At 37.3% G+C, this 62,279-nt stretch overlaps 1 protein-coding gene across 1 annotated transcript; it reads right to left on the bottom strand.

The window, feature by feature from the left end:
• Window positions 1–33,794: 33,794 nt before the first annotated feature.
• On the bottom strand, window positions 33,795–47,779 carry EPYC (epiphycan). The gene is made up of 6 exons (XM_085079561.1): window positions 47,612–47,779; window positions 39,663–39,816; window positions 36,894–37,052; window positions 36,098–36,300; window positions 35,522–35,617; window positions 33,795–33,965 (listed from the first exon to the last, which is right to left on the bottom strand). Exons 1-6 carry the CDS (start codon window positions 47,777–47,779, stop codon window positions 33,795–33,797), a joined length of 951 nt encoding a protein of 316 aa, XP_084935687.1.
• Between the last annotated feature and the right edge of the window lie 14,500 nt (window positions 47,780–62,279).

Below are 62,279 nucleotides of genomic sequence, written 5' to 3' on the forward strand. Positions count from 1 at the left end.
AGCAGTGGTGAGCATTGATTCTTTCATAAAGTATTTTCATTGTACCAAGATGTGGGGTCTCTGTCTCTCCTAAGCTCTTCTATCCTTGCCAAAGGTTTGACAGTGTTTATGTGAAGGTGTAACAGGGAATGACATGAATTATTCTGCATCCAGCTCTTGGTCCTGAGCACAGGAAAGGCATGGACCTGTTGGAGCAGGGCCAGAGGAAAGCCACAAAAATGGTCAGAAGGATGGAGCACCCCTCCTGTGAAGGAAGGCTGAGAGAGTTGGGGTTGCACAGCCTGGAGAAGACAAGGCTCTGGGGGAGACTTGCAGTTTTTCAATGCCAAAGAGGACATGTAAGAAAGATGGAGACAGAAATTTTAGCAATAGGACAAGGGGTAACAGCTTTAAACTAAAAGAGGGTAAATTCAAATTAGATTTAAAGAAGACATTTTTTACAATGAGGGTCACGAAACACTGGAGCAAGTTAACCAGAGAGGTGGTAGATGTCTCATCCCTAGAAACACTGAGCCACCTGATCTAGTTGAAGATGTCCCAGCCCATTGCAGGGGCATTGGGATAATGACATTTATAAACCCCTTTCAATGCAAACTATAGCATGATTCTATAATTTTGTGATCCAGTATCCAATAAATGCAATGACTCTTAAACATGGCAACAAATTATTATTTAAATCTCATTGGTACACTTGTGTGAGTTTAAATTAAACTAGAATGTTAATTTCCAAAATAATTGACATGAACCATTGTTTGTTGCCAGGGTAAAGATATATACTCTCTAAAGCCTATATTAAAGACCTCTAGGAACACTGGACCTATTGAAGTTTAGTACTTCAACTTCAAAATAAAACTTAAGCACTTATACAGTCATTAGCACCCAGTCTCTTATTTTTATACATGGTTTAAGCTAGGTTGACATTTTTTCAATGCATCAGCTTCAGAAAATAGTGAGTTTTACAGCTGATGCATTGATATCTTCTCTGTCAAGCAGATGTCAATCCTATAAGCCTATCCTAATCCTCTAGTCAGACAAAAATTTAATTTTTCTTTTTTAAAGAAGCCTTAGACATTGTAGCTTATGGGTAAAAGTCTCAGAGTTATGTTATCTTCAATATAGGTTTCTGAAGCATTTCAGGACAGGTGTCAAAATATGTTACAATTCCCCAAAAGTAAGAGTATACAGGAAGAATATTTACTAAATGAGAGCCCAGTAGAATACTGTGAAACATCCTAAAACACACTCTCAGCTGATGCAAACTTTTCTAACTCATGTATTATAAAATTTTTTATATATTTTTTTCCTTGATCAGGAAAAAATACCTCATATAATAGTAAGTCACAGAATGGTGCATTAGTGAGTTGTTGGTATTGTCCTCGGATGTGTCTTCAGCAACTAGTGCATATCTGAGATGTTACCATAAACACATCACAAAATGGCTCAAAATTCTTAGGAAGTCTGTTTTCCTTTTTTTTTTTCTTAACATAACTGATTAGCTTATGGAAAAGAATTAAAGGCCATTCCCAATAGAAGAATAAGTGGAAGACAGAATTGCTGTGGGGATTCGGATCAACCTAGCATGAAAAGAAGATTCCTAATTAACTGTTAAACAGTAGATTGGTAAATGTGAAGGCTTGAAATGTGGGGATTGGTCTGAAAAAATCCCAGTCCATTTCAGAAATGCAACAAGAAGCACTGAGGGTTAAAATTGTGGTCAGGAGCTAACCAAATGAGATCTTGCCAAACACCTATATATTCTGTTGTCAGTCAGTGGAGCTATTTATCAGCTATGAAAGAATTATTTCAGAAATTATTTAGAGCACATGAAAGAAGAGTTAATCTGGTAGCAGCAAACATTACTGAAAATAGCACATACGGAGTTGTTCTAGGTCTATGCTCAGCAGCCACATTCTTAGGAAACAGGCAATTCACATGAAGTTATTTTCTTTATTACTTGGCTTTGGCCCTGAAGTGCCGCTTACTAGCAAGTAGTATTTAAAGCAATTTGATCTAAAGCTGTATTTTTCTCCTGCAGATGTTTTTAGAACATTTCAGTGAAGCTGAGGAAATCAACAATGGTTATGGTTTTTAGCTTGAGAAAAGGGAGAGCAAAAAAAAACCCAGTTTGTTTAACCAGAAAGGGAATCTATTTATACTAATACATGTGTCTTGAATAAAACTTCATCCCAGTGGTCATGTTTCCAGAAAGCAAACCAAATTTTTGTCAGTAAAACTTCTTACTCTACCCCTCCTTCCCTCTGCTGTGAAGTACATTTGCCTTTTAGCACAGCACTGTGCTAACCCCATCTAAACCCCTCAGCTCTTGCAGAGTGCAATGCCTCCTCCATCTTCTGTCAGCAAGGGGAAGAAATGAGGGATGAAGGTACCCTCTACTTCCACTCAGTTTGCTAAAGTTTAAATGACCACACAAATGAAGACATCAGAAAAACAGTCCCAATGCATTATCTTCTTTTAGAGAAAATGAAGACAGTCTCCTGAAAATAATTTGTTTAAAGGACTCTTATCATTGAAGCTCTGTGTTTGCATCTATATGAGTTTCTTTGTTATGGATTTTCTTAAGAGAGATGTTGAAAGTTTAAAATTCTTGTTAAAATCAAAAAGTTTGATTTTTCAAAGGACCTAGAGGTACCAGAAAATAAGGTCCTGATTTTTTTTCCCCCAATGAAAGGAAATTACAATTAACTTCTAATTTGCAATTGAGTGAAATCACTACATTTTTTTGCAACTAACAAGTGTGGAGGGAAAATTGCAAGTGCAATTTTTTCAATATCTGAGAAAATCAGGCTGTGTGTGATTGTGCCAAGGTGATACTGTAATGCATATATGCGCAGGTTAAAAAAATGCTTCATCCACATTACTGAAAATTCAAAATAAAATATAAGTTTATGCATGCTGGGGCATCTCATGCAGTTTGCACTCGACACATACAGAAGAGATCATCACTTAAGAAGCAAAAAGCTGTTTCAGATACCAAGAGGAGAATGGAGGAAAGTGCTTGACAATGGATGAAGGCACAAAGTTGTAAAAAATAACTACAAAAATAGACTGTGTTAACTGGAAGCAGAGATTTAGATAAGGATAGCATCATGAATTCACTTACAAGCTGAGAATGAGGTATTTGAACTGCATATGGAATGAAGGAAAAAAGAGATGAAAAAGAGCATAGAAGAGTGGAATGGAATTGTAATGGCAAATATAAAAAGAAAGAGTAGATTCTGAGATAACTGAGGAAGGAAAAGTAAAAATATATGCAGAAAGGCTAAATGTGATGAAAATAAGGCAGAGAAGGAGGATTTTTTTTTTGGTATTATAAAGGATGACTGACACTATCTGATAAGCAGATATTTCACGAGGAACAATTATTTTAGAAGACAAAGCCAAATTAAAAAAAAATACAAAAAAAAACTTGTAGAGGTTTCTTATTGTCTTGTTGTTGTGGTTTAAGCACAGATTGAAATCAAGCACCAAGCACTCACTCAATAGCCCCCTCAGATTCCCCTCACTCCTGTGGAATGAGGAGAAGGATCCAAGTAAAACTTGTACGTTGAGATAAAAACATTTTAATAACTGAAAATTTAGCAAAATACAATGATAATGGTAACAACCCAATAATTATAATGAAAAGGAAACAAGTGATGCTCAATGCAATGGCTGACCGATGCCCCCTGTTCCGTTCCCAAACCAGATCAGCCACACTTCCAGTTAATTACTCACAGTTTATACACTGGGCATGATGTTCTGTGGTGTGGAATATCCCTTTGCTCTCTCCCAATTCCTTTTGTGTACCTCCTCATTGGCAGATCATGAAAAAAAATAAAAGTGACTTCAGATAAACACAACTTAGCAAAAAACCAAAACATCAGTGTGTTATCAACACCATTCTCATTCTAAATCCAAAACACATCTGAAGAAGAGAAGAAATTAACTCTACCCTAGGTGTAACCAGGACACTTGTTTTTGAAAAGAAAAAAATTAAAATAACTTTGATAAAGAAGATTGACATTATTTTAGAAAGCCCAGAAATAACTACTCGATGAGTGGTTATGACTATATCTTCTGCCATGACAAGGACACATGCCACAGTGAGTTCTGTGAAACAAATCCAAAACAAACAACTAACCAAAAATACCACAGACTGTTTAGAATATCCTGTGGAACTCACTGGAAATATGTTTCAGTCAAATTATGAAACCCATTTTTTGTGGACTAGAACATTTGAGACGCTGGGCAAAGTCCATTGAGTATCTTGTCCCTTCTATGACAAAATATTTTCTTCTGGAAAAATCACTGATTTTTGGTGATTTCCAGTAGGAAAGCTATTGCTTCTAACTATTGCTAGAAAAAGGAAGCAATGGAGCTGGGAATTTTCTTCATTAACCTAGGAGAGAAGAGTGACAGAAACTCTTAAAACATTGCTTTTCTTATTATGGAGAACAAAGAGAGCAAGCAATGGAGCAGTTTAAGAAGGAAGGAAATGCTTCCTGTCCTATGACCATTGACCAAATCCTAAACTTGCAGGAATAAATTCAGGATGTTTCATTGAAGTTATCCCTCCCCTCACACTTCTAGTGAGAAATTCTTTTGCTAAATGTCCCATTTGGACATATTGTCCCCAAATGGTTCAACTAGTCCCCACAGGTAGATGAAAACTAATCCCATTTGTACAAACACAGGTTATGTCAAGTCTGAAGCCCTGACCTCAGACAGCAAGGCAGGAAGCATTGTGTGACAGACATGATACCAGCATTCCCAAATTTTCCAAAACATAGCTCTTTGCTATGCATTGTGCAACCTTGTGCTCAGATAACCTTTCCACCCAGGTCCACCTTTCTATCTAGACCATGAGAAACAGTGTCTTTGGTGTATGGATGTGAAGCCCTCTGCACCCTTTGCTAGTGGATGAGGCAACCAGAGCAGCCTCCTCCTTCACTGGTGAAGGCTGGGAACAAGCTGAGCATCCAGGGATGCTCAGAGTGGAATGGGGGTGTCATAAAGTGGAAAGTCTTTATGAACTGTAGAAAACTCAGTGGTAATGTTACTAATATATCTTGGTATCATCCATCTAACTCTTCTCCCAAAGGATCTGAGGTGTCTTCATACCTTCCTGAACCCTGCAATGCTTTCCTGCTTCACCCACTCACTCCTTAGTGACATACAATCCATGTTCCACTGCTGCTCAAATTATGTCTTCCCTGACACTCTAGCCTTGTAGGTTTCAGTTATATAGCATTGCTTGTTTTCTGCTTTGCTAAGAGATGACAGGAGTCACGGGGAAGGGAAGGAGGCAGGGCAGAAAGTGGCTTTCTAAGTAGCTGCCGTGGCTCAGGGCAGTGAAACGGTAAGGGCAGGAGAGACAGGGACCAAGGATCAAGGCCTGCATGAAGGATACCACCGCTCTGAAAATCTTCATCCATTTCCTGCACTGAGCCAAGAGCTGTTGTTCTGCACCCTCTCCACTCACCCCTTCTCCTTCATGCTTAGGTTTTTGGTAAAAATGCTTTCTAAGAGGGTGAATATGCCTTTTCTGTTTTCTGATGGATTTTCAACCTCCCCAGACCTACAGTCCCCACTCCATTCAAAGCACACCAACCCTACTCCTTGTTACTCCTTGTGTCCTTATTCTCTGTGCATCCCTTCCAACTTACTACCAGTCAGTGCTTTTACCTGACGCTTCCATATCTGACATGTTCAACAGGATATCAAATCTATTTTTCTTCTCGTGTTGTCCAAAAAAGATTTGCACTAACTCATGTGACTGATCTCTCAGAATTATTGATTTTATAGCAAACCTGTATACTAAAAACACACACACTGAATTATATTTTGAAGGGAAGTCTTTGTTCTCTTTCTAAACCACTGATGGAATATGCTTGTTAATACTAGTTAGATGTCTCTTTAACTCTACACACTTGAAACACTCATGATGGATCATCAGTTAGTATTTTTATTTCTAAATTCTTTTTGCTTGTGGAGTTGATGCTGGTCATACATTTGCAATTATTGTTTTTATTATTACTATTAAAGCAAGCTTCTGCTACAGGAATGAAATTCAGTAATCAAAAAGTCTCTACAAGAATATCTAATGAATTCTGCTAATGACTGAGAGTATGTGAGCTATAGATGTGTCAAAGGAAGACAACAATTCTTGACTCTCCTGATTCATTCTGTGCAGATATTACATTTAAGGAGTAGGGGGATGTTAGAAATAAGCATTTATTTATTCATTCTACAGTCTCCTGCGGCAAAAAAGCTAGAGTAGTGACAGTGCTCACCCACACTGAACAGCTTAGAAATGCCAATTTATGATTAAAAAGAAAGCTGATTGTTCTGTTAACATGGAAACCTTTCAGAGCACAACAAAGGAAAAAATAATCTACCTTCAGGGTCTTACTGGCTACACAGTATGACATGTACCAGAGTACATTACTGCAAGCTTATTCATTCCAATGTGAAGGTCAGGATATCAGCTATTTTTCATACAAGCCTAGAACTCACACTGGCCCTTTTCAAAAAAGTTGACTGGGAGACAGTATATGAGATTTCTTTACAAATAACACTAGCATTTCTTGGCAAAGAGATGAATTTTATCTTGAATGTAGATGTTACTGCTAGATGAGATGAATGACACTCCCACCCCTCCAGTCTCTTCCTGGAATGAAAGCTGCCACAGGAGCGTGTCACTAACAAAATTATATCAGTGCAAGGTCAACTATAACACTGATTCTCCTCAGCCTCTAAAGAGCCAGCAAAGGACAGTCACAATGCTTTAGCATTCAGTAGTTTTGTATATTTTGGGATATCAAAGTTCCAGTTCCACTGTGATTCTGTAAAATTTTTAATCTTTGGGGGAAGGCGGTGGTGAGCAGTGGATGGTGGAGAAGGGTGCATTTGAAAGAAAGCAAAGAAAGCCTTACCACCACATTTATCCACTTTTTTTTTTTTTTTTTTTTTTTTTGAGATGACCCAATGTTTGGCATAGAAAAAGATCTGAAAATCTCACAACTCAGCACTTGCAGGAATGTTCACTTTGCTAGCCTGTCCTGCCTTCAACCTCAGTTGAAGCTCTAGAAACTGCTGGTGATGGTGTGGTACACGAGCTGTGAGTGCCTACATGGCCTCCACTTTAGCTCTGAGCCATGGACAGATGGTGTTACCCAATCTGCTGTTTCCAACAGTTGTGGGAAATCTGTTATTATTGATTTTTTTAGACCATTGTACTACCTATAAGCTATGTTAATAGTTGATAATGACAACTGACTTAAATCTTCTCCTTTACACATCCTTTCCACTTCTTCTCTGACTTCCTTCACCAGCCATGAATGCAGAGTGGTATCCTTTTGTGTGTATTGCCAAAGGATAATCTGGTGGGGAAATGTGAATATGTTCCCAAAGGAACAGCTTCCTGGTTGTATTTAAAAAATGAAAACCCTTTTATTCCCTGGACTTTTCAAAATTAGGCATTTGATGCCTCTCTGTAGGAAAGTACCATCTTTAAATATGTCATTATTAGTGTGATTCTGTGGTGATTTAGGAATGGTACTCCCCAGTGTAGTGTTCCCACTGAAACCCCAAACCACACGCTGTTCACTCTCTGCCCTGCTTTTCCCCTCTTCATCCCATGGGGACGGTGGTCTCCTGTTAGCTATGTAGCTTTATTCTTCAGTGAAATTCTGTTATGTGGTTTGCTGCTTTGTGTATTCATTAGTCCACCATTTGCTCTGTAGCTTTACATATTCATTAAAGGTCTGTGAAACACGCTACCAAAATGTCAAGCACCTTGCAGCTCTGATTCACGTCTGCTCAGTATTCAGGTATTAGCTCCAGTAAACCTCCTGAGAACTTTTAATTGCAGCTGGTACAAACTTTATGCTCTCCCTGCCTGTCTGCAAACATCTTTTGATGCTGTTCTGTGATGCATTTGAAAGCTGAATCTTGTCTATAGAAAATCAACACTCTTCTTTCCATTTCCCTGACTGGAAAAAAGTGCTGTCAGTGCCTCAGAGCATCAGTTAGAAACTATTTCACTTGTGTGATTATAGAAAGACAATCTGAGCTCTTTCTCCAATAGGGGGGAAAAATATCAAAAGACTACTTTATGTCAGTCCTTCTTTCTGAATTAACCAGAGCTGTGAATTAGTGGAGTTCTATTTTCTGTCTCTCAGTAAGCCCACATGCAGACAGTTCAGTATGACAGCATGGCCACAAATGGTCCATCCCTTAGATCACCATTCCAAACAATGCCCCACAAATGGTTTGCAGTAATAACCCTAAATCATGTCTGACCTCAGTGCACAAGCAACAGAACATTCCTGACTAGGTGTGACTATGTGACATACCAGCATTGGTGTACGAGTTCAGAATTCCATGTGTCTTGCCCCTTAGCATTGCTTTCCTTTATCCTTTCAACCTCAGTGTATGCAATCAGCTACGTCCAAAAAGACAGTAAGGTCCTGTATGCCAAATATTAGCTTTTCTGACAAGCACAGTGATTTTTGGAACAACACAATGTCTTAAGGAATGAACAAGACATCTGTGGGAATGTCTATTAACTGGAAATTAGGAAAGCGCAGAGACTCACAAGACACATATGGAACTTGTGATAGAGTATAAACATCCCTGAGTTATGCAGCCACCCAGAAAGTATAAATGAAGGGTTTAATTATCCTCTGCTGTGAGCAAGCAGATTATTAGAAATAGCTGTTCAAAAACTGTATCCCAGGTAAAAAAAGCAACCACTGATTCCTGAGAAGAGACTTCTGCTGTACACATTAAGGAAAGCTTTGGAAACAGAGACTGTCAGTCATGGAAAGCAGAAAAAAACCAAGGAAAGCAAAGCTCCTTCAGGTTTAACTCATGGTTTTTGCAATAAAATCAGCAGCAAAAAGTGCAGTAGAGGACATTACAGACTTTTAGAAAAGATGTGGTGTCCTTGTAGAGGAGAATCTCAGAGCTATATATCTGCTTGTCATGTATACTGGTACTATAAATTCCTGAGTTATAATAAATTAGCAGAGATTATGGCAGGCATGATGCTTGCTCTGTCAGAAGTGGCTTGTGTGGATATTAGCTGAGTCTGCTGGACCAGCCTCTTGTGTCAAAACATGCTCTCCTGCTATGGAGTTACTGTCTTTTAGCCCAGCAGTGCTCCTTTTCCCCTCCACCTCCATGATTTCTAGGATAGTTTAAAATACTGTTAACCTGAAGAATTGTTATGATAGTTGAAAGGAAGTTAGGACCGTGGGAAAGGAAGATGCACAAAGGACTCCCCTAATGGAGGAATGGTAATGAAAGTGCACACAGCTCTCCAAGCTGGAACAGAAATAGAGCACCTTGACTCCTTAAATGAGGAGGAGAAGAAAACAGACCAAAAAAGTGTTTATGAAGCTATTGTCCAGTTCTGCATTGAGCAGCTATGAAGAGTGACCTCTAATAAATAAATTTCTGCAAAATAACATATAGAACTGCTCCTGTACTGAAAAATAGTCTTTGAAAACTTAAGTAATTACCCTCTTCATAACAATACTGAGTCAGCCTCTTGTAGTTTCTCAAATGCAGTGGGAATGCAGAAAATGAAGATCTAATTACATAGCTTTTCTTCCTATGAATCTACCTTTCTTTCTGTTAGTGTGCAAGCAGAAATTTAAATTTAAGTCTAAGGGTGATCAGACCTAGTAGTCAAGGCTGCTATTTTGAAAAGGTCATCTTCTTACACATAAAGCATTTAGAGTGAAATCCAAGCCTTGGCAAGTCTCCTATTGATCTCATTTATTTCAGATGCACATACTAATCAGGAAAAACACTTTCCAATGAGAAAGAAATTGATCTGGAAATGTAACTTTATGAATAAAAGTCTTACATATTCTTGCCATAAGATTTTTCTTTTGTATTTCAGGTTTTAGACTGAAAACTATTTTTTTTTTTTACTACTCCGAAAAGTTGCATTTAGTTCAGCTATGCCCCTTTGTGGTACTTTCTTCAAAGCTAGCTTCTATATTGCAAAGAATCTTCCAGCAGACATTTTAAATTCTAACCTGATTAACTCAGTTCTTTTGATTTATTTTTTGATTGCCTTCAGGTACCTGACCCATTCCAATTAATTACTACAGATGATAAAAATAATCACCTTATTAGCTAGAAGCCACAGCTACATGGTACCCTAATTTAGTATGCTACAAGAAAGTAAGGCAGAAGTGAAAAGCTTTAGAGAAGTTTTAAAGATACACAAATTATTGGAAATATGAGATTAGCTCCCAGACCTACAAAATGTCTTCTATAGCTGAATTTTATAGTGTCTGAGGACCAGGATCTCCCAGAGAGTAGACCAGAATTTGGACAGGAGATGTGCTACTGTATTTTATAGTTATTAGCAGAAAAGCCTGGAACAAAAAAAAAAAACAAAAAAAACCCCCAAACCCTACAGCTAAAAGCAGAAAGTCAGACAAGTTAGACTTCTGAACAACCATGTGTCACCTGAGTGTACTGAAAGGGGCCTGAATTATTTCTTCTATTACTAGAATAAATTAAAAGGCTAAGAACTCATTTGTATGTGATATTTATACGAACACATTTTTAAATTCAAAAGTAAATTTGTCAGACACTAAAGTTTAATTCTTCACATATTTCCATTTAATTTGGTGAATGGTTTGGAAAAGGAGATAGGTATATCCTCTCCATCAGACAGGACAAAAAATGTGAGATCTATGTCAGGCATAATGTTGCCCTCTCAGATGGTGAACAACAGTCTATTTCAGGATCAGCTAAAAAAAGAATTGGACTACAGAAAAATTTGGAAATGTCATAGCCTTTTTGTTGTTGTTGTTATCTTTGGAATGAGTCAGTCTCGAAGGTTTTTCATTTACAATAGAAATTGTGAGCAAAAGGGTGAAAAACATTTTAAAAAGTGTCATACACTTTGGAAACTAAGAGAAATCATTTTAGTTTGACTATACAACATTTGAAAAACCAATTTCACCAACTAGAAATATCAACTATTCTCAAAGCCTCTTGCGCAGCAGGAAAAAAGTGTGGGTTAGAAAGTCAGGGTAATGCCCCTGCATTGGAAGTCTGAATTGGAATCTGAGTCTGTCAAAGAGCTCTCTCAGTGCTGCTGGAGAATATCTCCCTGTTCAATGGAAGTACATGCCTGTTTAAAAACACAGCGGGTCATAAAGGAGATGTTCTTCAAAGTTCTTAAGCTATTCAGTTTCTCCCTCTATATCTAAGCTGAAAGTGTCCCCTCTTGTTTGGTTTATGAGAAGTCTGTTTATGTATTAAACAAACTATCAGTTCTGCTTTAACTTCATTTCCTTTCTCTAATCATGATACATATCAAGATGACAACAAGCATTCCTCATAATAGCAAGGACCAAATCCATTATCCTCTGAGGAAAACTGCTTGACATTTGTGACATTTTAACCCCATTCTTAAATATAGTCAGGGAATGTGGTGAGACATGATTGCTCTCAGTCAAGCAACAGAGGATATCACGAAAACATTGTCTGTAATGGATGGTGCAGGGATGCTCCATATCTCACATGATGTGTTGTAAATTGCTAATAGCCACATTTTGGCTGGTGAAAACTTATGAACTCTTCCCATTTTCTTTCTTTTTAATCATTAATGCCACAGAACACAGTCACCTAAGAGTGGTCCTCTTTTGGACGGACTAAGGACATTGCTGTTTTCCACTTTTCACAGATCTTCTGGAGGAACCTGTAATGAAACAAATCAGAATTTCAATGTGCATCTGTAGGTTTGGGGCTGCAGTTGCTACAGTCTTACTTCACCCCAACAGTGCAATATTTAAAATTATTTAATTTTTAGCAGTTTTCTGAAAAGTCTAATCTTCTAACTACAATAGGAGTCTCTGGCAGATGTGTTAGATCAGTGAATTCTGACTTGTGTGCAAAAGGGACAGTGAAACAGGCAGCTCTGTGACTGAGGGCTGGACGACATTACACTGGTAATATAATTTTGAAAATGGTACATGGAAATTTTCAATGCTTGACCAAGAACGCATGCTATGACTGCTGGACCACCTTAGATAAATACCTCTCTTTCTTGACAGGCTTAAAAGCTCAATCAATTGCTGTGAACTCTGAGAAGAAATACCAGAGATTCATGTAAATGCTTTTACAATTTACAATCAAAGGTTTAATAACATTATATTTAATTACAGTGAAGTACTTTTGATGCCTGTCTTTTCTTCATCTGTCTCCTGACAGTCTTAAAACCATTTCATTGGCATTCCTGGAAAATGAGTTTGTTTTTAGAAAACTCTTCATATCAAAGCTGAATTTGATTCTAAAAAAAAAAAAAAGACATTAAAATAGTCAATTGTACTGCTAGGTTTTATAGCATGCGTAATATTTATCACATTAAACATTGTCAAATAGTAATTATTTTGTTTTGGTAATAAAAGCAGCTTGCTGCCTTTTCCTGCATTAACATTAATTCTTCAAGCTCAGGACTACCAAACCAGCAAATCCGTATATGATATACCTCTTCTACAGCATTTTTTTAATGGCAGCTTTATAGGATTGCAATTTAATAAACTCCTGCAAATCTTATTGCAGAGAAAGAGCTATTGAGATGGATGCTTTTACAGCCATTTCATTGTTCATTTTCCTTTCTTAGCATACACATGCTTTATTTGGTATTTTGCAAGAATTTGAAATCATCTTGTCAAAGAAAAATGGCTATTTTTCTATAAATACATATGTATAATTGAGTTCACTGTCCTTGTTACTGTTCGTGTTGATGCTTCAAGCTGCACTGGGTTAAATTCCAGTGGTAGTTAATAAATCTTCAATTCTTTAATGTAGGAAGATGCCATAAGGAAAGTCTAAGGCACAATATCACATGAATTATCTATTAAGACACTTCAGATCTCTCTGAAGACATAGTGGAACTAACGAGTTACTAATATTCACTGTTTCTAAGGCATGTGTTTAAAGCTCTATCTATGTCACAGATCAATACTTTGGAGTGACAAGAGAAAGGAGGAAAGTATTTCAATGATGAGACCAAAAATCAATTTTTTTCTATCAGACTTGATCTGTATCAACAAGACCAATTGAGATGCTCCAAAATGTTGACAGAGTATCTTTAAACAGAAACCAAAACCAAAATAAAACATTAAAGTAACAAGAATTTGAAATGGGAAGATGACAAAGTCATTACTGATTGCCATATTAAAGACTTTTACTTCTGGCTTCCTTTAGCTTTCATTCGTAGATACATTTTTTAGTGGTTGCTCAGCTGCCATTTAGTCATTTTACTCAATAAATAAAAATGGTTATATCTCCATTGGATCAAAAGGAAAAAAACCAAAACAACAAAACAACAGAACAACCTCAAAGTAATTTTAGAATTTAGTTTGGATTTGCAGTGATAGAGGAGAAAATTAGATTCAGTCTGTAGATGATGGCACCTAATGTTGGGATCTCTAAGTAGACTTTCAGACCTACATTGAGCAAGGTGTGTGGACTACCATTACACTGGGAAATCTACATTATATTGAGACATTTGCCCAATATAATTTAGATCTTATCTAAGTGTGTGAGCATAAAATTCAGGTGTCTAGATCTTTAAGCTGTATTTTAGCTATGTTCTTTTACACAGGTTATTCATCTTGAAGCTGAATTGTGATTGTTTGATATGGTCATGCAAAAAGTCTCTGGCTCCTTTAAGGAGGGGTACATAAAAGGTTGCATGAGATTCTTGTGCTGATCTCTCTGAGCCTGAATTTGGCAATTTTTGACTGTCATGAGATTTGCCTACTTCAGTGTTTTCTGTGACCAAAAGAAGAGAAAAGTAATTGACAAAGGGGTGGAGTACTGACTGGCTTTCAGGCTAGATTTGAGGCTTTCAGACTACAGCTATCAAAAGACTATAGACATTAGTAGCCATCTAGACTAATTAGCTGAGTGCATTGGGGACCATCATCTAAATTATTAAACTCTTACCTTCTAACCAGAACAGCCTTATAGCTGCCAAATGAGATTAGTACTCAACTCATGTTAACCCTGAACAGCGCTCAGGAGGTGTTTGGAGCAGTGATTTGACTTGGGCCAAATAATCAGCACAGCACCTGTTCTACCAATTGGAAGCTCTAAACAGATTGCTTCAGGGCCTGGAAATATATCTTTTTACTCTTCAGTTTATTACTAGAGATACAGCTTATATGTTTCTCTAGCAACGAATTTGTGGAAATGTACAAAATTGTGAGTGTTCTTGTTCTGTGGCTGAAGGCGTATTTGGATGCAATAAGGCAAGCACACCAATAGATATTTCAGATTTCTCTTTGAAGAAAATAAGCAAGATTAAGACCCTATCTAAATGTACAAGATTAAATATTGTAGAAGAATGCTGCAGATGAGTATCAAAGCTATAGAGAGAACAGAGTTTTGAAGGAAAGATCTTGGAAAATATCCAATGTTCAGTTACTTCAACAAAGTCAGGATAGCACTGCTATGATCTACTTCTCTCCATAGCCCTAAACTTATGAGAAACAGAAGATGCCTAATATGTGCATAACTTTGAACTGAATCTTCCTTTTAAAATATCCAGTAATTTCAGGAATTGAATTTATAAAATTATTCAGATTGATTACTTTTTTCATCCTCATACACCTCCTCATTTGATTGCTTTGGATTATCTTTTTAAAAGTTTTTCTTTTTTCAAGTTGTACTTAGTTGGAAGGATGACATACTTAGCAATGTCTATTTCTGTTCTCCTGAAGTAAAGCAATTAAAACTTTCTGCACTTTCAGTTTGTGTGTTTAGTAAGTATCTGTCAACATTCCCTACCTGGATCTTCTTTTTCTCTCCTGTGTATTTTAAGTGTATATTTGCACTCCTGCAGGAATTTGAGCAAGGTCTGAATGTTTAGCAGAGTGAATGTCTGCCACAAAATCAGAGTAACAGAATGGCTGAAGTTGGCAATGATCTCTGGAGGTCATCTTGTCCACGACCCCTTCTTAAGAAAGTAATTTAAAGTCATTTGCCCAGGACCATGTCTAGATGGCTTTTAAATATCTCCAATATAAAAGTCTCCACAATCTCCCTCAGCAACTTGTGCCAGTGCTCTGTCATCCTCACAGTAAGAAAGTGTTTCCTGATGTTCAGAGGAAACCCCCTGAGTTCAGTATGTGACCATTGCCTCAGGTGCTATCACTGGGCACCACCAAAATGAATGAGCTTACATCCTTTGCACCTGCACTTCAGTTTTTTTATATACATTGGTGAGATCACTCCAAAGCCTCCTCTTCTCCAGGCTGAACAGTCCCAGCCCTCTCAGCCTTTCCTCATATGTTGGATGCTCTACTCCCCTAATCATTGTGGGCCTTGGTTGAACTCTCTCCAGGATGTCTGTCCTGTACTGAGAAGCCCAGAACAGGACCCAACACTTCTGAGATGGCCTCACAGCACTGAACAAAGGGGAAGGATGGCTGGCTCACATTCCATGTGGTGTCCTCCAGAACCTCCAGGTCATCTTCTGCCAAGCTACTTTCCTGCTGTGTGGCTCATGACACATATGGGTAACGGGGATGGTTCTTTTTTGGAAGCAGGGTTTCACAGTTCCCTTTGCTGAAATCCATGAGGCTCTTGGCAGCCCATTTCACCAGCCTGTCGAGGTCTCTCCAGATGGCAGCAGAACCCTCTGGCATATCAGCCATTCCTCCCAATTTGGCATTTGAAAAGCTGCACTCTGCCCCATCATCCAGATCATTATTGATGAATATTAAACAGGACTGGCTCCAGTATTGACCTTTGGCGTCCACCACTAGTCACTGGCCTCCAAACAGACTTTATGCCCCTGTTCATCACCTCTGGGGGAAGCCATTCAGCCAGTTTTCAATCCACCTCACTGTCTGCTCATCCATCTGTGACTTCACTTTGGTGAAGCTACACTAGCTACTTCTGATCACCTTTTCATTCTTAATGTGCCTGGAAATAGTTTCCAGAATTACTTTCCCAGGGATCAAGGCTGACCAGCATGTAGTTCCTCTGGTCCTATCTGTTGCTCTTCTGGAAGACGATGGGGATATTTGCTTTCCTCCAGTCTTCAGGCACTTCTCTCAACCACCATGATCAATGCCCAGTTTCTTAAGTATTCCCCAGCCTGATCCTCTTCCACTGAGGGTCCAATTTTCTAGCTCTAAATTTTCCTCCTGGAATTCTTGAAGGCCATTCTTGCTAGTATAGAGTGAGACAAAGAGGGTATTCAGTACTTCCATCTGGTGTGCCTTGAGGCTGGTGATGTCAATAGGCAGGTTTCTATAACCTGGTTTTGACCAGAATTTATTTTATTCTTGTTCATGACAAAAAAAAAAAAAAAAAAAAAAAATCACAGCTATGGTAGTTATGGTCAATGCTGTGTGTTGTTTTTTTGTGTTTCAGTGAGCTTGGTCTGGTAGTTAGAGAAATCACAGTCTTTGTTAAAACTCTAGTAACTAATCAGTGTCTTCAGTGTGACATTGGTTACTAATAACCCAGATGAAATAGGTAATTCTGGCAACACAGAGTTGATTGTAATGATAGTTTGTATTAGCTAAGAATATCCCTGATGCACACACTGGCAATGCATATGGCACCACTTGCGAAAATCATTTGCTACAGTAGGTGTTTTTTGTCACATAATGTATAAGACAGTTTTCTCTTTAAGGTAATGAAAAAGTAAACTAAACTCCTTGGAGTGGAATGGAATACAGGCTTTAAATTAGCAGGAAAATAATTCTTAATACCTTTGTTAACTCAAACAGTGGCTTCAGTTCACAAAATCTAACACTTAAAAGTGAAAAAGATTCACATACAACCTAAGTCTTTCTTTTTGCCTTTATGAAAAAATTAAAAAATAATCTAACCATCTGTTCCACCTGTTCCGAGTAACAGTATTTATTAGGTAAAGACTGCTTGATTCATTGAGATAGGGACACTGCAGACACTTCCAGTGATTATTACTTTAAACTAAGTTAATCAATGATGTGATCTTAAAATTCAAAGTTTTAATTTTCTGACACTTTTTATTAAAGAGAAAGTTACATGTAAAAAAATTAATGTCAGATTCTTACAGATTTTTTCCCCAAAAATACCTTCCAAGAAAAGTAAAAATACTGGTCAGAGATTTTCTTTAGTCATATTGATTGGGTCTTGCCATTTGGCTACAGAGGCCAATTTCAGAAGAAAAAATATAGTGTAGTTCAACCACCATCTCTGGGGGAAAAATTGATTTTTCATGAAATTGCAATGTTTTAGTGTTGAAAATTGACAAAAAAATAATATTTAGCTTGTTTTTAGGAGTATTGTGTACTGAGTCAGTCATTAGAGTGCAAGGAATTTTGTATCACGAAAAGATTTAATATTCTAACTCCAAAATCTCCTGTTCTTAGTTTCTTAAAATTGTAGAATTTATATCTGTCCTCCTTGTAAAGCACTAGTGAAAAAATATTGTAAAAAGTGCTGGAAGGATTGCAAAAACCTGTTAAATTATAAGTTTCTTAAGACTGAACTTCAATTTAATTCTATTTGTGAGTTTAAAGACTTTTATGAATGGACTTTAAAAAGTAAATTTATTGGTAGTAAAACTAACTTCTGAATTGCAGGTCATGCTAACTGAATTGTCTGAAAACAATGAAAATTCTTTACCTTGAAAGCAATATATATAATCTGACAACAAAAATGTCTAAAATTTACAATTGTCCCTACATTATGAATAGTTTCTCCTTATTGCTGTGATGCAGTCCTCAGCTTTTCTGCCATAACACCCCAAAATTTACATGTTGTGATCATATCCTGTTCTGATGCAATACTATCACAGTGGAAAAAGGACAAATAAAACTGCTTTTGGAAAAAAGTACCCTGTGACACAAACAGATAGAAACTCTTACTAATGAGAAGTTTGAACAACTCTTCAAAATGTGACTGTACTTTTTTTTTAATATAATAGTAATTGTTTAAATGTTACACACAATGTAAAGATTTCATTTAGGTTTCAAAAAAATGCCTACAAATGAAATCAATATTGGCCATTAGGATCTCAGCATTTTCTGACATTTCTGGGGTAGTAACTTAGAATTCTTTCCAGTAAATCCACGAAGTCCTTATATTTCATGTTAATTATAACTTACCAGTTTCGAAAACAAAGGATAAAATATGTGCTTTTATCCAGTGTTGCAGAGAAATTTACACAATAAGGAAACTTTATAGGGGTTTTGTTTGCTTGTTTGATGACAAACTTTCTTTATGGAGATTTGTGTTTGCTTTACAAAAAATACTGGTCTGCAAATAATGCTGTACATGTACAGAATCTTAGACTTGCAACAAATATTTTGATTTTTATTTAAAAGGCACATTTGAATCATGGCCTGCTGCCATTACATATTAAGAACAAAATTTTTGTGGCAATAGCATCCACTAACCTTTCCCTTAAACATAATATGCTCATTTTCACATTCTCCACAAAAATGTCTCAAAATAAAAATTTCAACCATGTTCCAGAAAGCCATCTTTCAACCTAGAGCAAGCACATAAAAGCATCTGCTCTTCCACACCAGGCAAGTCTCAGAGGCAAGAAAAGAGGCTCTCGTATGAATCCAAGGATTATTCAGCAATGCCTGCTGGTGTCTTGAGCAAACACATTAGTCTCTTGCTTAAAACAGATGCAGGTCACGTTCTCTGGGCCAACATGTGCAGACAAGACTGTTGAATTGCCATCTGTGCTTAATCTGTCACTGAAGAGCAAACAAGGGTGTTCCAGCCTTTCAAAGGAAATGCTGACTGGTAGGAACATGTGCAGCATTAAAAAGCCCTCCAGTCATAGGACTCTGTTCACTTATGCCTTCTGTTTGATTGCTTTCTTAATTAATTATTTGGCCAAGATAGCTATCTTAATCAGTATAGGCATTTATTTAAAAGATTAATTGCTAAAAAAGAAGGGAAAAAAAATCCCATTGAAGATTTTTTCAGTGCACTACAACAGTTATGTAATTTCTGGACATGTCTGTTCTAATTAGCCATCTTCTTCTTAAAGAAGTCCTGAGTTTTTAAAACATGATTCTCTGAAATTACGTGCTCAGGGATGTAAAAATGTACAAGAAGTACTTTCAAGCTACTTTAATATATTATCTAAGGGTTTTTTTTTGAGACAATTCACACTGAAGCATGTTTCCAGGAGAAACGTTCTGCCAAAACCATTAGTTTGCCAGTCGGTTTTTTAGTCCTCTTTTCTACAGTAGAGACACTTCTGTGGATTAAAAGTAGACTTTACCTTGCCAAAATCTTTCTCTTCTCTGAAACTCTCCTACGTATATACTAATTCATGCAGCTCCCTCTATCTTATTGCCATCACCAAAGAAAGGATGTAATTTCACAAACCATGTATTATGACTCAGCTACTGCAGCAACTAGAAAAACATATTAAATTACTTTTTCTCTAGAGGCAAGACATCACTTTGATAATTAGGCAAGACGGGAGAAAAAGCTGGTGGAAAGATCAAGACAAATCTGCTTGTATTTTAAATAATATGGATGACATGTATATCTGTATAAAGTGACAGAGTTCCACTGACATAAATGGCACTCATTAATATAGCCTGAAAATTAAGCTTGATGTGTTTTGGATTTCTGTAATTTATCTAGCAAACTAGTCAGCTGCCTGCTCTCATGGGCTGGGTGCTGCGGGCAGGGAGAGAAGATAAAACAGACCCAGGCAGTTTAGTTCCCCAGGCAGTTCGAGGATCTTCCTTCCCATGAAGTCACAGGAATAGTTGAATAATTTTGAGCACCTTCCATTATGCTGCAAACCTACAGCAAACTGGACAAATTTAAGAAGTCTTCATAAGCTTGACTACCTATGGAAGAAGGATTATTATGAAGACAAAGACTTCTGAGAGACGTTTATTGTTTTTACTCTGCCAGTGCATGAAGTCTTCACAAATCTTTCATGATCTCAGACATTCTCTGGCCAAGCACCCCCTTTTTCTGAAAGTTACTGTTATGTTTTGACTTGTTTCTCTCTCCTCAGTTAATCTATTATAAGTAGGTTGTCTTCTACATTTAAGAGCAAAGTATCTCTAAGCTTTATTTTACTGAGCCTAAAAAAGAGAAAATTCAGCCCTAGAATGGTAAAACTGGTTTATTGTGTCAAACTGCCAAATTCAGTGGCATATTGCACCAGCTATAGGCAATTTTCTCAACAAATCTCTCTATTTTTTTCAGGCTGTGGGCATAAAATAATCACTGTACTTAATGAATTCAGGATGGTTTCATGCTCTCAAGCTCTATTCCATAGAGATAATTATATTAAAAAAAAATCAATGTGTGGGGGTTTTTTTAAGTCTCCAAAATATTTCTGAAGTGGCTTTTATGCACCCTTTGAGGTATATCCAGATAACATGGCAGTGGAATATAATGGCCATTTTTAGCAGTATTTTGGGGTATGACGTAACTTGATCCTGGTCTTATCATTTCTAGATCATTCAGTTTCCTCAAACTCATACTAATAGAAATGAAAAACTATTTGGAAACAAAACCACACCATGTTCTGTTTTGCTTTTAGCAGAATCTCCACTCTATCACCATTATTTTTTTTTGTAAACAGTGACAATTTTTCATTGTGAACCTGAACTATGCTTCAATTTTGACAAAATGCGTTTTCAAGCAGGAAAATGCTCTGTTGGACTCTCTGACTTGATCTGCATACTAGAGCTGAGCAGATGGAAAGCTACTTGTACTACTCCCACCAGCAGTGAGATTTAGGGGGTTTAATGCTTTTCACTTCCCAGGAATTTTTACTGGCTTCAAATTTTCCTCCTCCCACTCTCAACCCTCAATCCTCTTTGGGGCTGAAACAAGATTTTTCAGTTCTTGCTTCTCAGTAGCAGCTAAAAACACTCCCCACCTGAAACAAGAGCTGGGATGGCCTCTGGATACAAAGACATTTTTATTTCTTTTGCAGTGTGCATCCAGAGCTTTTTAAACAGTTTATGAAAGGATGAAACACACTGGCATATCTAGCAGCCTCAAGTAAAAGACTACTGTTTTGCCTGTAGAAAAATCAAAGTTTCAAATTGTTTGGCAACTCACTTATCACCATTCAGAATGCCAGGGCTGGAGTAGAGATTGAAATTCAGGGTTCACATAGTTGCGGGCAGATTTTTCATGCTTTCTTGAACTATTTTGTCTCTTAAGCATTAAGGCTATTAAAGTATTTAGGACTTGTCCTAAAATGACTGTCCCTTCCGTGCCCAAATAATGTAATGCCTTAGTGCCCATGTGCCATTTGTCAGGAAAACTGCAAAGATATTCTGGCTTTAATCTATCCTTTCTGGGCTGCCATAGCTTGGTGCTAAAAGCTCTGCTGAACAGAGACGGGTTTCAGTGCCAGGAATGAAAGCTCGGATCTGGCAAAAAACTCCAATCACAAATAAAACCTTTTTCTGCAAAAGGCCTGCCACTTTCGCGGTGACAGATACCTGTTAAACTGACAGTGATGAAACGCCGCTGCTTGCCCGTTTCGCAGCTCCCTGAGCGCACCGGGAGTGATGCCGCTGCTGGAAAAACCCCGCGGGATGGCGGTACGGGAGAGGCAGCGAGGCGGTGCTGCTGGAGCTGAGCCGGCAGAAGGAGCAGGAGGCAGCAGGAGCCAGCAGCATTCTTCAGCAGCCATCGCCTTCCCAGCGCCGCCTCCGCCTCCCCGCGTTCCCGGGCGCGCAGCGCCGCCGGCAGGGAGTAGCCCCGCCGCGACAGCCTCTGCTGGGCAATGGGGCGCGACGCGTTCTGAGAAGCCAGAGCAAAATGGAGGGGCTGGAAATTACTGAAAATACCAAAAACCAGGGCCACAACACTACAATAACCTTCCCCCCCCACCCCAACCTGCCGCATTTCATTTGGTTAATGCACCCTCCCGTGTCATCATGCTGGCTCTGTAATTACTCAAGGATTTCTATCCAAATGTTTCCCATTTGAAAGGATTTTAACAGATAAGTAGATAATTTAAGCCACAGTTTTGAAGAAAAGGTACTGTACTAGGATCTCAAAATTGTTGTAGCTGAATATCACAGCCTGTCCAGTCCTCTGACTGAAAACATCATAACTCATAGATCTGAACAGCTTGTTCCTACCGGGATTACAAAAATTTTCTCTGGGCATCTGAAGTAGTGGATTGGTAAATACCATATCCTGCTAATTCAATAATGCATGTGTTATTCTGCCAAAATGTTACAGTAATTTGAATTCCACAATGCCTTAGAAACTACCTTTTACTCCTGAGAATAAAGCCAGCCATGCTATGGCTTTATAGACTTCTGCTCAGTGTGACCTAAAGAGCCTATCTTACACTTTCAAGGCTGAAGATAATTTTTGTTTTCATTTGTGCCTGCACCATGTTCTTAATACCCTGGAGGGGATAACTGATGTTTTAGATGTCTAAAGAGGTGGGAAGAGTCCCATCTCAGGTTTAGGTATGGAAAGTTTGGCACAGACCAAAGGTGGGAACAGAGAAAACATACAACAGCTCAGTCTGGGAATATTAGAGAAGATGACTGAGCAAGGACTTTAAATAGAAAACATAAGACTGGGAGAAAGCTGGATTTAGAGAAAGTGCTTAACATGGATGAAGAGCTCCTGGATGGGGAAGGCAGGCATCTGAAAGTAATTTAATTGCAACCTTGTAAACAACTATATCATTTTCAAATACTGGATGCTCATCTCCTAAACATCCATCAAAGCAAGGTGCCCAAACCTCTATTATGATACAGCAATAACAGCAGTCAGACAGAATGATAATCAGTCTGGGCTTTGCAGTCCCAGATTAGATTTCATGGATTTTTAAGGATGTTGCATTTTTGTGTTTTTGTAATGATACCAATACATAATAGAACATAAATCATGTGGATATTTCATTTGCAAAAAATCCCAAACCAAAACCAAAGTTACACTGTTTGGATTTCTTTTAAGCATATCCTTAACGCTGCAATTTCTTAAATCTTTGTGGCATAATTTGTTAGCAATTACAAGTACAGTTTAATGTTTATATTTCAGATGTATGTTTTAAGCCACACTTCCCATTTAAACTATATTTCCTGCAAGAATTTTATTTCTTTTTGAAATGTTCACTGATGATCAGTAGGAAGGTAAATGCAAGGAAGCATTACCATGCTATCATTAATGGTGTAGAACTCTTTTTTTTAGAAGAATCACACATTTACTAAAGTAGTGCTTAGCAACTATTATGTGTTGCCAAAGGACAAAAATACAGCCAAGGTAGAGTGCTTACAGAATCACACAATGGCTGAAGCTGAGATCCCTCTGGAGATTGTAGAGACAAATCCCAATGCTCAGAGCAAGGTCTGCTACAGCAGGTTGCCCAGGACAAGTCTTGAAGATCCAGAGATGGAGATTCCACAATCTCTCTGGACAATCTGAATCAGTGTTTGACCACCCCCACTGAGGTGGTTGGTATTTCTCAAATTTACATGAAATTGCTTCTTTTCTGTTTGTGCCCATTGCTTCTGGTCACCACTTGGACACCACTAAGAAAAATCTCTGACTCTACTGCTCTCCTTGGATGTTCATACACATTCATAAAATCAGCCTCAGCCTTCTCTTCTCTTTAGCAAAATGCTAAATTAGTGGCTGCAAGCTTCTTCTCAGCTTGTATTTGATCACTTTTTGCATTTCACACCTGAAATGAAACGCTCATCAGCCTGATCTCTTGTCTTGGCACATAAGACCTTGGAAAGGGAGACCACCTTGCTGTGCTGCTTGTATGATCCACACCCAGGAGACCGAGCAGAAAGTCGTAACTAGTTCTGTCAATGTCCCATTCAGTAAGTGAAGAATAGGTCTCTCTTGTCCAGCACCACTATCAGGATATAAGGAGTAGTAAAAATAGTCTTTCTTCTTCATTAGTGTGCCATAGAGAGATATTGCCAGGTCTGTGGACTGCCATTAATGGCATTCATAGCAATGCTCTGTTGGGCTCATTTACAAAATTGAGTATATATTTAATTATGCACAGTAAAAATATGAGTGATTTAAATTTTTATGTAATGAGCTTTTTTAGTGTAAACACCAAGCTGATCTTTATGGATGATCAGATGTCATCAAAAATACTTATTAAGACATAGTTCACAATAAATCCATGTTTTAAGTGTGTATTTTGGGAGACATTAAGCAGTTTTATTTGGGAGGCTTAAGAAGTCTCCTTCTGGTGATGTGCCACAAATTTGAAATTATTTAGACATCAGCTTGAAATTATTGGATACTGGTTGTCTAGAGAACCTAAATTTAAACTGTAGTTTGATAAATAAGACAAATCCAAAATATTGCCATAAAGTTAGGGCTGTCTCATTCTCTTAGCTGTGAGAGAACTTTAGAGCAAACTATTTTTCTGTATTAGTCTGCATTGGAAAAAAAAAAATGGAGGGGGGAAAGAAGCTATTATTCTCTCTCAGCTATTGTTTTATACTAGAGATTCCTATGTGTAACTCACACCCTCTTGGGATACCATTATAGATAATCGATCCCTTTAACAGAATTTGCCCAGACTCTTCACTAATAAACAAGCATTTTCTACTTTCTGTCTTTTATATTTCTCCAATTCACAGCAGTAAATTAAAAAAACACAAAATTTTCCTTATGCTCTTGAGATAAAATAATATTCCAGAACAGCTCTCCCCTAACAACTGTGGTTTCTTTTGTCAGAAGATGAAATTTTTGAAAGTGCAATAACCTATTTTTCCCTAGAAGCATTTTAGACAGAAATTCAGTAGTTAAACCATTCTCTGCCATGTTATTGAACGGTACCACAGAACTGCTATTCCCCGTTCTTTTGACATTTCATCTATTTCAAAAGCAGATGAAATAGATGAAAAATTCAGATATTCAAAGCTTGGGATTTAAACAGTTTTATTGCCAGATTACAAGCATTTCTAAAAGATTCATTTTTATATATGTATATATAAATAATGGCAGAATTAATTTTGAAGAAAGGCATTTCAACCTTATAGCTGAACTTATACTCAGAAACTTTTAAAACAATCTCTGCATGGCAACATGTGAGCAGTACAGCATCAGTGGTCCACCATTGAATTCAAAAAGATTACATACAACTTCTAGACTGTGAATGGAGAAAATTCTGTAATAATTTGAACTCATTCAACTATGTATCAAAATGATAAATATTTTGTACTAACTGTGGTGCATTAAGTTGTCATCTTTTCTAGTGCGATAACAAAATAGAGAAGGGGAATAGGCAATTCCAGCTTCATAGAGCCTTGGTATTGCAATTACCAAAGGACTCTTGAGTTAAGAAGGCAGGGTTTTTTTTTCTGAAATTTGAATGCTAATTAATGTTGCTTGAAATATAAATTCAGCCATTATAAAAAAAAATTAAATTAACTGGACAAATTTTTCTTACCCATATAAGAAAATAAAGATGTTGATCTTAATCTTTCAATTTAAAAGGCAATAAGAAAATTTGAATAGAAAAAGTCTGAATGAGAATGTGAATTGCCTTTGGGGAAGCTCTGATTTTTGTTCTTGTGATACCTTAAAACATTTAGAATTAATAGAATAGGGTAGAGTAGAATAGAAAAGAATAGAATAGAATATTTTCAGTTGGAAGGGACTTGCAATGATTATCTAGTCCAACTCCCTGACCATTCCAGGGCTGACCAAAAGTTAAGGCATGTGGATAAGGGCATTGTCCAAATGCCTCTTAAATACTGACAGGCCTGGAGCATCGACCACCTCTCTAGGAAGCCTCTTTCAGTGTTTGACTGCCCTCTCAGTAAAGAAATGTTTTGCAATGTCTAGGCTAAACCTTCCTGGCACAGATCTGAACCATTCCCATGTATCCTGTCACTGGATACCTGGGAAAAGAGACAAGCACCTCCCCCTTCACTTCCCCTCCTTGGGAAGCTATAGAAAAGCAATGAGACAGCCTTTTAGTCTCCTCGTCTCTGAATTAAACAAGCCCAAAGTCCTCAGCCTTCCAGCCCTTTCATCAAACTCTGTGGCCCTCCACTGGATGCATTCAAGGATCTTCACATCCTTCTCAAATTGTGGGGCTCAGGATTGCATGCAAATGCTCAAGTTAAGCCCACACTGAGTACAGCAGGACAATGCCCTCTTTTTCCGAGCTGGTCATGCAGTGTTTGATGCACCCCACGACGTGTTTTGCCTTCTGTGGACTGCCCGGGCTCACTGCTGACCTGTGTCAAGCCTGCTGCTCACCAGCACCCCCATATCCCTTCCTGCAGGGCTGCTCTCCAGCCACTCCTCTCCCAGTTTATACTTGTGTCCAGCATTACTCTTCCTAGCTGCAGAATCTGGCATTTGTTCTTAAATTTCATTCCATTAATAATTGCGCAGTGATGCAATCTTTCAAGATCCCTTTCGATAAGACAAAGTTTTATGAAGGTTTTTGTTGTCTTTCAAAGAGAGAAATATACCAATAAGAGATACTATAACGAGCCTATAAAACTTACACTTATTCAAATTGTTTTCTTCATGATTAGCAAATTTGCAGTCATTTTTACAGACAGTAAAAGATAGACAATTACACTGATTTAGGAATAAATTTAGTAACATGGTTTTCAATTAAGCAAGGATTTGATAAGTCTAATATGAATTAATAGTTTCTGCTCATTACTTTCTGGCATATCAAACCTTTTCTTGCTTTATTGCCTCTCTCTTACTCCCTCTCTCTCTCAACACCACCTATCCTATTGCAGTCCATGATATCATTTTGTGGGCTATGTCAAGATATGGGAGCTAAAAACAGGGCTTTCTGCCAAATAAGAGATTTGCATCCTGCTAAATGTTCAAGTTCTAATGGTTTAAGATGGTTTCTATTAACTAGCAGTGAAGAAATGTGTGAAGGAGGAAGACCAAAAAGTATTAAAGCATTATGAGATTTAAAGGGGAACTTCAGGGAGAGCATTTAGGATTTTAAAAAATTAGTTGGAGAAAATGCACAAAGAAGAAAGATAGATCCACAGATCTAGGTAGACACTTAATTTTATGAAGTATTCAAGACATTTAAATATGTATATTTATATATACAAATATATACTTATATAGAGTTGCTTTGCACAGAAGGCTTATCAACATCTATAGCAACATTGTATTTTTTTTTTTTAGTGGTTTGTTTCACTAGAAACATGAAAAATTGAATGCTTTTGTAACAAGCTGAGTTTCAGATCTTGTCTCAACTTAGACCAAAGTTAGAAAAGGCTTATGGCACTTCATCTTATCTTTGGCTACAAATATAAGGATCAGATCCACAGCCTTTCCCACTAACAGTTTTTCTTCTTCTCATTTTAAATCCCTAGAAAAATCCCAGCATCATTCTTACTCAAGCAGGCTCTTAAGCCAAGAGTTTTTGGCTGTTGAGAATACTAGTATATTTGTGATGGTTTCCATGCCTATCATTTCAGACACCTTACAAAGTGAAGCTAGGGCATATTACCAAGCCTCTGCCTCTTCTTGACATCTTCTAAGAGGAAAACTATATGAACATTTATGACAGGTCAAGGTGCATGGTCTCTGATCTAAATGGGTTTTTTGTTCTTTTTCTCCTATTTTTGAGATGCATTTATTTTTCTTACTTGTATATGTGCAAATACACACTTCAGTCATTGACAAACAGGTTGTAGTGTCTGTTTATATCAAAAAGTATATTTATCCATCAAGTACTCTTTTTCTTCCTAATATTAAAAAAAAGCCTCCATTCTAATGTGTGCTGAAATATATGTTGGGATTTTTTTTTAAATTATTATTTAATAATCTAGTTAGGTTTTCTCTTTTCAGTATAATGTAGTAATGTACTTTAAAAACTTCCTGAATGGGACATATGTTCCTGAGAGGAACAGAGAGTCTCTAAAAATAAATCTCTGGGGTAGCAGTTCTGACCACTTTGGCATATGTACTGCTAACCTGTTTCTGGTTCTTATTCTGCCAGGCCTCTCTTAGTGCATATGAATCATTAGACAGTAGGCAGCAGGGTTAGAAGTACATAAATATATTTATTTAGGGTGCTGAATGTCAGGAGGTTCCCTGCTCTTAATAGCTGATGATTTTACAAGTCAGACACTTTCCTTGTGCTGTCACTCTGGTTTAGGTTTCACAAGAGATATCTTCTTGGCACTTGCAGTCTTGGTGGGTAGGCTGTGTTCTCTCCTCTTCCTCTTCTGCTGATCTGCCTTCAACCTACTGGGCTGTGGAAGGGAGAGGGGCTGTGAGAGGGGAAATCCTCACTTTCAGTGCTGCAGTCACTAATTTCTCCAGACACCTCCACTGATGCTTCTTTTGTGTCTATGTGCATGTGCTCGTGCTGGTCCATGATGAAGGAGTGGAGGGGTGTGCACATCCCTGGCAGGCGGTACCCTGCCATGTTCATGGGTCGGAGGCGCCTTCCTGCCTCTTGCTGTATTGCTGCTGGCAAACGAAAGCTTGTGATCCAGTGGCACTTCTTTGCATTCCAGAGCAGTTCTCCCTTTTGATCGCTGCCACTCTGCACACCTGCCTGGTCTCGGTGGAGGGGCTCAGTGCATTGTAGTGGTTGTTGCTTCCAATTCCTCCTCCAGCTGTGAACCTGGCACTGTGCCTTCCCAGGCTGCTTCTGCTGTGGTCTATGCACAGGACTCCTGCTCTGGCCACCCTGTCTCCCACAGCCATCTGAGGAAGATGCACAGGGGTCCTGCTCCATGAGGTCCTTCTCTCTCTCCTGTTGCCCTTGCTGATCGTCGCTGTTAACATGCCCGCTGCCCCTGCATTTCCACTGCTGCTCTCGTGTCCTGCCCCTGCCAGCCCTGTTGCTACACAGGAGCAGGATGAGCATGTCATCTGCCAGTACTTGGTGCCACTCCCTCGGTCTCTTGCCCCTGCCCTCACCTTGGTGTGCCTCCTTGTGCTGCCCAGCAGCGACTGCAGCCAGCAGCATGGCATGGCTGGGGGGATTGTGCTGGGCTTGCTTTCCCCTCCAGCCATGGCCTGGCCCTGCAGCAATGGCAGTGCCCTTGGCCTCGTGCTGGGTGTTTAGCCAGGAGGCCTGCGAGGGAGCCTTGCACCTTGCCCTCTCCATGCTGATGCCCTGCTGTCCTGCAGAGGCTCTCGGGGTGGGCACACTGTGACAGACCACCCTGCCACCTTGCCTGGAGGAGCCAGCGGTGCTCAGCGGTGTCATGGAGATGATGACAAGGGCACAGTCCATCAGTCAGTAGGGCGCTCCCTGTCGTGGGGCCCAGCAGGCCCAGAGCAGGCCTCGCCTATATAAACCCGATAGCTGGCCCGGATAGCATCGGGCTGTGCTGCCCCCTAAACACCTCGTGGCACTGAGGGAAAGCTGTCCTGGGCACCTGGTGAAGAAGGGTGTGGAGGGACTAAGTAGCTGTCACAAGCTGCCGCAGAAAGTCACCACCTTCAAAAAGCCCTTTTCACCCTCCTGACTCAAAATCCTGCATACAGCCCTTTATGTCGGCCTTGAAATGAATTTGCATATTTTCAGAAGGATACCAGGCTTATCTGAAGACTAATTTTCTGTACACAGTATATTTACTGAACACCAGGTGCTATTTGTAGCATACCTCCTGTTGGCTTTTTGTGATACAGAATAAAAGCTAATAAATGTCAGAATCACAGAATGGTTTGGCCTGGAAGGGACCTTAAAGATCATCTAGTTCCAACGCCCCTGCCATGGGCAGGCACATCTCTCAGTAGACCAGGCTGCTCAAAAGCCCCAGCCTGGCCTTGAACACTGCCAGAGATGAGACTAAATAAAATAAAAAAATAAATATTTTTAAAAAAAAGTGAATCTGTTATGGTGAGAGAAAAAGCTTTGTAGAAGACAGCTAGGTTGAAGACAAAAAGTGTGCTCATTGTCACCTCAGAAAGATAAGGATGGGAGTTTTGGGCCTGTGTTTGTCTTTGGAAGTTTATACAGCTTGTGTAGCTGGGAATAAGTGGGTATTTATTGTTTTAGGCTCCCCCGCCATCCACTGATACTGTCAGATCAGGCTTATGGTTTCATAGTAACTGAGGCATATCCACATTTAGACCAGAAATTGTGTCTATCTTTTGCTGAGAGATATCATCAAGGACTCTGAATTATTGTACCTAATTATAGGAGCAACTGTATATTGTCATGCCCTACGACATAAAATTGTTCTGATGGCATTTATACTCTACTTATTTAAATACAAAATAAGAAAAATAGTAGAATTAAAAAAAAAAAAACTTGTTTGCAATATTCTATAAAAAAGGAGATTTTTCTCTTTTAATTTTTTTTGTTTTCTAGGTTGATTAAAAAAACCCAAACAAAATACCAAAACCAAACAACCCGCACAGCAAAAACAAAAAAAATCTTCATAATGTTCCCTTGTTTTTATCATCAAAGAGTTTTCCATTCCTTCAGCTTTCATTAGAGATGAAAAGAAAAAAAATATGCATAGGGTCAAGTTTACCAAACAAATAAAGACAAGTCTCATCTTGCGTTAGGCTTCGGTATGATTGGTAAGTCTCCCTATTTATCAACACACGATGGCAGTAGCAGTCCATGAAATGATTAACCAGCACTGAACATTAGTGAAACAAAATCTGTCTTAGGCCTTTTTTATAGAGATAGCTATGGTCTTTGTTTATGCATATTGACAGTTCTGAGCCCAGCTCAACAGAGAAATGAAAAAAAAAAAAGAGGAAGGTTCACGGTCTATTCTCAACCAAGGTGACTCTAGATGTTATCCCAGATACGGTTTGTGATTGCAAACTCCATGTAAGAAGTGGCAGTTTGGTGCTTTCATTACGCATGATGATTTTTTTGAAAGCTTTTTGGCTTGACATGTTAACTGTAGCAGGTTCTGTAGTCATTCTTTATCTCCTGGTTAGATTGTAGTGTTTTGGGGATCTTCTCAAATCAAATATTTCTTTAAAAGCCAATTTAGCTAATAATGCTCCCTTACCTGTAATCGGTTTTGAGTGAGGTATCAAAGGCACTTACTGGAGAGACATATGGACTAAGCAAGTACAACTTCTTTCAAATTGCATTGCCACTTCATTTTCATTGCATCAAGGAAACGTCTTTTAGACATGTAGCGTAATACTCACAATTACCAGCTTGATTTCATTTTATGTCATTGCTTGTCTTCTTCTTGAACACTGATAACTTCAGCCTTTCTGCAGAATGTGTCTTCATGGATTTGCATTCGTGTGAGATCTTTAATAGAAACTAGACACTTAACATCAACTTCCTGTAACTTAAAGTAATTACGTGGTTGAGATTCTCATGGGTCTCCCAAGCTGTCTCTGGCTGAAGGAATATTTGTACTGGTCAACGGATTGTGCTGCTGAGGTAACCTGGTATGCTTCCCAGCTCCAGAAATCAGCAGCAGAAATAGCTGCCCCACTCCAAAAAACCTAGGTTAACAGGATTTACCAAGAAGATCTCAAGGGTGAGATAGCTCCACTGTTACAGACACCTTATGTTTTCCCAGCACTGTTCAGTCCCCCAGGCCAAGAAATTATTTACAAGCCATTAATTTCTCCTCTGATAGTCCTTGCAGACATTCTTAAAAGATGTCAAGCACACAAGTGCTGCACTGAGCAGTCTATAAAATGTAATAGCAATCTTTTCTTTTAAAATCACCACTGATTTTACTTTTGTGATTCACTAACAGGAGCTTCTATAAGAGCATTAATTTCCCAGCAGAGGCCAACTGGCAGAAATTATCCCTTAAGAGACAGGGCTCTGTTCACTTCTGTGACTTTGGTATGTGTCTGGGCAGGAATGGTAGAAAGTAGTAGCAGATTGGCCTCTACATCACGCAAACATGTAACCTTGGCATTCTTGCTGCTAACCTCAGAACTGTTACCTCAAGTGGGAAGAGCAGCAACTGTATTACTTCTCATATCACTCTAACATGGTAAGGAAAAATGCACACACACACAAAAAAGGAAAATATATCCTGTGAAGTCCCTGGACAGATTTCCACAACTGAGTAAGGTCTGCATTAGATTAGTACAGTTGACCTCTACACAAGAGAGGTAGCTCTGGTCTGTGGTTTTGGAGGCTTCTTCCAAGACAAAGTTTAGAGAGATTATATTTCATTTAGTATTTCTTGACTTCTGGAGCAAAATAGTTGGGTTTTTATCTACAATATACCCTTTTCTCACTACCCTTGATCTGAGAGTATCTTGCAAAACAGTCTTGACGTTGCAAGTTTGCACCATGGAATATGCTTGGGGACCAGACATGGGAATATCCACATTCCTTTGTATAATTGTGGTGCACCCTACTTTTCATGATTAGCAAGGTTTGCCTTCTCCAACAGGAATGCATCTTCCCTGAAACAGGTGTGGTGTGGGCAGCAAATCCACCATCATGGCATGGAGCTTGACCACCGTACTAGAGCTCACGGGCTGATTCAACCCTCTGCAGCAACTGGAAAGGGCTTTAGTGCTGTCCCTCACTTCCCCCTCAACCTTTGAATTTTTATCTTTTCCAGAGCACATGTGTTCCTCTGGGAACATGACGAGCTGATGATAGCATGAGAGGTGATGTGTGAATGGAAAGGAAAGGCTAGAATTTATTGAAAATAAAACTAACTGCAGCTATGGTCTCAGACTTTTGGAATTTTGCTGCTCTCCCTCTGGTTTTTGTTTTTGTTTGCCAAAGTCTTTCATCAAACCTTTATCACTGAAGATGTGCAGGTGTTATTTGCTGCTTGTCACCACAGAACAGAATGAGCAGGTACTTATGTTGTATCTAGTGGATTTTTCCTGGGAGGTTTCTCCCTAGAAAATTTTATTAAATCTCCTCAACAAAAGAAAAGCTATTCAAACTATCCCAAGATGGAAATTTTCTAATCTTTATCTGGAAAGGCTGGTAAACAGTAAGGCAGAGAAGCTTTTGTTTCAAATTTTGAAAAAGTTTCAAATAATTGAAGATTGAGCTCCACAGGGTGATTTGTGACTTTGGTCTCTGAATCCTGGTCCTTAGTGTATTGAACTGCAAAAATTTGTCTGACTATGTAAATTTGACAACGGGAGTTTTTTCCGTTTTCTGTGCAGAGTAAAATCTAGTATTTCACAAATAGGCTATTTTACGTGAGATTTTTATTACCACATAATCTGTCAGACAAGTTTATCAAAGATACAGAAAACAGCTATGGGCCTCATCAGCATTACAAAGATAAATTACTGCTGCAAAAGTATAAATAGATTATGTGAGGGTAATCAGTTCATTATCGATTCAAGGAAAGATTCTGTTATCTGAAGAAAATAAGTTTTTTTGAATATTCTAGTACTTTTCCAAAATGAAGGGACCTTTAAGGAAAGAAGTAGAGAAATGGATGTCTCTGAAAGAATAATATTTAATTAAAATAAAAGCCAATAAATAATCAATTGTGTACACATATTTTATTTTTATTTCTTTGTTTACCATGTAATTGTTAGACTTTAATATATAAAATTATTTAATTTTAGAATTCATACATTAGATCTGAACAATTCAGCAAAAATTTAGTGTTTGCGTTATTTTTGTAGTATTTTTCTTGATATTGCTAAATAACTTGCAGTTGGGTAGATAATGGATTTGTGGTTTAGCATTTCATAATCTTCTTAGTATCTCGGTAACCAATTCCATTATTAACAGAAATATTTCCCAAATTAATGACATTTGTAAAAATTCATCTTGGTTAATGTACCAGTGAGTTAATGATTCTTCTTTAGAGATTCTTATAGCATATGACAGTCTTGGCTGCTGTCAAAGCTTAGATGAGGTTACCAACTGGCAAACGGGGTAGACACATGTATGCATAAGGTGTTTTGCTCAGGTTGATGGGATTACCATCCAGTCTGATGTCTTCAAGAGCCCTACGTATGTAATTAAAATCTCTCATTTTGCAGAAAGTGTCTTCATGCATCTCTTGAATGTTGTTGTTCTAAAAGAAAACAAGCAAACAAAAAAGAAGGTATTAGAATAGTTGACTGAAAATAATTTTTAACCCTTTGAAAAACCTTTTACAGATGTATTTTCAATGTCTGGAGAGATACTTGTTTGAACTCAAGGGCCCACATTGTGGTGGCAAGTCATCAACTGAGAAATCTTCCAAGCAGGGGAAAATTTCTTGGCCAGTGTAAAGCTTTGAAACAGTGACTCAAACCATGTAGCAGAGACAGGCTTTGAGGGAGGAGCCTGGTAGAAGTATAGAGCATTTTCTTTTCCAGATGATATTGAAGAGCCTTATTAAGGCAAATTTGAACCAGGATAGCCCAATCCAAAAATAATAGAAACACAATTATCATCCTGACATTTTAATATGCCTCAACCTGCAAAGGCACAAATCTGTAATTTTTTGTGTGACTATTTCCTTCCCCCAGGCCATCTCACACTGATTTAACTCACATCTGTATATATACTGGGAAAATGGAATGCTTTCAGTTTTATACCTCTGATTTAAATTCCTCTTATATGCCTTATATTCAATGAGCTTCTATTCTTGAAGTGAACAATTCTCAACAATTAATTGCTAGAATATAATGTTGTCAGGAAATTTGGACCAAAAAGTTCATCTCCTAAAATGAGGGCTGTCTGAAAATTCTTCCTTTCTCCATTCTTTTGCCAGTCAGAAATTGGAGTGGAAAAAGTCCAGCTCACTATCTTTTTTGTGTAACACATAACACTGAATATTTAATTTATAGGCAGAAACAGAAGAAAAAACAAGTCAGCTAGAAGGCAGAGAGTTTCTATAAATTTACTTATTGAGAGATAGAGTTTAAGTGATGTGCAGTACATTGCATGTGGAAAGGTTTTTTTCTGTATTATGAAATAAATATAAAAATATCTGATAAACAAAACCGTAGACTGGTACAAGAGGAGATAAAGGGAAAGAAGCAGAGCTGCAAAAGATTAAAAGGAAGAATTCCAAAGGAAACTATTAGATATAAGGAAATAGAGGAGAAAAGGATTACAAAAGGATGATGGATAGGATGTTCCAATATAGCCAAATGGAAAAATTTGGCTAAAAATGGTAACTGGGAATTACCTTTATTAAAAGAATGAAAAGCATTGAGTATAGATACAATTGATATGTAACATAACTTCCCCCGGGTATTCAAAAGTATTCATGCAGGAAGATTTATATAAGCAGTGTAAGGGATTTGTCATTAGTCCCTTAGACCCTTAGATAAGTCTCCTAGACTGATGTTGCTCTTGACAGCGGTGAACATAACTTTACCTTATGCTATTAATAATTCTAGACTTTTATTTTTGGAAAATATTGTATTACAAATTCTCAAAATTAATTCTTGGCTGAGCTAAATTTTACTTCTTTGAAAGACTGCATTTGCTAGTTAATTTTAAGTTTCCCATGGCTTTTTAGCCAAGTAAGAACACTTTTGGCTGAACAGAAGAAACACTACAAGACAAATAGTTGCCATTCCCAGTTGTGCTTGCTCTTTGAACACGATATAAGGAGCCATTTCGTTTGTAGCCTACCTGAAGATGAAGAGCTTGGAGGCTTTCAGGGAGCGGCAATGGAATGTGATCCAAGTTATTGTCAGTGATATAAAGATGCTGCAGTTCTTCCAGATTCTAGAGGAAGATGGAAAAAAAACAGGGGAAAATGACAGTTATGTTTGAAAATCTCTGGCAAGTAAGTTTGAAATCCATCACTGCAATAAGCACCACTGCATAGCAACACATTTTGTTTCAGCATGATATGGCGAAAAGGCAGAAATTCAAAGACAGTAATGAACTTTGATTTGAACCAGCATGGCCCTTGGGCCAAGAAGGCCCACAGTATCCTGGGTTGCTTTAGAAAGAGCATTTCCAGCAGGTCAAGGGAGGTGATTCTGCCCCTCTACTCAGCCCTGGTGAAGCACATCTGGAGTGCAGTGCACACTTCCGGGCTCCTCAGGATGAGAGAGACATGGAGCTCCTGGAGCAGGTCCAGTGGAGGGCTACAAAGATGATTAGCGGACTGGATCATTTCTCTTATGAGAATAGGCTGCACTTCTAACCATATCCAGTGGAGAGAGAAAGAAAAGGTTTTCCCATCACATCCGGACTTACTTTAAATGCCTCATTATGTATTCCTCTGCGACCAAGCCTGTTCTTGCTAACATCAAGGAATGTTAGGGTAGATGGTAACTCGGGCAGTTGCCTTATCCTGTTGTCACGGAGCACCAGCTCCTGAAGTTGGGGTAATCTTTGGAAGGCATCCTTGTGTATCTCTGATATAAAGTTTGCAGTCAAATCAATCCTCTTTAAATGCTCTGGCAGAGAAATAAGATACAACAGATATGTAAGAGTGTATTTCCTGAAATGTAAAAAAAAAAACCCTGCCTATGTCATTCTTTATACATCTTACAGTCAAAGACATCAAAGTTAGGACTTTTAAGATTTCTGTGTGTTTTGGGATTATTTTAAATTATTATCTTTTGAAAAAATAACACCTAAAGGGAAATAAACATGTTCTGTACTACCTTGTTCTGCATTTCTTTATTTCAACATTTTCCTTTAAGTTAGAAATTTTATATATTGACTGTTTTATAAAATACATTCAAGCACTTTTTCCAATTCAAAAAACCCCCAAAATTAAATTGAATCTCTGGGGAGTCTTTTTACATTTCTAAAGATGATTGCAAGTAACAGCAGAAGGATCAATGATCATTATTATTTATAATAATTCAAAAATTTGACAGAGAAACTGCATCTAATGTATTGACCTTTATGCTCCAAAGTAGCAAAATGCATTTGCATTTATGTGTAAAATTCTACCATCATCCAACATTATATAAATTGTTGGTTGATGTGAGCAAGAAATAATCAAAATTAAAGTTAATTGCTTCATTACTGCTATCCATACTTAAGTTAGCAAAGTCATTTCTGCTGATCTTCCTGATTCTGTTGTAGCGGGAATAGAAATACGTGGTTTTCTTAGGCAATGGTGGAACAGCATCAAGCTCACGATCATCACAGTAGACTGTGGTCCCTAGGCATGTGCACAAAAGGCAAGTGGGAAGACCTATCAAGGAATTTAAAAGAAAACACTTTGTTAGAAAGGAAATGTATAAAAATGAGGCATAAATTACTACAATGAAATGCTCACATAAGCACCTAGCAATCAGATTTTGTCTGTGATAAAGTTCACTTCCATTCTGCATTGATCATGAGATCATATAATTGCAACAAATAAGTGATTAAATTATTTTAAAATTTAATTTATTTTTCTCTCTATGTCTAGAAGAACATCCTGCCTGAATGTGTCTACTGACTGGAACTTTGGACTATGAGCTGGGCCACCTAAAGAAACTCGACAAAACTGATTGTTCAATTATCTCAGGTCTGGGGAGAAGTAAACAAGGCTGAGGGAAATTATATCCACAAGAAAGCCAAAACCCATCAGTTGTCCTTAAAATCAGCTCTGGCTGGTTTCGGGGTAGGTGGGAGGAGGAGAGTTTTTGGGTGTGAGGTATAACCTCTGGTCAGAGGCAGTGAACACCCATCCTCCCTCACACAAACTGGTTCAGTTGTATACACCCCCCCACCCTGGGAAGGCCACATACACATGGGACATTCTCATGAGAGGCAGTTGAAGAGGTGTCATAATCCATCAAAGACCCCCTAAGTGCCCCCAGACTCAGTCCTGAGGCCTTGTGCAACAGGACTGCACATGATCCAGAGTCTGTTGCAAGAGCCTATGTCAGACTCGTCCCCTCCGAGGAGACCTACCTGAGCATTCCCAGCTGGCCCTAATGTAAAATAATCCATTAAATCCTGTGGTTTTCTGGCACCCTCACTGCCAAGAAGACCAGAAAATGAAGATCAATGGGATGCCATCTGGATCCATGGAGTGGTGATATTTTCCACTTAATCTTTCTCTCTGTCACTGTCTTTCTCTCCCCCCTTCTCCCTTTTTGTATTTCTTTCTCTCTCCCTCTCTCTCTCTCATTACCTGTGGGTAATTGATGTGCATTTTGAGGAAAGATTTAAGAATCAGTAACCAGAGTGCTCTTTTATTTTTATGCGAAAATGTCTACTTGGACATCCAGGAATACAATTTCTGGAGAGATTAGAATATTTTCATGCTTTCCCTAACTTTCTCCACAGGACAGTTTAAATTGGATACATAGAGCAAGCCTGACACTGGGAAAAAAATATTCACACCTTGAATTATTCCAGCAAATCTAGGCATAAATAAATGTAAAGTTAAGGATGGCTGATATTTTTTCATAGTACTGCAATACAGTACCATAGTACAGGGAAAGGGTTTTATCCTGTCCTATTTTTGGTCTTGGAGGAGTGGTATTTGTCACCTACGTCTGGTGGACACTGAAAAGAAAACAGAGTTAGGGGAAGGATTCAAAAAGATATCAAGAAGAAAAATGAGCTTGGCTTAATGTTACGGAGCCTTGTAGTCTTTTATTCAGTACCAGGCCAACAGCAGCAACATCTGACAGGAAAATATGTTGCTAAAAAAAGGAAGACACAAGAGAAATCTGATTTGACATGTTACTGTCTTGAGCATTTCTTTAGTTGATGTACTACTTGATTTGCATTCAGTACTCAAAAATGTTGACAGACATAGAATTCAACATATACAATATTTACAGGATATATTGTAACATCCTGTAGTTTTCAAAAATGGGAAAAAAATATGGTCCTTTTATTTCTTTTTTTCTAGAATCTCTTGGGAAGTTCTCATTCCATTTTTATTTGTTTTGACAGTGTGTACTTTTGCCTGGTCAAGGATCACTTCTAGTATGTATGAAAATAAGACTATGAATTATTAACTTCGCTGAAACACAATTTTGGAAGCAGGAACTCTGGAGATTGTGTTTGGTTTCCTTTGTTTTTTGGTTTGTTGGTTTGTTTTTTGTTGGTTTTTTTAAATTTCATTTTTCTTCTGTGGCACTCAGCTGTAGTGTTAGGCATAGTAAAAAGTAGGTTTTTCCTGTTACTCTCTGTCCATCACTATACAACACAAAGATTTCTCATAGCATTGGATAATTCTAGTGAGCTTTACCTGCTAGAGTTTAGAGGAGCTTCTGACAAATGCCAATACTTAGTATTGCAATTTTGGTATGGAAGAGGGACATATTATGTTTCGCAATTTTAATTCCTGTGCAAGGTTTATGAATTTCTTATTTCACTACAGATGGTCAGAAGAACTGAAAATCATCTTCACTCAAAAGTTCTAAGTAGGTCCCTTTCCTTATATTTTTCAGTTTATAGTTTTCATAGTCAAAAATTCTTCAATATTATAATTATACTTTGTATGAATACATTTATAAAAACCATGTAACAAATCACGATAAAATAAAGACAGGTAATAATGATATTCAAATATCAAAAGACAAAAAAAACCCCAAGTACTGGTAGCATTTGCCACCCATCAGCAAATTTTTATGTTGTAATCTTCATTGGCACAGTTGTTTTCATACTGAAATAGTATGAAAACATTTTGACTAGGCACCTATTTGACTCTGGAGCATTCAAGACAGGCATGTTGTATCTTTCTTCAGTAAGAGAAGTACAGAAATTATGTGCTTCATCTTCAGTAAAAAAGCAAATAAAGTGGGCTTGCTCAAAATCAAAGCTACGCACAGAAAACTAATTTCTCTTTCTTACTAACCATCTTGAGTCTGGGGTCCAAGAACCCCTGACCCCTGTGCTGAAGAGCCATCAATTAATTTTGGTGTTGATGCTTCATCCTCAGTTTCTTCTATCAATGGTGCAGAAGAATAACTCTCTTGAATTACGGAACGTAGTTGTGTCCCAGTCTCTGTCTAGGGAAAATGAAAAGGAAATGTTATTGCTTACTTCCCTTGGAAGCTGCTTCTCTTCCAGTTATTCATATTCGCCCACTAGAGGTCACATATTTTCTGAGGTTTAGTGCTTGAGCTGCATTTTATCCAGGAGCTATAATGAATTCTGATGATATATAAACAATTAATGAAAATCCAACATACTTACTCACTTCTTATCTCAGTGTTTTGAACTTTTTTAATGCATGCATGCATGCATATACTTCGTATATACTAGTGAGAACATATACTAGCAAAATTATTTTTCTATATTTATTTAAAGATAAATTAGATTTGTGATAAAAATTGATAAACTGTGTGTGAAAAATGAAAATTTGCTGTGAAATATCAAAAAGGTGAAAGTCATCTACCATAAAATTGTAAATTGTACCACCATAAATCCAAATCCAATATAGCTGTGCAGGTTCTGCTTAGAACATTAACATGATTTAAAAATATTACTGAAGAATTCTGAACTGGGACTTCACGTACTACTTGCTAATATGTTGGCAGGTTTTTGACTTTTTTTTGCCCCTGAATCTGAGTACCAAATTACTCTGGTTAGCTTCATTCATTAGTAGCTGTATTACGTAGTATGAAAAAGATTGATATATGTAAAATGTTGGATAAAATCTTAATTTAAAAAAATGTATAAAATTTGGAAGATCCTTGTTTGGAACTACAAAACTCACTTTTTGTCCTTCATTCAACGTAGTCAAACCAGTAAATTTTGTCAAGTTAACTTTAATTCTGAAAATGCATTCTGTTGATTTTCCTATATGACAATTCAGGATAAAAATTAGGATGTAGTAATTTTCTTGTATCATTTCACTGCTCATAGAAAGAGTATTGCAGACTTGCTAGGCTTGTTGCAGAGGGGCCTATGTTAGCAAAGAGGCAGAGGTGTTTTCTGTAATCACGCAGAGTTGCGTGACCTTCACAAGTTATTTTCCTGCTATATCTTCATTTCCCCATATGTAATAATATTGTTCGATTGCTCCAGAGCCCCTTTTGAAAATGCACTCTTTATTCTTTAAATCCAAGACAATGAATTAGTTTCCTTATGGGGTTTTGCACATCTGAGGTGCTGTTAAAAGAGAGTTGGGGTTGTTCAGCCCAGAGAAAAGAAGGCTCTGGGAATACCTTGTAGTAACTTTTCAGTACCTAAAGGGGACCTACAAGAAAGTTGGAAACAGACTTTTTAGAAGGACCTGTAGTGATAGGACAAGGGGTAATGACTTGAAGCTGAAAATTTTATGTGTTATCCAATTCTTTACTGTGAGCATGGCGAGGCATTGGAAATGGTTGCTCAGAGAAGTTATGGATTCCCTTGCTCAAGACAAGCCTTAATGGGGCTTAGAGCAACCTGGGCTACTTAAAAGTGGCCCTGCCCATGGCAGGGGGTTAGGAAGTAGATGATCTTGGTCCCTTTAAACCCAAACAATTCTATGATTCTATGATCTGTGAAAATTTTGGAAAAAAACACTTTACAACTCATAATAGACTATCTGGATCTTGCAGCATAGCTATATACCATTACAAGCAGTATTAGCATTATGAGCCTGGACTGGCTTAGAACATCTAAATAACTACCTAAAATCTAATTTTTGGTACACAAATAATTTGGTTTAGGTGATATAATGGAGTTAGGTTCAAATATTTTCTATCATTAATTTCACTGAAGACAGAGAACATGGAAGCAATAAAAAAACAGTAAGCACTCTGAAATGCACAGGCTCAGATTTTGACTAAAAACATTTTAGGTTTTCTGTATATTCTTTCATTGTATTCTAATAAGCCAGAGTTACTATTACTAATTAGAGTTTATGGATAAAAATGCCCCAATACAGTTAACAAGATCATAACCTCACAAATTGCAAGGTAGCCAAATGAGCAAGGTGACCTTCAGCTGAACTACGACTGAGTGACTCGAGTTGATGTAAGCAAGAGTAAGGATGTACCTTGTCATTTTGTGCAGACAAATACACAATGTTACCATCTGCAGCACTGACAGTAGACAGCTTAACCAGGAATGGACTTGGGGACAAATCAAAATAAGACTTTGGGAACAAAGGAAATGGGACAGCTGTTCTCCGAATGGAGGAAGCCTAGAGGGAGAGATGCATTCCAGATTTTTATTGACCCAGGTTAGTACTGCACTAAAGTTCTTGCACATGCTGACTACTTCTTCACCAGTTTTGGAGAAATCAGATAAGAGTTCCTCTTCTGAACTTTGGAATTAAATCCAGGGATTTTAAGACCCATTCATGTCTTTATATACAACTTTTTCTCTACTGAAAAGAATATTCTGGAGAAGAGTATTTTCAAGATAGACTTTGTAAGCACGCTTCACACCAAAGATAATCATTCTTTCACTTGTTATGGGATGTGGGTCATCTACACTGACCATCACCTCTCTGCATATTTGGGGGCATGCTTTATGGAACTTGCTGTCTTGGGACTTGTGATTTACTTTATGCTTTCTGAGGATTCTTAGTTGATTAAACACTGTAGCTGTTGGGTACCAAAGCAGATGTGTTAACCTCTAGTACTTCCATTTCTAAACTATTATATCTCTCTTGCTGTAGGATGTTATCTAGATTTGTAGATGCACAGTTGAAAGTCTAACAGCAGTTTCCTTGCAATTGCACCAAATCTGGGGATTAGGGAAACTGTTCCAAGTAGTTAGCATTATCTATTCCATCTCCTACAGTTGTGGGCATCTTAAGAAAACAAAAATTGTTGAAGTTAACTTAATGACGTTGCCATTTTTATAGTGGTAACAGAATAGGAGTTCACTGATATATGTGTTTTACATTCCAGACCCAGAGCATGAGCAGTATTTTCTTGCTGTACATAACTTGGACTTGAACCAGTGACCTAAAGGTAAAAGTCTGTTTCCCATTATTGGTCATCTGATCCATGCAGCTTTGTATCTTTTGCAAGTTTGATAAATCATGCAAGATTGTAACAAGACAAAGATGTTTCTTGGACTATATACTGTACAGAATGATCCCTCATCTTCCAGATGTTTGTCTATTCTTGGCAACATGAACTTTACTAAAAAAAAATTGAAACATAAATGATTGTATATCACTTAATGGAATTATTTTCCATTGGGTTTTTCGGAGGGAGTAGGGAGCCTGGAACTAGGCAGGGAGTGGACTTGTAGTTCATTGGCTACTTTAGGAAATGTTCTTTAGGAAAAATCACAAAGCAAGAAGAACATTGTAAAAAAATACAGTAAAATATGCTTCTCTTTGCCAATGGTTGCAAGTCTTCAAATGATAATCTGCCTTCCAAGTAAGTTTTAATACACGGCATAAGAAAAAACTGAAGGGGTATCACATCACCTAGCTTCAGACATCTAACTATGTGGTTAATAGTTACCCTACTCTGTCTTTGAAATCAATCAAGAGATTTAGAGAATAGCAGTGCAGATTAGTTCCAGAGCATTCCAAAGGACAGTGATATCTTTCCTAAGATTGCGTGGAGTATCTATTTTTGCTCCATCCTATATTTATCCAATGTGACTCCAATTTCTAATGAAATGGCTGCCCAATTCCGAGCCACTTTCAGACCTGGAAGTTACAAAAGTCAAGAATACAGAAATCAGAACATATCAGCAAGTGATTAAATTCAATTGGTAAAATCCTATTTGCAATTTGCCCTCCATGGTCTGGGCATTTAGTTTATGTTAGCATCTCTTCACAGTCAATACAGAATGAGACAAAACTTCTGAAAAGCAGCTCCAGGCATTGGCTACAGAAATTCCTTTTAGGATGGGCTCTGTAGGTATCTGTCTCTCACCTCTGACAGTAAAGGAGGTGAGACAAACAAAAGACTAAAAAAGACTCAGGAATTTATTTTATGTGTCTCTTTTATGTGTCTATTTTATGTCTACATCTTTTAGGATCAAAGTTGATGCATTACATGTGATAAGTTTAAATCCACAGGGGAATCTGAAATGTGTTCTGTTTCAATGTTTCTTTTACTGCAAAAGATCTTCTTAAAACACAAATAAAAGGGGCATTGTAAAAAAGAGGCATTGTAAACACAAATAAAAATTCAACACTTAAAAAGAGGCATTGTAAACTTGAAGAGACAGTTGTTCCACACCCTGACCCATCAAAAGGAACTAGTTTCCCCCATAGCTGTTCTGAAACTACCAAAGGCTTACAAGAAAATTTTTAATTATGGTAGAAATTATTCATAGAATCACAGAATAGTTTGGGTTGGAAGGGACCACAAAGATAATCTATTTCCAACCCGCTTGCCACCTACAGGGAGGTCTTTTTCCTTTCCAAAAGTGACTTACATTTGTTCTTGAATTTTGCATTTAAACACTTCTTTTCTCCTATTGTTCTATCTTAAAAAGAAATAGATTTGTTAGTCACTGTAGCTAAGTAAATAATAAGAGCTGTAGTCAAAGCCTTTCTGAAAAAGTAGAAACAGTTCTATTTGGGGATAAAGCTTCAAATTATAAGTTTGATTCTCTTATCAACAATGTTGCTATCTGACTTGTTCATTACTTGTACCAATTAATAAGGTTTTTAAAATAAGGTATATGACAGTTCTGAAAAGGAATTGTATATCCACTTTGAAGTCTCTTGTTTAATCCGATGCCTACCACAAAGACAGGAACAGCAGTGTAAGCCTCTCTCAGCTCTGCAGAATGGCAAGTGTGAGTTCTTGTTCAAGTATGGTCCCTCTTCATGTGTGTTATGGCAACAGCAGGGACAGTTGGTGTGTTTGTGCACAGACATGAGCAAAGGCATGCGTGACTCAAGAGCTGAGCTTTGTGCAGACCCCACACGTCCTATTATTACTTTGATTCAAATCCAACAAGCTCATGATAATCAAAATGCATCAAATATTAGACTCTCACTGTGCTTCTTTCTGAATATTTTGTGGATCATACTTTACAGCTTGCTTCTTTTTGTGTTGACAGACCCAGAACAACCTGTATTTAACTCTCTTGCTTTCCTGCTAATTCAGTGCTGGGCAAACCATTCTTAATTAAGTGCCCCTTTCCTTTTCAGCCTCTGATAGCCTATCTTAGCAATGAAAATATTTTTCTGATGCTCCTATATTTTCACTTCTTATTTTTCTAACTTAGTTTTTCTACCTAAAGGAAAATTGACTTATTATGTTTAACAGACATAACACTGTGATAAAATTGCAGTGCCATTTTATAAGACATTAGTAGATGAAGTACGTAGGAATCTCACTCCACAATTTATTTTTCTCACACATTTTCCAAACAAAGATTTTGTTACAAAGAGAGAAAAAGTGAAAAGTTCACACAAGAATTCCTTTGGTCTTCTGGACCTTCTGCAAATCAGTTGGACACACAACCTTGGTAAATTTTGCATTTTGCCAATGAGTCTAAAAGTGCATTAAACAGAGTGACTTCTATTGCACATTGATGAATTTTAAAATCTTAAATTGAAGACAGTAACAACAGAAAATACTATTTTAATTTTTTTTCTCCTACTTCAGAAATCTGAAGACATTATTCTCAGCTCTCTAAAAGGAAATTCAGGCCTTAAAGAGTTACTGCACACAGGCTAGATCTCTTGAAGGCCTGCTGTTTGTCTGGGTCTCTGTGGTATTGCTCATCATGTAAGCTATGCATAATAAAAACTAACTTATGACCTTGAATAAATATTGAGTTTTACACATAGACCCACTTGTGTCGTTCACATGGTTATGATAACAAGATTGTAAGCAGGAAAGTCATAACCACAATCAAGAAATCAAATGGATTCTGTTTAAAACTTGAGTGACATCAATAATATTCAGTGATTAAAATATAACTTGCAAGACTGACATGCCCTATCAAATAGTACGCTGACATATCTATAAAATTTGCTTGATTTCTACAGCACTGACCACTCATATCTCTTGGGATATGGGGAACTGTGAATGCATAGGATTCTCTTGGGTGGTACACAGTATTAGGAATGTAAGCAAAAAAAAGATTTTGGCTAAACATCTATGTAAAAAAGGCTCTCACAGGGAGGTCCATCCATATGCAAAGCAAAATTCTGTTCAACTGCTGTGATGGATGAACTTCGCCTGATGAATTTTAAGAAGGTTGTCTGAAGAGCTCAGTAATGGAAGATAATCCTGCTCTGGAAAAGAAGCTTACCAGACAGTATGAAAAGTCTTTCTGGAACCTGCCTATTCCATGCTTTCTTAAAAAAACAACCTGCATTGGGATCTCTTGTATCTTTCTTGTTGGGTGCAACATCAGTCATCCTGAATTTCCTTTCAGCTGGAAAAGAACACCAAAGCCTTGCTTTATCCTTCACTCAGAAACTTGAAAAAGGGCTTTGGTGTTATAGGACCTCCCAGAGAGAGCACAGCACAGGAGAATCCCACCTGCCACTCAATGCATTACTAAGAAATCTGTTGTTTGAATGAGAAAAACTCAGTGATGAGGCACATGCAAAATAACTTCTCCAATTTCTAGGAAGGAAGTTGTTTTTGTAGGAATGATAAAGACATCATTTTTAAGAGCAAAGAGAGACAGAAACTGTGATTGATTAATCAATGTGAAATAGACAGTGACTAAAACTGCTGGTGACTTTATCAGGAAAGCAAGCTCAAACATGGGTAAGTAGAGCTTGGATTGTGTGTGGCACAAGGGAAACAGGCCAAAGGCAAGGTAAGTTCTTTACTGCAAAGATCTTCTCCGTCCCTCTTAGATTGAAAATTTATTTCCTACAAACTGTTAGGTTCTGATCTTAGTGTTAACTTTGAGATTATTTTTATCTGCTCAGTTCTCCTGTTTAGGGATATATTTATTCTTAAATAAAGAATTAGTTTATTGTTAAATAAAGAATAAATTCTCTGTCCTTTGATTTCAAAACTGTTATACAATTTTGATCTCACATTGATGAAAGACTAGCTCTTGTCCCTCCTGCTGTAACCATGAATATTTCAAAGGAATGTATTTTTATGAATTATGTATTGTTATGTGAAAAAATACTAAAATATAATGTATAAAAATGAAAAGACCATATTATTTAAATGTAATATTTTTCACTCCACTTCTATCACATGCAATCTTGAATCACAGAATGCATATATTATCTTCAGGGAAGTTTTGCCGATGTCTAATCAGCAGGGTTAGAATAAAATTAATGTAGCCTTTTAGTAATTTTAAAGAAATAAGGAATATAGGAAGGAAGATTTTAAGTCAACAAGTGGACTCCTTTGCTTGTACAGGTGACATATCTTAGGAACTCATACTGTATCAGAATTTCAACAGTTTTTCTTCAGTAATTTTTCTTACTTTCCTGTGTTTAAATTCAAGTGCTTTCCCCTTCCTTCTTCTTTCTGCCACTTTCCTAACAGCAATAGAAAGCATTGGCATTTATAGCCTGAAATATTTGTACTGAACATAAGCCTAAGAAAACAGCATTTTACATTTAATGGGAAATGCTGGAAGTCCTGTTTCAGCTGCCTCTGTGCGTCATCCAGACAGATAAATCACAGTGATGATCTCCAACAGAATCTGTGGAATTGCGTGGAGACCTCAGGAAAGCATGTCACTTACTCTTAAAGATTGCCACAAATAAAACCCCAAACAAGCAGAATGTATTTTGGCTGTGTTTGTAGGTTAGGAAAAAGGTGAATGAATTGCAAAGGCAGTAGAAACCACGTGAGTAGATTTGTCTGATAAATGTTTTCATGATGAAGGAAAACTGATCAGTAGCTCCTGCATTTGTGCACTTTGGGAAGACAGAATAAATTAAGTTCTAATTACCTCTACTTGGTCAGACTGCTCGTTTTCATCATAGGCAAGAGGATGAGGCAGCTCTCCAAGTGGTATGTCATAGAATTCAGAATTGTAAATTATGGTATCGGTGAGAGGAGCAGCTCCAACAGACTCAAAGATAAAAAATCCCAGAAAAACGTTTACAAAGGTCTGCATTCTGTTTTCTCTTCTGAAAGAGAAGAAAATGGACAGATTGTAGGTAATCTGGTATTCACAAGGTATCTATGACAATTTAATGTCACAAATACAGTACTTACATATATAAAACACAATATTTCTGATGAATAATTCATATTTGTTCATGGTGACTCAGTGGTATACTCTGGTTTACTTCATGAAGAGTCCCTGGATCTGAGAATTCTTCAGATTGCTTTGGTCATACTCATATTCATATAATTTAGAAAAAACCTATTGAATTTTATTGGTGTAAAAATAAAGTGACCTCAATGAGAAAGTGTCTGAATTATGTTTTTCCCCTTTCATCTAACTTCACCTATTTCCCCTGCACCATTAGATAAGAACTTTTGAGAAACTAGAAAAAGGGTAAATGATTATGTTACTTGTCTCTATTGCAATAAATATTTTTGAAATGTATAACAATGTAATGTAATATTACTCCTCCATTAAAGTAAAACCCAACCCCAAAACAAAACAAAAAAACCCCAAATCCTCCCAAAACTAACAAAACCAAAAAAACCCCACCAACCTATTAAAAAGCATTAGAAACTACTTGTTGTCTCTGGATGAACATAATCAAAACACTTTTCACCCATTTGTTGTTTTGTCAGAATATAATTTTAATTGGGGTGGCATATTGGGACCATACTTTTGCAAAGGTCTGGGGAGCAAAATAAAATGGTATGTGTCCTCCATGGCCCCATGGACAGTTGCAACAGTACTCTGAATTCCTTCACTATTCAATCAACACAGTTTTTAAAGTAGTGAGAAATGGTGGTGTACTATAATCACCTGTTCTCCTTAAAAAATTGAATTGTAAAATTGAGTTATCACCCATTTAAAGTTCTGTAAAATTGAATTATCACCCATTTAATGTTCCAGAATTTTGTTAAATAGGTGAAAATTCATGCTAGCCTTGAGCAGTATTGTTTATGCATTCCCTTTTCCCTGTAAGTTATGCATTTACTATTATCATATAAGATGCCTGACACGAGGTTCTATTCAGCTTTCTTTACTTACACCTTTTTTAAGCTACAGCGCACATTAATTTCACCAAAAGCACAGTGACAATTAGCAATGCATAAGTCTAATAATTGTACTCCTTCTGTGATGCCATGATACACCTAAATATTTAATTTCAACACTGTAGCTGCTTATAATAAAGTATAAGAAATACATGAGACATTTTTTTAATGTACGTGCTGAGCAACAAGCTGAATTTTGGCTTCATGAAAAGAGGTCTTTATAAAGCTGGTTTAGGCATGAGGATATGAAATTCCTCTGGGGATGGTCAGTAATACAAGGTGCTCATTTTTCTCTCATTTTCTTTATTCAGAAAGACTTCAGCTGCTGCTGGAAGAAGCTAGAGTCACTGGGTCTTCTCTTCGAGAGAGCTTAGATGAATTGCACCTTTCAATATTAGCTTCCAATATTACAAAAAGTATTCTGCTTTAATAAAAAAATTAAATAAACTAAACTAAAATAAAAATGCAATCAATCTCTGAGAAGAGCAAGTAAGTTAGAATTTGCTTTTTTTTTGTCTGTCTTTACGTATTCTGCTCCATGTTTTTGACAGAATTTGTTTTGGTCTTGCTTTTCCTTTCCATGTCATTTATCCCAGAAGATTCAGCTATAAAGGGTGTTATCTATCAACCCAAAATGCAGTACTAGCATATGTGGTGTAATTTTTCCTCTGAATAAAAAATTCTTAAATAAAAAATTGCTCACTATGCAAAATTCTTTTCATGTCATATCTCCTAAAAAGAAAATATTTTTAAAGGGTATAAGGCTTGATAAGTATTAATTTTTGCATATATATATAGAAAACGCCAGCAAATATCTGTGAAAAAAAAATTGTTTACCTATGGTTATAGTATCTGCACTAACTTTGCATGTCTCTATTTCCCTTTCATGTAACAGACTGTAATGCACTGTAGAAATATTGGCATCTGCAATAGCTGTAAGATCAAATATTTTGATGAAGATTATGTACACCTTTCACAGGAAGGAACTAAGACATATCCAGGAAAAAATAAATAGTCTCCACAATCTGCAAGCTTTGAATCAGTATTAAGCATGATAAAATAAAACAAATACTAGTATTTCCAGCGATAAAAATTCAATTAAGAGAGAAGTACCAAAACTCACCTTTAGCGTCCACTGTCGCAAATGGGATGCAGTAACTTGGAATGCAGAGCCAGTGGTATTAGACCCTGACCAATGGCAGTGGCATTCTGGGGCTGTGGGAGGTAGTACAGATTCTATCCTCAGCTGAAGACCTCAGCCCAGGGAGTTTCTCAGACTTCAAACACCTTTATATTTGATTTTGCTGAACTGAACTTTTGGAAGGTCAAAGAAAGATTTGTTGTAAGGAAATGGCATTTAATTTATGTCACAGTTTTTCACCCCTTCTCCTCAAATTTCTTGCTGCTCCTATCAATGTAATAATAACAGTTGTATTCTGGAAAAACTTTGTCTGTTACCTGATAACTTCGAAATACAAATTTCTCAGTGTCCAATATCAAGGCTTAAGCAAATTGGGTTATATTAATATTTTTCCTAATATGTAACATTTCTATTTTGTGACTCATTATATGTGATAATGTTTAATGACTATCCATCTACTGCAGGTATTATCTGGTGTGTATTCACAGGTACTTTTTCCCCCCTTTACTTTTCTTTAAGTACTTATGAGGCAATGCTCATAGAATATGCTACTTCCGGTATGTTTTCCTTCAGATAGGAAATGCCACTTGCTTATAGATATGAACCTCTCTCTATCATATGCTGCAAATGATAGGCATAAACTGCAGTATAACGAGCTATATTACACCAGAAATAGGTTGTACTATATTAGTATAAGTCAAGCTATGTCTTTTCCTAATTGATTGTGCTTTATTATCAGTTCCTACTTAATTCTGTGTTTTTATAATACCAGTATTTGTACAACATGCGCCTATTCCTCTGAATGTTTTCAGCATTTTCCAACTCTTCAATGAAATATGCCTCTTAGTACTGTCAACATCCAATATTAACAGCTAGGAAACAACAGAAACAGCTACACTTCTGTATCTATGGAGGGATGTAAGATTCATGGGTAAAGTTACAACTTGCTAAGGAAACTTTATTCCCTTTGCTTTATGTAACTTATACAGCATTTTTTTTCAATAAGGCAATCATAGTAGGCCAAATTTTCATTATGTGCTGAAAGAACATCAAGAACTTTAAGCTACATAATAATAATTTGAATGTCCAACCTCGAGTTTCTAGAGTTAGCCTAGTAAATCCACAGTGTTTGACAGGGCTTGGCAGATAGATCAAAGGGTAGAAGAGCAATAGGTTGGTTAACAGATAGGTAGAGATTGGGGTGTTGTGGGAATACCAAATGGCACAAGATATCATGTGCTATTTTGGCAATTAAGTCAAGTCTACAGTGGTTTATGGTATTATGATGATAATACCATGTCTGGATGACAAACTTCCTTCTAAGGAAGGTTTAGCATGAATTGCTTCTATGAAAATAGAGGTCTTGAATCAGTAAGTCAGATATTTTCAATTTCTTCCCATTGCAAAAGCATCTTCTTCCATGAAGAATCAGGGCACTAAGTACAAAGAAAACCCCACACTATTCTATCTTGTTGCTCTTCTCTTTTTTTAGGTCAGCAGCCTGAGTTTACTCCTTAATTTAGTGATCTAGTTGCTTGCAATGCCTGTGTATGCTCCTTCCTGACAACAAAGTAAACACCTGTAACTTCTGCAGCAAAAATTCATAATTTCACCTTCTTACTGGTTCTGGTAATTGCTATACTGCTCCATTTGCAAGTAATTAACATTATTTCACTTTTAACAATAGTATTTTCTGCTGTGTTGATAATTTAAGATTTAGTCTGCTAAATCCTCACTCCCATGTTTCCTTCATTTATAAAACATATCCTCTTTAGGCTGCTCCAGAATTCATTACTTTCACTTGTACAAAAGTTACCAGGTTTTTATTCTTTATTGAAGGAAGGTTCCTATTTATAACAAATTATTTATATTGTTTTTAATGTTTTTCTTCATTCTTACACAACTAAGTAGATTTAGGCACACTGAAACCTAGGGCCTGAAACGTTTATATCTTTTGGTCTGTAGGTTTGGGTTTTTTTGTTTATAAGACCAATGAAGTTCAAACCACTTTGTGTCTGGATCTTAACTTTGATTTCAGTGGTATACAGTCCTGTCAGACTACAAAATGCTTTGCTGGCCTCGTTTTCCAGAAACATTAAGCAAGTAGATTTAATTGAAGGAAAATGCTAACTTACAAATATTGGAATTCTATTTTATGTTAGAGCTAGGGAAACTTCTCTGAAAAAGAATATATGTTATAAAAAGAATTTTACAAGCTTATGAGCCTGATGTTTTGCATAGCACACAAATAAGAAAACAGTTTTGTTTATTTTGATTTATACTTTCAAGAGCAAGGGTTTAGAGGCTGATTGGTGTATCTGTAGGGGACATGCCTTAGTTGATGCTGAAATTAATGTTTGGCAATTTGTTTGAGCTTGGATGACAGAAGTCCTGACGTTAGCAATCCTAGACTAGCTAGAAACCCAAGAGACCCAACAAAGAAAAGATTAAAGAAAAGAAAGGCTACTTAGAGGCCTTGTGGTATTGCTGAGCAAAAACCCAAGCATTTAAAAAAGCTCACAGAAAATTTGTGCTTGAGTTAGAAACTGACTCAGATCACTGCTTGCATTTACTGAATCCTGTTATCACAGAAGATAATGAAATTCCTTAGACTGACTAAAGGACATTTGGGAGTGAGCTTTTCACGTCCTCTAATTAGTCCCTTCACTGACACTTGGGATTTTTCCAGATCCTCTGGCCTTGTGCAGTTTAAGTTGCTGTCTTGTGAACTTCCTCAGTTGTCTTTGAATTTCGCTGTTTGACTTAGTTGGGTTTGAAGTTAATGGAGAGTTCCATCACATTCAGTGGTTTTTGGGGCACTACTGAAACTGGAAACACATCCAGCTGTGACCATTGCCTAACACATTGCTAGTTAGAATGCATTCCCACTGCATAATTTCTGGCAGTAGTGAATGAATTAATTTATTCCCCTGTTTTTTGAGAGGCCTTTGTTTCCATTTCAGTTCTCCCAGTTCTTGGAGGTGCAAGGACTCCTAACTGTGTTCTTGAACTCAGTGCCAAAGCCTCAGGGTCGTCCTATTCTTGTTTTTCCAAAACTTTGATTATAAAGCACTGAGCCTTTGATTTAGACTGTCAACATTCACTTGTTATAGTTTTTTCTTTGCTTTCTTTTTTTTTGGTCCTCACAGATTCATCCCCAGGAACTTGAGATAAGAAAGAATGTGGAAAAAATGCTAGCTTTACTATAAAATGAAAAATCCTGTCAGACCCTCAGAAAGAGCTTGGGTATTGTACCAACTTTCTGTCTTGTCAGCTTCTCAGCCTGCCAGTCTGAACAGAAGTAGAGGTCTTCAGTCTACTATGCCAGGTCTGGAAAATTCTAGTACTGATTTTTAACAAGAGCAAGATGTATCCAGCTTTGAAAGGAGTTACAGGGGAATCCCAAAAACTTCGTTCTTTTGTTGTTTTGTCTTGGCACCTGGGTAAAACACTTTCCTGGTCTGAAACTATAGAGTAAGAGCAGTAAAGAAAAATATATTAACACATTGATAAATTTTCATCTAGAACAAGAGTAGCAGAGTAAGAGATCACTTTATTTTGGGCCAGAGACCAGTCCTACGTAAGGGGGAGGTAATACTTGAGTGTAATGGTGACAGTAATGGTGACAGTGAGTTCAACTGCTGAGCTAAGCAGTCTCTTAAAAAGTCACATTCAATTTCTTCCAACGCTTCCATGTTCTGTGACCAGACACGCATCTGTCAGATGAAAAAATGGGGTCACTCACATTCTGTGACAGAGAATATTTGTTTTGGTCAGAAGTGGGAGGTCCAGGAGTATTCATTTCTCAAGATTTGATATGCCTCTTGAACTTGTTTATGTTAGTATGAGGAAGCAAATGATTGTTTGCTTTCTTTGACTTTACTGTAGACAAGTGACTGCAAAGCAGACATAACTAATTCTACAGATATCCTAAATTCTTTGGAAAGATGTGTTATTGTGAATTAAAAAAAACCAAACAAACTAGGATTTAAAAGATGACTTTTCAAACAATATCCTTTTACCTGTGCATCTGTACCTCAACCTAATTGAAATTAATTTGGTTTAGTTTTCTCAATAAAAGTAATATTTAGTGCTCCAGATTATGCCCACTGAATGAAGGATTTTACTACAGGGCATAATAAAGAGCACTCACTCCCTTTGTGTAACTTTTTTGACATCCTACTCCTCCCAGGCCTTTAATAAGAAAATTCTCCAACATTTTCATAGATGTTACATGCTGTACCAGTGCATCTGCTTCATGTCCAGATAAAAGCTTTTCTCACCTTGTTTTTGTGACTTTACTGTTTCCTGAATCATTATTTATTATTTATTTTCCAATTTTAAATATCTGGTCAAAATTATATGGAACAAAGGAGAAGCACAATGTGAAAACCTGGAATCACTGAAGTTGCTACAATCAGTGTCAGGGCTAAAATTCAGGCCAGTATTTTAGACTGTTTCCTTTCTGCTTACTTTCCACTGAACACTCTTGACTGTTTGTTTGTTCTGAAGGCATAGTGAGAGGATGGAGAGGTAGGAAGCTGCTTTGATAGATCCCTTGCCTGTCTCAGTATCACTCGCATTTCATGAATTGCTGGATTGTGGAACCTTGCTCACCCTAGGGCCCTGGGAAAAGGAGTGCATCATATGAACCTTGCTGGGGCTAGGGAACAAAGGCTGGATAACAGAAAAACAAATATCTCAGAGAGAAGGAGAAAGGAAGGAAATCATGTGTCTGCAGAAGGGATTAGCATTTCCATTTTGCTCATCAAAGTTAAAAGAAGTACAAAAGAAGGATTTAGAGTGCTCCAACTGTTCCATCCCCTGTGCAAATCAGCATAAACAGCAGGGAAAAGAGAGTTAAACAGAAAATGTGAGATAGCTACAGTTGTTTTTGCTAGCAAAGTCTTGTTTAGATTTAATTATTTCTGCATAAACAGTGAATGCAAGTAATAAAAAGAAGCTTTTTAATGAGTCACAGAAATAACTACCCATTATGTACAGATCTATTTAAGTGCCTTATTTCTCATGTTTGCCTGATTTTTGGTCCTTGATGGCAGATTCCTTTTCAATTCACATACCCTTAAAGTCTGTTCTTTTCCTCTTCTTTTATAGTCACCTCTTACTTCTGTGGTTGATACAGGCAGATAGCATATGAATTTTCCCCTGTCATTCAAATATTTATTGTTGGTTCTTTTGTACTGCCTGTCCAGCTGTTTGGTTTTTCATTTTGGGATTCTTTGGTTGCTTTTTTTTGGTTGATCAGGGTTTTTTAAATATTTCAGAAAAAAATAACATGCCTATTTAAAATTTGTCAGATATATGCCAGATCTGTCAAATATTGCTTCCTAATAGCAAAATCTCAAAATATTTTCATGCAGTCTGGTCTGCCAGATTGTGATGAATTTCTAAATGAGCATTCAGAATATTGTTTTCTTGCATGTGTAAAGACCATATCTAATTAGTCTCTGATACATCATTACATCCAGTACATTTGGAATTTCTTAGTTAAGAAAAAGCTTTAGCTTTAACAGAGACCATCCGCATTTACTTTAAAATCAAACAATCCCTAGTTACAGCAACAGGAATGGATGGCTCCCACTTTTCTTTCAGAAAAGGTGATTTAGAACTTCAATATCTGCTTCTGAAATTACTAAACTTTGTTGCAAACTATGAACAAGATCCAAAACCTATTACTTTTAAACACCTTAAGCCAGGCTTGCTGTAAAATTCAAAGATCCTCCTTAAATACATTTCCAATTCTACATCTCTAGCATTTGTTTGTATAATAAGCCCACAAGTTAAATCCATCATAGCATGCTATTCCCTCTTTTTGTATGTTATAAATTTTAAAGTAGATGAAAAGCTTTTCAGATTTTTTTTACTATATATTGTGTAGGAATAAACCATATTGTTAGCCTAGAAAAGCATTTTGGAAATCAGAGAACTCCAATTATTCAAACTCTGCTAAAACAGGTCTGAAATACCCTTTATAATCAATTATGTTCCTTGCACTTCTTTTTATTTGAGTAAAAAGTGTCAAGAGAATATATTTTTTCTAAGGATATTTAGTAATTTTGGTTTTGAAACATCTGGGAGGTAATACTGAAATATAATCTAAATTGATATTGGTGTATAAGATAAAAATTTTCCTTGTTCCATGTAAACATACACTGGAGAGAGAGACATTTTTTTCTGAAGGCTTTGCTGGAGAAATCTTAATAGGCCAATTTTTTCTACCTTGTTACTACTCCTTTCATACTTTTGCAGTGACTTGGGTTCCAACACACGTGGGTTTGTCTGCCAGGTACGTGCATGCACACAGATCTCCACAGGTTATTCCAGAACTCATTAACGAAGGCAGTTCCAGGAATTCTCACTGAGGCCAAAGGCACGAGTCAGAGCTTCAGCCTCACATACTTGGGTTCTATTCCACTCACATTAGACAGACTGTCATTCTTCTAAAACCAAATTTACAGTTTGCTGTTTAAGAGGTATAATTTACATCAGTTTTGAGAAGGAGCAGGGAAAGAAATTGCTGTTCTTCCTTTAATCGTGGTGGAATATAAGATAGTACTGCTGAGTCTGCAAGCATGTGGTGTTGCAAAATAGTTTTTATTAGCATACAGAGCTATTGTCTGTTGTTCCAGCCCAGCCTGCGGACTGGTGGTGTTAGACCCTTTCAGGAAAATGCAGTTGCTGGCCCCAGAGATGGAAAATTTCAATGTGTTTTTGCTTAGCTAAACAAGTACAGTTCAGAGCTGGGTTATCATATTTATCACTAAAAGATGAATGATGTTTTGTTTGGGATTGAAAAATAAACCAGAAACAAAGTTCAATAAGACAAGGATTTGGAATTCACTAGAGCACAACCTTTGTGGTGTATGTTGACATATCCATTTATTCAAATAAAATTGTGAACACTGTTACACTGCACTTATTTCATGGATAGAGGCTATAAGAAATTTTATGTAGCATAATGTCCTCAATATCCTGAGAAAACTTGAAATTTATGTAATGAATTAAAGTTTGTTTTCTCATTAGCATAAATATTTCCCAGTTTCCTGTAAAGTTTCAATATGAAATTGTATGTGTGCTCTTAGGTTTGCATTTTGTATTGCATGTATTGCAGTGGTTTATACCCTCTGTACGTTTCCAAAATGTTTGAAGATGGCATGATCATTTACATTTGAATGCCTTCAACTAATCCTACATTTGCAACATGAAGGTTTTCTCTGATTTCACTGGATTTGTTGTAAAATGCATGGATATTAATAACTTGTAGTATCTTAAATTTTATAACAGTACAACTCACTACCAAGTAATTCTCACACACACAGTGATCCAAAACAGTTATAATTGCTCCAGATTGCAGAATATAACCTGGGAATTATTAGTGCAGTGTTTAAACCAGTCATTTTAAGACTTTGCTCAGTCACCAGAGTGTCAGGCATGCAGATAGTATTCATGTTCTTGAAATATCAATTTCATCCTTCAATGGCATATATGCATTGTCTCCTTTTGATTGTTTCTTCTAGCAGGAGCCAAGGTATTGGCTCTGAGGGCTTTTATCTCAGGGGAAGCTCTACTGACATTAATTTACACTGCTCTGATCTAGTATTTTGGAAATATATTAGTTCTCTTAATCTCTTATGGAATCAATGATTGAATAGAAGAAAGTCATTCCCTTGAACTTAAAAAAAAAGGAAAAATATTCTTTTTAAAGCTGAAATACAAAGAGTAAAATAGCTCCCTTTTCCCCCCCAACAGACGTTCTCAACCAAAAAGTGGGTTTTCATTTCAAGAGGTATTTTAATATATAAAAAATCATCATTCCATTAAAAAACAGGAATCAAATATATATCGTTTTGGAATATATTTCGTAGGATATTATAAAATAATAAAATTGTTACACCAAATTCAGGGTTTTCAAAATATGAAGGTCTGGCAAGCAGATTATCTTCTAATTAATTTAATCACAGACCATACCCTGTAAAATAGAGCTGTAAAGGATCTGCCACTTCTGAACCTCAGCAAGATTGCTATTGCCAGTGCAACTGACTGTCTACAACTTGCTTTGCTCACATTAATGACATGGTCATTGTCTTTTGAAATTACGTATGTTTTTATGGAGTAAGCTGTTAGGTTTTCTTTAAGCACAGATTTTCTTTTTTTGGCAACAATGGTCTCCATTCTATAGGGAGTTTTGTTTGCTGTTAACAGCAGTTTCTGTCTTTGAAATATCTGACATTAAAAAAAAAGGCTATGGTCCAGGGTTGCCCTGCAGTGGCAGGGATAGCACCAGGAGTTTTGGAGAAGCTGTAGAGGAGGGGAGCAACTTCACCACCACAGCCCATGAGGGGTCTCAGGACACCAAGGAGTGGGAAGCTGGGGAAAAGAGAAGGTACACCTGCTTTTGCAGGTTCACCAGCTTTTGTAGCCCTCCTTACTGGTCCTTCTAGCAAAAGACTTCCTTCCCATATTTGTTCATGTGACAGAGGAAAGACTGTCCTGCTTCACAGATGCATGCAGGCAGCTTGAGAGATACAGTGGCTAAATCCACAGCAGCAAGGCATCATCTGATGGGGGAGAGACCAGACTAAAACCAAAAGTGCATTTCCAAGTAGAGCTCCTAGACATAATATGGGTCCTGTTACTTGATCCAGCCCTGAGTTCAACACAGAATTTCAGGCTCTATCCAGCTTTGGGATGCTTCAACTTAGGCAGCTGAGGGTACAGAAGGAATGGTGGCACTCAGTGGGTGCTGTGGCCAGGGAATGCAGGGCAGAAGTGAACGAGTTGCAGAGAGTGAGACAGACACAGCTGGTCCAGGCCAGGGCTAACCACAGCCTGACTCCAGGACCTCTGGCACAGTAAATGAGAGACACACCACCCTTCAGCCAACAGTTCTGTTTATTCGGTTTGAATTTCTGCTTTAAACTGTTTCTTTTCTGAGTAGAGTTGGGAACACGTCCTTTGAGACACTAATGTACAAAGAATGTGAGAATCTTGATTTTTCTCCTGTACTGTAAGGAAAAATACTAGTTTTCTTTAGCTCTTAGAATGACTATAGATTTATCTATTACCTACAAAATAATGTGGCTGTGAACAAGAATTAAAGATGTGCTTAGCCAGACCTCCATTTATATAAATTAAATATTCAGAAAACATCTTAAAAAATTGTAGAAAAGATCAACACAAACAGTAGTTCAGCAAAAGTGCAGCTTGCTATGAGCATGACAATGAAGGAAACTATCATTGGTTGATGAGCGGCATGTGAATTTCTCTATTATTTTACAGGTCAGACAGACATATTTTTTAAATGCAAGTGTCCAAGAAAAATACTTGAGTTAATACTCCATGCCTATTTGTGGTTGAACTGAAGTATTAAAACATTTCTTTTTGAAATATAGGTGGTGTTTTCCAAAAGTGTTTTTCTAATTTATACACACACACAGAGACAAGCACACACATAGATCCTGGTAGCATCAATGGATCTCAAGATAGTGTAATCATATGGCCTTCAAACTTTTAGGGGTTTTCTTTTAGGGGTTTTGTTTCATTGCCTGCAAAATGTGCCATTGACATTGCTTAAAATCAGTATTTACTCAGCTCACCATCTGCATCAAAGTTACCATGTGGTCTCTGCTCTACAATCTCTGTCATCTCTCTCTTGCCATTAACAGAAACAGGATCAGAACAGGCTGATGATAAAATAGCCTTTTATTTAGCACCATAAATACAACTATAATACAGATAAAATGCTTCACTGAGTGAAATTGCACTATCAGGTATCACCCAGAAGAGACAAACAAAGCAAAACTTGAGCACCTGATCTATGCAAGTGTTGGGAAAATGCACAAGGACTGGATGAGACACAGAAGGGAAAAGGAAAGTGTTAGGTTTCCACATAACTGCAAATGTAGTGTGTTTCAGTGCTATTTCAAGATTGCTTATGTCCTGTTTTCACACAAAGCTGTGCTGATGAATGTGTGAAGGAATCATTCATGGGGAAACTTCAGCTTGTGCAAGTTTTCTGAAGTCAGGAAACCCAGATTAATCCAAATTCATCCATCTTTAGACTAAGGGAATTACTCCAGCTCTGGTGCAGAGGAAAATTCTCCATCCAGGCACAAGGGAAACAGTGTTAAATTTAATTGTATATGTGGTGCTTTCTTTTTGTTTCTGTCCTATGCTGAGCAATGCAGTGATTATAGTGTTGTTTGCCCAGACGCCCACAGTTATTTTGCTGATTCGTTTGGTTGCCCCTGCAAGTAACTGGGGAAAAAATTATCTGCTGGCACCATGGAAAAAGGCCTTCTGTCAGCCATATATAAATTCAGGTGGAAACTTTAAAGTTTTCTAACTTTAAGAGCCATAGAGGGTTTGTCCCAGGAACTGTCCTAGAGGAAATGTCTTAGGATATCCTAAAGCTACCAAAGCCTTTGGTAGTTTTAGTGTAAAATCACAGAAATGCATTAATGAGATTATGTGGTAAAAAGTAATGCAGATATTTTGCTCCAAATGAAAAAGTTGTACGTGAAGATCAGAAGGGGTTTTTTTACCTTCTGGGATTAAGTGGGAATATTCAGCTATAGCCTGATGTGGTCAAAGTAATAGGCAAGGAGAAGTATTTGAAACTGGGCATTTATAATGAATGAAGTGTATCTGAATGACCATGTGTGAGGAGAGAAGGAAAAAAAAGAATTGCTACACTGGAGACCAGAAGGAAGATATTTTAGTAACACAGCTTTATAAAAATATTGAGAAGAACTATGCATAGAAAAAAGAGTTCAGGTATATGAAAAATCATAACATGTAGTGACAAAATTCACACCACAGAAGAATGAGGGGTCCAAAAGTAGAGTGGGTGAGATATTAATATCAGTAAGGAAGACACATAGATGGCATTATGGAAAATTACAGAAGAAAAAGAGTAAGCTCCATTTTCCCCATTCCAAATTCCAGATTTTTTAATATAGTTGTTAGCAGGAGACTGGGGAATCCCTACCACAGAGGTTAAAGATCAAGTAGTGTGAATCAATAAACTTGTCTAAGGAAAATGAGCAATAGGAGACAAGCAGGGAGTGGAAGAGATTGAGGGAAGGATAAGAGCTGCTGAAAAATGACCTGAGATGTAAGAGAACAGTCAGTTACTGATGTTGCTGCTTAACCCATGAATGAGATGCTGAACCACCACTTTTTCACATGATCCTTTCCTGGAAGGAAAAAAGACATCTCGGTTTATCTCTGTTATGCAGAGATGTGTCTCATTTGCAATTTCTAGTATTCATTGTCTTTGCCTTAGCAAATTCTGAGGGACCCAGCTGCAGAGGGTGGAAATAATCAGATTTTCCTGTCAGAGTGCAGATTAAATGAAAGTTGAGCTCTGAACATTTTATGGCGGTTTAATGATAGCTAATACACAAGCATGATATGCCAAAACTAAATTTAAATTAAAGAACAGTGCAGTGTGAGTTGTAAAACTACATTACTGAACTAAAGCCATCTCTGAGGTAAATCACTTGGAGCCTGTGGTGAGGTCAGTCTGCTGGCAAAAGTCCTTGCTTTCATTTGCACCTCTGAAAGCCCATTAACAAAGGCAGATTTTGGCCCACGTGCTACTTTAAATAGAATTCAAGGGCAGTGAATAAGTCAGACATTTCTATTGAAAAGGATCCTGCTGAGGGGACCAGTCAGCTTTGGTTGCTTCTCTATAGTGCCAGTGACTGTCACTGTATCAGCTGCTACAGAGAAAAGCTTGTTCCTCAAGGACTTAATGCAAAAGCATTTGAAATGGTTTCATTTCATTATGTCTGGAATTTTATATCATTGAATAAAGATAATAAAGGGAGCAGAGGAGAACTCCATAATATATAGCCAGAGAAGAATAACCAAAGGCAACAAAAACTTTCCCTTTGGCAGTTAGTTTTTTCCCTTTTACTCCATGAAACATGAGAACTTTTATTACATAAAACTGTGCTTTCTTGTGAATTTTTCCTTTAGGTTTGCCAATGAGAGATGATGATTTAATTCTTTCCAGATATTCAGTTGATTTAATATAATTTCTTTCATGTGGAACAAAAGGGGATAAATGGGCACAGATCCTAGAATATCTATTCTTTTTCACCAATCCTTAAGGGTACGTTTCATGGAATCACAACATATTTTTGGCACTCAATTCTTGAAATAATTACATGATGTTTGATTTTAAGGCTGTTTATTGAAGGTCATATGGTGTTTGTCCTGTGTGCTTGCCCTGTTTTTTTCCTTTGTTTTAATGGACTGAGATGTATGTTTGAATCTGAAATAC

Source organism: Lichenostomus cassidix, chromosome 1Aa (assembly GCF_008360975.1).
Source record: "Lichenostomus cassidix isolate B80296 chromosome 1Aa, HeHo_3.0, whole genome shotgun sequence".
NCBI lineage: Eukaryota > Metazoa > Chordata > Aves > Passeriformes > Meliphagidae > Lichenostomus > Lichenostomus cassidix.

Excerpts from the sequence above, each read along its gene's own strand:
- EPYC (XM_085079561.1), bottom strand. The coding sequence starts at position 47,779 with ATGCAGACCTTTGTAAACGTTTTTCTGGGATTTTTTATCTTTGAGTCT. Across the intron at positions 35,618-36,097 it reads TACATAATGAGGCATTTAAA|AATCTGGAAGAACTGCAGCA; the intron begins GTAAGTCCGGAT and ends ATCTTCCTCTAG. Across the intron at positions 33,966-35,521 it reads TCCAAGCTCTTCATCTTCAG|AACAACAACATTCAAGAGAT; the intron begins GTAGGCTACAAA and ends GTTTTCTTTTAG.